The following is a 70,481-nucleotide window of genomic DNA, read 5'->3' on the forward strand; positions in this document are numbered from 1 at the left end:
GCTTATCTGCAGCCTGTTCTTTGCTATATTCTCTATATAGCTAGTGTAGGATATAAGGTCTGCATTCCAAACTACAAAATGAAAAAAGAAATGTAAGACACTCAATGTACTTAACAGTATTAACACTCAGTAACGTTGTTGTTTCACTTACAAATTATCAGGTTGCTATGCACAATACATGTCTTCAACCAGCTTTAAGTTATCCACATCAGTTTTGTTTATCCAAAAGATTGTTTTCTCTGCATTTTCATCAATCTGTATTTCCTCATATATTGTTGTCTTCTTTTCCACTCTGACAAATTTTAGCCTCCTCTCCTTGTTCTGCTTGTGGAACTTTTTCACATCAAGAATCCACGTTGTCACTACTTCTACCTGTATATAAAGGTGCAATTAACCCATAGGAGTGAACAAATCTCAAACAACCCATCAAGCTACTGAGGGTCAATACACATAACAAATATCAAACAACCCATCAAACTTACCACTACTTTGGCATTCTCGTAGCCTTTGCTTTTTTCAGGATTTGTTCTTTTGCGCATTGGATTGTAATGAATCCATTTTTTTGCCTTCTTGTTGATGAATATTATATTGATTTATGCGCTAATCAATTGACCTCTAGGAAAATACCCTTTGTGGGTTATATGATGATAATTGTGAATGGTGTGATGATGAATGAAAAATATAATTACCTCTTATTTCTCTTCTATGTTCACTGCATCTGACATTGACAATGAAGCCATGAATACTACCTTGGAAGCAATTCATCTTTGCGTTTCGCATGAAATAAATGAACAATAGTGCGCATAGTATACTCAGGAAGAGGTGAAGTGTGCTCTTTTTCATATATATCCAACCAAATCACCGGGGCCGGATGGAATGCCTCCCATATTTTTTCAGCATTACTGGGACACCATTGTGGAGACATAATTGAGGCGGTGAAGAGTTTTTTACATACAGGTCAGTTATTGGTGCACTTCTGAAGGCTTATTATGCTTGAAGCATATACATGCACGAACATGGAGGTTACCAATCTAGATGAGTTAAAGGAAACTGCTAAATATTTGAAATCCGAATTTGACATGAAAGATCATGGGAAAACAAGGTTTTGTCTCGGTTTAGAACTCGAGCACCTTAGTGATGGAATTTTGATCCATCAGTCTGCATATACTCAGAAAATTCTAAGGCTCTTTAATGAAGATAAAGCAAAGCATGTGAGTACTCCCATGATTAGTCGTAGTCTTGAGCCCGGAAAAAATCCGTTTCGTCCAAAGGATGAGGACGAAGAATCATTAGAGGTCGAAGTGCCCTATTTAAGTGCAATAAGCGCATTATTGTACTTAGCTCAATGCATAAGACCATACATCTCCTTCGTAGTGAACTTGTTAGCTCGATATAGCTCTGCACCAACACGCCGCCATTGGATTGGTGTAAAGATAATCTTTCGATACCTAAGAGGTACGATTGATATGGGCCTATTCTATCCCTACAAAGAGAAAATGAATGACGGAAGGATGAGATCGGACCAAATTGGCTCAAGAGCCATCGTCCAAAATGCCATGGCCGGCAACATTGCCGCCGCCACCACCACCAAGGGTGGCCAGCCTCACCCTCCTCCACTCCATCAAAACGACAATGATATTTTGATGGGTTTTGCTGTGTAGGGTACCTCTCTGACTCTCACAAAGGTCGCTTCCAAACAGGTTATGTCTTTATCATGGGAAGCACTGCGATATCTTGGAGGTCTACAAAACAGACCCTTGTTGCTACTTCCTCAAATCATGCAGAGATTATTGCTCTACATGAAGCTGTGCGTGAATGTATATGGCTAAGGTATGTAATTAGACATATTCAAGGAAGTTGTGTTTTGAAGTCTACCACGGATGAACCTACATGCATTTATGAGGATAATGCAGCTTGTATTGAGCAAATGAAATTAGGTTTCATCAAGAGCGACAACACCAATCATATATCGCCTAAGTTCTTTTATAATCAGCAACAACAATCACTTCTAAAGATTGAAGTGAATCAAATCCGATCAGAGGATAATATAGCGGACTTATTCACTAAGTCGTTACCTAAATCCACCTTTGAGAAACATATGAAGAGCACGGGATTGAGAAAGTTATCCGAATTCCCATGATTGTAGCAATCAAGGGGAGATATCGACATCAGGGGGAGTTATGATGTCTACATGTTTAATCTCGAAGAAGTGAATGACGTGTTGTACTCTTTTCTCCTCCTCAAGCTTGTTTTTATCCAACAACATTTTTCACTCGAGCAAGGTTATTAACGAGGCAACGGACGAAGCGTCACCACCAAGTTTGAGCAGCACAAGGGGGAGTGTTGAAGGAAAATCAATTTTGTGTGCCTATTCAAACTAGGATTAGTTTCATGGTTGTAATAGGAGAGAATGTTCTAGAATTCCTAGTCCTACTCGGATTAGTTTTCTTTGTAACATTAGAACATGCACTTTGTAATCCCTATATATAGGGCTCCTATTCTCAATAATGAAATACAATTCTCTTATCAATCTCTCTCAAAATATCTCATACTTAAACAGTTTTCTGTTTTTAGATTGAGTACAATCTTGTTTTACGTTGTACACTCACTACATAGGTTACCACACTGGCACTCCTATGACAAATCAATCACATCACCAACTACACAAACAAAGAGATCATATTAGACCCATAATATCTCATAAAAACTCAATAACATAATTGAACAATTGAAAACTATACAATTAATGTTATCACTCAACAACATTCACCAATAAAAGATAAACACATTGCTCAAATATACATAAGTAGCAAGACAATTATTCTTTCTGCAATAAATTATTTTCCACAAGAATTCAAGTCATCAATCATAATATGATCATAATCACCAATATTCTATTTTCACCACAAACAACAACAATTCCACAAAGATACATATATTTTCACGTAAATACACAGATACGCACACAGTCATCCTCTTAAAAATATCACTAATACTAACTATAATTCACAACTATGTGTAATAAAAAAAAATGAATTCAATTCAAAAATGAGTTTTCATGGTATTACACATAATTAACTGATTAAGAATCTTTAAAATAAATAAATAAATAAAAATAAAAACTTGAGACGGTAAAAGTAAAACAGTGGTGGAGGATGTAAAGAGAAATAATATCGGCTCTTGATAAAATATCCTCCACCACTGACTCGTTACTTTTCCAGTGAAGGCCCATGGCCCAACACAAAGTTACCGTTTTCAATTTCCCATACATGGTCGACGCCACTGTTTACTTCGTCTTGCTTGTATCGACCGCTAATCTCACCTTCCTTCACTGCATTTACATTTTTTTTTTTTTTTTTGGCTGCTTCAAATAAAGAGCTCAAATCAGAGCTCCACTGGATTAAAGAGCTTCATTGCATGCAAGCCACTTTGCCACCTTCAATTTCAGATATCTCCAAATTCAGAATCTGCCGAGTAACAATTTCCTTTGCTCCCCATCGTTCAGATTTCGGAATTCCGGCGAAGGTTTTGAGTTGGGGATTTCGGAGTTTCAGCTCCGGAATGCGAAACGTGACTTCGCAGTTCAGAAAATCAAATGGGTATTAGCAATTCTGGAAGTGTATACATGTAAACGACGCGATTGTAGTAAGTAAATTCAGCTTCAAGTTCACTGCTTTGTAGATTACCCCAATTAGAATTTTAGACAAACTCTGTTGAAGTTCACTGCTTTGTTGATTTTTGGATATGTTGAATTTTGATCATGGGTTCTTTTTTTCTTTTGATTTGTGTATTGCAGATTTGAGATGTCTCGGCCCTTAGTTGAGATGTCTCGGTGCTCTGAAGAAATGGACGTTGCGATTGGTGAGTCACTGAGTCTCATGATTTCTGGTTTAATCGAAGCGGAAAACTCTTGCCTTTTGCCTTTTTGAAAGTCAAATTTCATGTATTGTGTTAACTTGGTAGCGTTGGTTGTGCTGCTTATTTTATGTAATGTAGGTGCTTTAAATTTTGGTGTGTTTTTTCTGTTTCTTTGCTGTTGTAGCTTACTGTATTTTTTTTCTTTTTTTCATTTTATGTTGTTAAATAGCAAAGTTGCAACAAAATTTTCAGGAGCTGCGGAACAACCTTGAGAAGGCATTTTTAGAGCAGGGTCGAGCGTTATTGAGATTTGAAGCTCAATGGAAAGATCTTAAGACGGGACACACGAGAGAGCTTGAGCAGCGTGGTCTGCAACTGCAACAAAGGGTATTCTTCTTGTTCCTAACTTATGATGAATTGTACTTTGTCTTTGTTTGGATCAATTAGTTAATCTCTGCTGTGATTTGCACCTAAATTCTGCATGCTAAGTCCTTATATGAGTGTACCCAAATTCAGCAACTATGAGCAACCAGTGCATTCAACTGTCAGACTTGGCGTAATCGTTGAGACAACTGACCTGATAAAGAAAATCCAATCTTTAATGCAGTGGTGGCTCACAGTTACTCAATTTAGGTTCCTCATATTATCGTTCCTCTATGGTAGAACATTTTTTGAATGTGATATGGAAGTTGGTGGCATTAGGATCAGAACGTTGTCATGAAACCTCTTTGTACATATGTGCTGGCTCAATATTTTGGAACCTACTGGTGAGTTGTTTCTGAAGTTTTACATAGAAACCTAGAGATGACCAGACGTCTCAGTTCAAGATTCTTTTTAAAATGTTCTATAGAAAAGACTTGAATATCTACACTTGTGGCTTATTTGGTTCTGGTTAAAGGATTATAATGTTGTCCTTTGTGAAAAATACCAATATCTACACTTGAGCGTTCTAAAGAAAAGACATTATTGAATGTCTAGAGGTGCTTCACCATAATTGACCCGTATGGGATACAAGGATGTTTAATAGGTTGTATTCATGCCACTTTTCCATGTGTGTGGACTGTTATGGAGCACAATATAGTTGGGTGTGTTGGTAGCACACATGGAATTCTGGCGTGGTGTTATGATCTAACGAGATTTTGGCCATTTGGCTTATGTTGAAGTTATGAACAATGATTGCATGTTGGCAAGACCAAATTTCCGGTTTGAACCGACGTTACAAACGGAAAAATCTCCCAGAACCATGGTAGAGAATGCACAACTATGCAATCCTTTAGCTCTCTCAAAATCATCAAGTGGATTTTGCCACATTACCTACAGCATATACATGTTTGAAGGATAGAAAAGTGTGCCTGAGTTTGTGATTTGGTTCTTAGAATTTGATTAAAATTCAGCTTAATTTTCTTTGCATATTCAAGAAAATAAATAATTCCATTTTGTCATCAAGAAGAGGATTTACCAACACCACCACCCCGGGCGCCCCCGTGGCTTCCCCTCTCCTAATGGGTAGATCAGCCTCCATTCTCTCTAGTTAGAGTTCTAGTCTCAGGTTGCCATTTCCACATGTACATGTTCAGGTCTTTCCCAAAACCTGTTGCAACCTAAGATTCAAGATTAGAATGGGGTTCATTTGCCATTCAACAAATTTAGAACAAGCAACTGGTTGAGATTTGGCCATGTCCACCTGTTGAGATTCAAGATTTTGCGGAGAATAGTCTATTCTCAGAGTTATTTTGCTTCTTGTGTCTTTGCTTTTCAGTTTCAATTTTAACCTTTCAGCTGATGCTTTTGTGGTCCTAAAGTTGAACATGTGTGGATGGCTCTGTATGTTGGTTTTCTCTGCTCACATCCTTTGATCACTTATTATTAAAGAGATTAGAAGAGAAAACTATTGCAGATTTCATTGTTCAAGTGAAAGACAACAGCGTGTATTTGTCTTTAGGATAACTGTAGTTACAGAGTCGTACTGGCAAAGGTCTAATATTGCAGACCTGTGTATTAGTTGTCCAATTTAACATTACGCGAAATGTGAGAATCTCATTAGACCATAACACCACGTAAACTTGCCGCATAGTGTTACTGTCACCCAATAATCTCTCGACGGTTGTGAAGACACTTGTGTATCCATATCATTTACATAACAGATATCTAGTGTGTTGTCTACATTCCTGAATATCCAAGTGTTATTAGTAGTCAAATAGAATGATTGACGTCATCTAGAATGAAGTGCCATGTGATCTATTTATTAATTTCATTGCTAACCACCATTTCTCTTTCAGGGAATCTTAGTACCTTTAACTGGGACACAGCACTTCCCTCCTGCAAATCAGAATCCCACCTTGTGGAGTAACAGTACTACTCCTCGATGGAGTGACACCAATACCCCTCTTCCTCCTAGAGATAGCACAACAAAACTTTTTTGTGACATATGCAAAATTTTTTGCGACACTAAGATGGTACTTGATAAGCATAAAATGGGAAAGAAGCACCAGATGAACCTGGGGAAATTGAAAGGCAAAACTGTTACTGGACAAACGAGTAAGAAGAAGGCAGTTTATCCAACTGAAGACGATTTGCAGACTAAGAAACGGAGGGTTATTGAAGGTGGTGCAGCACCCCATACTTTAAGGACTTGTACTATATGTAACGTGGTCAGTATTAGTGCGACAGATTTCTATAAACATCTTGCTGGACAGCGACATAGAGATGCTGCTGCATTGATAAGTAATGGAGCTGGGACGAGTAGCTACAGCCAGCTGAGAATAAGAAATTAGGGTGGGAATAATTTGTAATTGCAGTAGTTGTACACAGGTGAACCAGCTTTGCTCATTCAAACAATTGACATCTTTCCATATAGTGAGGCTGTGTGTTTCTAATTTTATTTATTTTAGGGATGTATGTTTCTGTATTCTGTTTATATATCATGTGAGAACTCTGGGGATCTTAATAAACAGTTTCTGACTTGCTGTTCCTTTTGACTTTTGATTGGAAAACAAAAAAAGGCCAAAGGTGTTCCTTGATGATAATGAAACTTGGAGGTGGATCCAAAGTCTATGATTTTACTTTTTAGGGTTGTAGGAATCCAAAGATGTTTGCATAAGAGGTATCCAAAGCATACTACTGCTGAAGAACCTTTTTTTCTTCTTTTAGTGCAGCAATTCTGAAGAACTTAACCAACCACCAGCATTCTCAACAGAGCAACAAACCCAACCCCACCCATGTGCAGGTTTGGTCAATGCATATTTCCATTCATTACACTCCAATGAGTACCCATTTGGTAGCTAAAGTGTGAAATCTATTAAGATATATTAAAGTATGATAAAAAGCTCAAGTAAGATAGATTATTGAAAATTTTGAGAAAAATACGAATGTCAAATACACATGTTCCTTCAAAGTTTGTCGTATTTCTTCGGTTTCAAATGTCAAATTCTAAGTTGTACAAAAATTGGAAGTAGTCCCCTTTCAAAAAGAAAAAAAAATGGAAGTAGTTGAAATTGGAAAGGAACTGGAAACTGCTCTCTTCAGCAAACTCTCTCCCAGCTTTCTCCAAACTCTTTGGAAATGAATCGGAAATTTCCTAATTCAGTAAATAATATTCAAAATTTTGTTTCATTACCTTCATCAAAATAGAACTATGTACACGTTGTATGTAATTGCCACACTGTTGAGAAGGTTAGCTTGTATGGAAATTCTTCATGTACATGATATAAAAAGCATATACGACGCCGATAAAATAACAATGTATAATATAAACAGTGTATAATAGAAAGTCTCGAATCGAACACAAACCAAGTTTTTCATTGCTCTTGCAAGTACTCAAAATTAAGTATAATGCCAATTGAAACAAGCCAAATACTTGAAGAACAAAATAAGTTACTACTACAAATGGCAAACGTATATAAGACATATACTACAGCTTTTGGTTGTACTAGTATTATACGGCTGCGGGCTACAATCTTTTGCAACCGCCTCAACCACCCCCTACAATTTTGGGCTTTAGTGTAATTTCCCTTCTTAACCCTTACTACACCACACTCTCATAAGTCCACACCAAAACCCACAAATCAAAAGGTCAAACTTGTCCCTGAAACACTTTCACATTCTCCAACGCCCAGTCAAAAGCACCATCCAACAAAATGGCGCCAAGAAAGGGTAAAAATGGAAAACAACACATTTAAGGCGGGAAAACCATTAAAAATGTCGCCGGAATCAAACACGGAAATTCTTTCCGGTGAAAGTCTGACCGAACTGCCAGTTAGCTGGGACTATGTTCCACGAGGTGGAGGAGCGTCGGTCACTGCCTGTGACCCTGAAGGAGAGTGACTGACCAACCAGAACCGAGTTCGACTGCCAGTTCTGACCCCAGTTGCGGCTCAGGCTCATCCAGCCAGTCCTGGACCCTTTCACGCTCACCCTCACGACATCCCCTGCACCCGCGACGTTGGAGACCAGAACCAAGTTGAAGTAACGGAAGCCGTTGATGGTGAACCTGATCCCTCCGCGCTTGCGGCATGGCACCCTGAGGAAATAAGACGACAACAAAAAGTGAGGACAATATGGTAATTTTGAGTGCAGTTAGTATAACGTGGATCGCGGACCGTGTTTCTAGGTGGGCGTGACTAAATCAAAAGCCCCTTTTCACATTAATCAACGAGTCTCGGACTTTTGGAGACTGTGCTTTAGTACGGTCAAAACAACTGCATGCCGTATCGTAATTTGTACCGTCAGATTCCCTGGTCAAAACTTCGTACGGTACAGATCTTACGAGAAGTCCCAACACCAATCAAGGAAAGAAGCCAGGTTGGTAAGTTGGTGGACTATAAGTCAAATTCTATCTAATGATATGATTTAAAGTTTTTTTTTTTTTTGACACTTTTAGTGACTAGACTTGCAAAATTATGACCCGTAACTCTAATAGTTAAGAGTGTTTACTCTAAACGTTTAAGGCTAAAAGTCATAATCAAGAAAGCGCGCATGCTGTTTGTATTGGCTAAACCAAAAGGTGCAAAATTACGGAAAATGCTGACACATGACAGCTGATGCATTTTCATGGAATCTAAACAACTTATGATAAAACTAGGTTTAAAGTATTTGTTGATTTGATTTTGAGTGTTTTGGGACTAAATGGGTTTAAAGACAAAAAACCGAAAGTGTCCAATAAACTTCCAAATGACTCGACATTAACTAAAGGCAATGACCTAAAGCAAATGAGGTCAGTTACAGTTGCAAAATGAGTAATTAGCTTTTGGAGAGAAAGCTTAGACCCCATCTGGGCCATGGATGATCGTGTCAATCTCAAGAGTGGTACCTTCTGCAAAAGCAATAACTACCCAGAAACCGAATCGAGCACATTTCCAGAACGAGTCTGACCCACAAGATAAAGAAAGTTCACACAAAACGCTTCACAAAATGGTCTGATTGGCAACCTTGGAACCACATTTACTGGGTCCTAATTAATAAGTTGCAATAATACTATGGAGCGCTATACATTCTTTAGCATTTAACATTTAAGAAAAAAAAAAGAATCAAAATGCATTTTGGGTAAATTTAGCCTTTACAACAACATTTTTACGCAGCAAAGTATGTATTAGTTCACTCTATGACCAAAATTGAGTTCCAAAGTGGCATAACCGCATAACAGAGTGAAAACAGAGCATTGGGTAAAAAGAGAGATTTTAACGCTACCACATTTTTCACTTGGGGTTAAATTTGGATGTGAAAACAGCCCACAATTAATTTAACCCACAACAAAAAAAGGTGTTTCATCATTTAACCACATTAAAAGTGCCAAAGCAGAGCATTAATAAAAGCCAAAACAGAGCAGTAAACAGAGTAAAAACAGAGAAGCGAACTTTACTAACCTACGGTAGGAAACAGGGACAATCCCAGCGCGGTACTCAGCGATCTTAAGAAACATGGGCATAGCAAGGTCAAAGTGAGGCCTGGGAGGGTTGCACCATCCGCCATTGTCGCTAGGCTGAGCAAAGTTGGGTGGGCAAAAGTTAGTGGCAGTGATGAAGATAGATGGACTTCCAGAGTGACACCATTTCGGGTCGTTTGCGCACTTGATTTCAAAGCATGAACCGCAGCTGAGGCCATTGTTGAACAGAGCCGTGCTCAGCGCAGCAGTGCTCACTCCGTAGCCCTGGCTGTAAAGATTACCGTATCCACAAGCACCTCCTGTAAACAATTCAGTTAAATAGCTCAGTTGGTTAGAGTATTGTCGTCAAATTCGCAAATGCCAAAAGGCGAGTATCGGTTAACATACCCATGGTGCCTGAGGCATCAGAGCCTCCATAGAAGGTGGCATGAGCACCTTGCCAAGCACCACCGGAGTAGACACCAGGGATTCTAGCCTCAGCAATCCATGTTAGTGAGATGAGCAGGGAAGCAATGCAAGCCAAACTTGCCATAGCCATTTTGCTTTCTCACTCTTTTTTCTCTGTTTCAACACTAAAAGGAAAGAGAGAGTGAGCTGCTCAGAAGGTGAGGGATTAAAGCTGGAGGTTGGGGGCTACTTATGGAGGTCGCTCGAGGTTGGCCCTTAGTGGCAAAGCTTGGAATTTTCAGACATTAACAATACCCCTAGGAGAAATATTTTCTTGTTTTCCCTCTACACTATCTCTAGCGCGTAACATCACCGACCAATTAGAATACCCTTTTGTACGGATAAGTGTGGGTCCACGCCCATGCAAGTCTTTTATAAACCAGTTGGTGGGATGTTTTGTTTCCCACGCTCTTAAGGGCGAGTGATCAAGGTGGTTTTATATTCTTCTCTCTCTCTCTCTTTTTAGGGTCGTCTTTTTTTTTTACTTTTTTTGTTATTGGAAGATTTTTGGTCGTTTAATTTTTCTTCCAATCACACCTAAAACTCGTTTAGGGCTTTGTCCTTTGTCAAAGCACATTGGCGCATAGCACATGATTTTTCAAACGTAACCGGAAACAATGAACAGCTTGCCTGCAAAAATGGAAAAATGAAATCATGACTCATAATCGATGATGAACAAACCATGTGTATCAGATCAATTCAAAATGCTATCTCTGTTGGTTTGCGTTTATAATTCTAGACATAAATATACATAATCGCTAATTGTTTTTTCTATTCTATGGATGCTTAAGCTGTCATAAAATACAATTTCAATTTTTCACATGAAGCGACAAGTAGAAAAATTAAAAAATCAGGGAACTGAAAAACAGTTTTCGTGCAAATAACACTATAATACTAATTATGACATAACATAACATGTGAAGTACTTCATTGAATACGCAATTTGATGTAAGTTTATAAATTGTTAACCCTTTTTGCACCTGATCTGTGATATCATATTTTTCATATTATGAGGTCATAAAATAAAGTCTCGAAAGTTGATTAGGCCAATGCAAACTTGCAAAGTGAGAAATAGAATCTTGAATCCTTAATTAGTGATAATAAAGTGGGGCGGGAATGTTAGATCTAGGCTCTCTAGAAAGAGTAACTTTGAGTCATTCTTAAGTTGAGCCGTGATATGCGGCTGGGATTTGATGACATTCCTCCAGGGAGGGACCCCACAAAAGATTTCATGGGGGCTGGGGATGCAAATATTGTGCAATACACTTTTCACAAAAGAAAATTGTGCAATACAATCTAACAAAAAAAAAAAATCCCCGCTGAATGAGGCGTACCAAAAAAATTTTAGTGGGTGGAGAAGTGTCCAAAGGAAAATAGATTAGAGAATTGAAATTCCTACTTTTTTTAGCTTTTTCTATTTTTAATACAAATCTAATCACACTATCCTATTCCTCTGTGAGTAATTTTCCAATAAACATGTGCTGTCTTGCATCAAGGAGGATGTGGCTTGTAAATTGATTTTTCACCCTCATAAATTATCATGCTCATATACTCGGTTGAACGATCTCAAATGTGATCGTGTTTGATGATATATTTAACATATTATTAGTTCATTACAATAAAAGATTGTTAAAAGACGTTCAAGGCAAATTTAGAATGTAGCCCAAGTTTCTAACTACCTAAAATCTCTATATTAAATTCCAATTAATAAGTAATCGAATGAAAGTTTTGAGATAAACCCTAAATATTTATAAAGTACAATATTGAAAATTGTCACGAAATGTATTCGGTATTTGAGTAATCCGTATAGGCATCCAGCTGGAGTAGAGAGAACCACTTAATCCCGTAATCATCGGTCCATATACCCCGCCTTTGCTTGCCTGGCTTTAACTAACCAGTGGGGCTTGTACAATTTAATTTAATAGCGTAACCTTTGTTAATCTCGAGCCCACCCCCACAGTGACAGTGCTCAGTAGAGTTCGTAGACCAAACTCAATTATTATTATTATTGTTATTATTATTTTATTTTTTTGTTGGAAATTTTACTTTTTTTGTTATTATTATTTTTACTTTTGCCACCATATATATTTACATAATTATGCATGTAATTTCTGTTATGTTTTGTCCCACTTTCTTTAGCTGCATGCAATCTCTCCACCTCCACGGACTGCGCACTAGTGACAGTGAACTTCGGAAGGTTCGTAAAATTCAAATGCAATAGGTTCCCGGTTTCCGATCCTCACAAGTGCAAGAACATTTAAGGGTTAGGGTTCTAGTCTTGGCCTCTTGGGGCATTTATTCTTATAATTTCTAGCTTCAACATATCAATTACACAAAAACTGGTAATCATTTAAATTATACAACAAAATTGTTTGTCTGATTATTAAAATCTACATCTGAATTGAAGATATCAATCATTCAACTAAGGTTTAGAGAGTGGATATCCGTATTTATCACCACCCTAGTCTAGATTCATCAACGCAGGGTCGGTCCTAGCCCAAGGCAGACAAAGCAACTGCCTTAGGCCTCACTTTGAAACAAGTTTTTGTACTTTATACTATTTAAAGCCCAACAAAAATTGAATACAACTTCTAAATTACCCAACATATTACCAAGTCATTTGAACTTATTTAGATCTTGTAGAACTAGGCCTCGTACCTTTGTGTCAATTTTTTTCTCTCTTTCTACTACAAACTTTCTTGTATATTTTGTACTTGTCTATCTTTAACTAATGCATATATACTCGATTTGTTTGAACTTAAGTAGTTAACTAATTGAAATTAGGCTCCATTTATAGGTTATGTTATTCTTATATTCATAGTAGAGACCCAAAATTCTTATACCAAATACTTTGTTTGTAAAGTAGCAACAATATGCTAAAAATATAGAAAAATAATAAACAGGTTATGATTTTCGCCTTAGGCCTCACTTACCATTGGGACGGCCCTGCATCAATGTATTTAGTATTAATTTTAAAAATTTCAATGTGAGTTCTAAATCAAGTGGCTATAAACAAAAATGTTTAAATCTTGTATGTACATAAACGCTTGGCATTCTTGTAAATGATCTCAACGTTGAACTCGATCAAAGCCTGAATCTTGGTGGGCTTTGTCAGTACACAAGAGTCTTCCTTGATTAGCCGAAATTGTTTACTTGTTTGTTTTTTTATTCATTCAGATACTTAAGTTATAAAATCCTAAGTTGCGACTTATGAAATCGTTTAAGTCAAATTTTATGAAAAAATCGTTACATTCTATGATTTATAAAAGAGAAAAATGCATCAACAGTCCCTCAACTCTTGTGCACCGGCCAGTTTGATACCCAGACTCACAATGGTATCAATGTGATACCTAGACTCAAAATTTACTATCAATGACATACTTCCGTTAAATTTCCGTAACGGTTCCGTTAAAGAGCTGATGTGGCAAACACGTGGAGAAAACAGAGATTGCAAATGACCAAAATAACCCTCAATTTCTACCAACAACTTGATTATTTAATTAAATGATTTTTTTATAATTTTCTCTCTCCTCTTCTTCTTCCTTGGTTCCTGGGTTTGTCGTCTGTGTTTCTCTTTTGTGAAGGTGATGGCGTCCAAGGATCCAAGCAAATCTTGGAAGGAGCTCAAGGATCTCCAGAAAGATCCTCCTACCTCTTGTAGGGCTGGTAATTGAGATTTCAGATTTCCAATCCCCATTTGTTCCTTTTTTTAGTTTTGATTTTGAGATTTTTGTGTCTGCTGCTGAGTTTGTTCGATTGGTGAATATTGATGTCAAAGGATGTATCTTGCCATGTCTTTGAATAGCTTACCTTACTTGCTGTGGGATTTAGTTGTGGTTGTTAGATTTGAATGAGGAAATGAGGATGGATTTGACTTCAAAAAAAAAAATCCAGACAAAAAGGAAAAAAAAAAAAAAAGAGAATTGAAGCAATAACCCAAATCATCTATCATCATCCGCTCTGCCTTTCTCTCTCCACAGTCCACACCATCATCTATCATCTTCTTCACAGCAATAACCCAAATGAATTTACATCTGGGTTTAATTCATCGAGAGAGTAGCAGATGTGTAGGGAGCTGTAGCCATGAAAGAAAGAACCTGCAAAACCCAGATTAGTAAAAGGTTTCGTTGAGCGGATAGAGAGGAGTCTCCGATGACGCGATGCGGCAGAGGAGGGGGGAAAAGCCATCTAGAAATGGCAGGTCTAGGCGGACCAATTGGAGCTGGAAACAACGAGTGGGGATTTGGAGACGAGGGCTTTGCTAGGTTGATGGGTAGAGATGGGAGGTGGGGTAAAGGTGTGGAATAGAGGATTGACTGAGAGTAGGGCGGAGATGCGGCGGTGTGGATTGACTGAGAGTAGGATTGAATGAGGGTGTGGATTATCTTAACAGAAGACGTCATCTGGGCTTGGATTGGTACTAATGGATATCCATTCATGGCTTCTTTTGGAGTTTACTTAATTGAATGGGTTTGAAACCAAAAAAAAGGACTTGTTCCAGATTAAGCAAGACCAAAGAAAGGGAAAAAAGAAAGAAAGAGATATTTTTGATGTGACCAACAAATAAATTTTTGTTTTAGTGTAATTCAATTTATTTTATTAACAAGTTAAAAAGACGTTTTTGCCCCTATCTTTTGCCCTACGTATATGCCACGTCATCATATTTGGCGGACGATTGACGAAACATTGACTAAAATATGTTTTTGATAGCAAATTTTGAGTCTAGGTACCACATTGATATCATTGTGAGTGTGGGTATCAATCTGGACGGTGCATAAGAGTTGAAGGACTGTTGGTGCATTTTTCTCTTTATAAAATTATGAACCGAGCTTGTAGAAATATATAATATAAATTTTATAAGTAAATAATGATAAATATCACGGGTGAAATAGTACTCCCAAGTTAACGTACTCAAATAATTTAAAATAGATAAATAAATCATGAATCCTCCACTAAACATACACATCTACAAAGGGCAAAGGCCTGAAGGAAAGAAAACCCTACCTTATGTCATTTCTGTCTATCTAGTTTACAGTTACAATTACATTGGATACCATAAACTCATAAAGAAACTAGAATGTAAATGGTGATGATGCTTATGATTACCTCTCTCGGTTTTCTCATTTTCTTTTCACCCTTTTCTTCATTTTTTCAGGAACCTTCTGTGTTTGTCACCATATCGCAACTGTCTAGCATCTACATCAAAAGATGGTGAACGACGGATTTTGTGGTAGACTTGGCATGCATGCATGTTGCAGGAAAATTCGAATCGCATAATTACAGTCCAAATTTTGGTGGAAAAGAGGTTAAGAAATGAAGGTGGGAGAATTTGAACCTTGAAGTCCAACAATAGCCACACTTCCAAGTAAAACCTAAGATTAATGAATGAAAGGTACAAAGGAAACTCCCCAACAAAATCCACCAAATGAAAACCAATGTATCCCCCGTAGATTAGTAATGCACGTGCCAGAATTTGGTAATGTAGGTTTTAATTAACGAGAGCAAGGCCAACTGTTGAAGTTGGATAGTCAAGACTATTTACTGCTTTTTGCCTTTCATTTCCACATTTTTTCTTGACCAGTTAGATACTGTTCATAAAAAGTCACCAAATGTCAGTTGGCAGGTCAAGAAGTTGAGCCGAAAAGTGACCCTGAATGACTTTTTGTGAACAGTATCTGACTAGTTAAGAAAAATTGTGGAAATAAAAGATAAAAAACAATGAATAGTCTTGACTAGCCAACTTCAACGGATGGACTTGCTCTCATAACATTAGAGTATTCGTTTGTATAATTGGCATGTAAACTAAGATCTTATTCTTTCTCTTGATCATTGCATTTTTTTTTAGTCAAAACTTTACTAAACAAGTCTATAAACCCTAACCTGAAATCACAACAGAATGGTATCAAATCATACATCACTAATTGTAAGATGTAAATTTGTATCGGGTAGTCACATCCGCGAATCTTTAGCTCCATGTGCTGCCAACACAACACTAGAAATTTTATTTCGGGCGCGGACCTAAAGGGGTGGCCAATAGGTATCTTCCACGTCAGGCATCTTACATGACGTTGTGGGGGTAAGGATTTGATGCATGCGGGACCAGCCTGACATTGGGTTCATGATGAGCTCTGATTAGAGCGTGCACGTCACTCGCAACCATGTGACCTTAATTATTGTTGCCTGATTTGTAGCCCCTGCAAGTCAACAATAGCCGTCCACGTGAACCTCAGTGTTTGGCTTTTTGCTATTGTCTCCCAAAGTTTTTTTTTTTTTTTTTTTTTACTTTCTTTTCTTGGCAAGGAAGGGATTTGGATCTTTAGTAAAACTAAGCTTTAAACCCTGATTTTTTTCGATACAAGCTTAAACTCTGATTGCTCATCTAGTTTAACCTATGCATTTGGTTCTAGTGGAATCTGAAGATGTTTATTGTTGTTTTTTCTTGCCACTTAGTGGAGTGGAGATTAAACTAATGAGTACGAATTGGTTTGGCTTTTTTTTTTTAAGTAAAAATGAATTGTATTGATTAAGCAAGATGATTGCAATCATACATTCATAGATATTTGCATCCAATACAACAGTTGGAGCATTGTTTAGTCACGTATTGTCTCGTTTAATCGCGAAATGAAAATTATCTAATAGCAAGAAAATCAAATGTAATGAGATTGAAGAGTTTCGGTTTTATTGTTTTTGAAAATCTTTTCTTTCATAAATTCATGCAACAGATTTTCTCTTCTCTCTTTGAAAAAAAATATTTTATTTTATGAAATATTTAAAAGAACATTTTTCTCATTATCAAACCCTCTCATCCAAAAACAAAACAAACACGCATTACTTACAATAATCTTATTAAGAGCAATTATAAAAGTAATTGGTAGATCACGAAGGATGCAAGTATCTTATACTTTTATAACAATGAAAGTGATGTTAAATAAAACCCACTTAGTGTAAAATAAATGTTTAGACTTTGACCCCAAACAATTACAATGAGGCGTATACGGTCCCTACAAAGATTTGATTGAATTGGAACTATGCTTCATTTTGAAGGAATAGCTTTTGTCCATCTCAAGTTACACTATTCTTTTGGTGATGTAGGTCTATGATGAAATCGTTGATTGATGTATGACTTAAATAGTTAAATCTAAATATTTAGAACCTTTGTCGGTGAATTGTAACCTGTTAGTACGTTATAATTTTAATATTGTAAAAGTTATGAGTTCGATTTTCACTTATATATGTAAGAGTGCAATGGACTAAAGATTTTTATAAAATAAAAATAAAAATAAAATATTTATACCCTTGATCTTTCATAATTTAGAAAAGCTTATTTGAGATTTCATATATAAAATCTGTGGTAGTTGGGATCTTGTTCTGAAATCAAAATTGAACGATAAGGTGATTGCCTCATTAGGATACCCTCAAAACCGGCCCTGGATTTGAGAGATTATTCAGAGCACTGCCCTGCACTTGCGCCAACATAAATAAATGGTTAGATTGCATTAAATACACTTTTTGTTTATTAAAAATAAAGTTGATAATAAATATCAAGGGTTGAGATTATTTTATAAGGGTTGGGTCACTTACACCGTCGGTGCATAGAATAATTTCCAGTATTATCAAATGACTTGTCCACGATCTTATTAGGTCAACTATAATTAAGATTGCATTGTTCAAATTGATCCGCAATTAAAAATGGGTTGACATCTTTATAGCTTAGTTCTTTAATTACAACCCACTATGCATGCTTAATCACAAAATAAAATGGCATAACATATTATGGAGGTCGCTTCTAATTAGTTTGATCTTATAATATGAAGGGTTTTATTATATATAAATGGCTCAATAACTAACTAATAAAGTGTTTGACCTGTGCTATTGGAACGTTTTGATTTGGCTATAATAGGCCGGAGCATATTAAGTTCTTGTATGTGTAACAATGTAGTTCCCTCTTGTTTTTTATGTGGGGATTTGTCAAATTGCTTTATTAATTAATAAACTTGTTTTCATTACTTATCGTTTACATTTTAAAAATACATTGTCCTCATACACCGCCAATATATGCGCATTAGGGTGATAGGGTCTCTATCAACAATTTACCAAGAGCTAGTTCATCACCCTCATCGACATAACATGCTGTCATGCTGTAATAATATTAGCACAATCACATATTGCGTAAGTATATTTGAATCGTGTTACAGTGTCACTGTATTATTTTTTAAATAGATTATTTATGTCAGCACAATCAGTACCTTTAAATAAAATGCAGTACGTATGCATCGTTAAACATCATGTTTCTTAAGGACAATCTTTATTCATGAGCAAGATTATGGTTGGTGCAAAATTCTTAATCAACTTTCCCATTTTTTGGTAGACTTATCTAGAAACTTGGTGGAAAGACCCACAATCCATGTTAGATGGTTTTTCAAACATTGATTATGGGAGAATTGATCAATATATGGACAATTCTAACTTCAATCCAGCCTTGATTGTTGGATTTGCCATAAATGCAGACCATGACTTGCAAACTGTAATTTGTTGAGACAGGTTGTTTGGTCTACATTCTTTCTTACTCAAAGAGTCAAAGGTACAATCTTCAAATTCCCTGAAAGAAAAAAAGGAGTCAGAAGAGCGAACTTGTAGAGGATTGACCTGACCCTCTAAACCATTGGTCTGGTCTCTAACCCATGTAAGGCTCAAAGTCTCAAACAGCTGCAAATTGTTTTGAAAAATGAACTATTTTTTATTTTTCTTTTGATAATATGTAAAGTAAATTGCAAATAAAAGCCTAAAAGTCTAAAACAACTAGATCCTAACCGATCAAACTGAAAAATACCGAGAGAAAAAGGCAACAAATGGTGCCATGAAGAACATGACTGTAAAGAACGGGCAAAAGACGTTAAAGAGCAAGTCGGCTAAATTTTTTGTTTTTCTAAACAAATGGTTGAAGAAAAATATGGGAAAATTCAATGAGTAGTGAGAGCTTAAATATTTCATACTATAAATTCAATACTCTATAAAATGTGACACTATACATGAATAACTATTAACAACTTAAAATCTCTTTTTATATTGATATATGAGGAAAAATTTTAAACTTCATTATCAGAAAGCGATTTTAAAAACATAAAGTTCAGTCACAAGAACATCAACAAATCTAGGTTGGTAGCATGTGTGGTTAGTAGTTGATTCATCTCTTGTTCCCACCTTCCTTGGCTCTCCTCATATGGTACCTTGGCAGCTTCGAGTAGAGTGAGGTAATTGTCTTCATTGGATTTCTCAAATACACTTTCTTTCTTCACACATTTATATAGAGGGTAATCAAGTACTTTGGTGCCTCATTGTTTTATATGATTTGGTGGGATTCAATACCACCATTTGCTCAAGACTACCATTTAGGTCTTTGTAGTTTTCATTTTAACTAGTTTGTATTTATTTTGGTTGTTCATGAAGAGACATGTTTCCTCAATTTTTTTGATGAGTAAAGTTGTTGTTTTTTCCTGCATGATGTTATTTTTTTAATCAATAAATTGTCTTTGTTCTGTCAAGATTTGCCAAATAAAAAAAAATAAAATATTTTAGCAACAACGACCTCAAAACCAATATTTTAACTTTAAATCCATGTGGTAAGTTAAACCATACGGGATATGATCGAATTCCTCATTGGATAACTTCATCTAGGTTGGAAGATGCTTCATAGCAATTCCATCATATGCTATGCCACGTATATATGGATTACACTCTTAAATGTGCAGGGCTAGGCATTCCATGTGGGGGAGGATATAACAAAATATAAACGGTATAAACCATATATACCCCCATATCTCCATGTGGGTACGTAGGACAAAAGAGAAACCTGGCAAGGAGGACAAGTATTTCAAGCGCGCGCACACATCCTTTCTTTCCCATCCTTATCTATGATCCTTCCTCATGTGTATATAATCTAAACCAGATACTTAATACATCATCTGGTTTGTCAAAATTTGCAGGCTACATGACCCATGGATGTGACATCAAAAAATAAACAAAAAATAAATAATAACAATTGGGTAATTTCATGGATAATCCAAAGTACCGTCCTACATATTCGAGATCTTCGAAGGGTTTGGTGATTCGGATACTGTCCTTATCGTCTAGCTAAGGAGATGAATTATTATGGTTGTCATTGATGCAGTAATGCAGAAGAAGACCAAATAATGCAGGTGTTGGGGTGCAGGGTTACAAAAAAGCTTACTAGAATGACTGAATTTCTGGAACAAAGTAGTCCTGCATTGTGCATTGCATGCACTTTGGAATAATATATTTGGGGACTTCAACCAGTTTGACTGGGGGGAGTCGGGGAGGACAAGTTTGTCAGCGAATTGAAGCAGGAGTTGATCCAACTTAATGTGAACATATATCTCCGATGGACAATGGGGAAAGCTATATATTCTTCAGTTCAAAAATGATGGTAACCCAGTTAGCCAAAAAGATAATGGTAAACCCCAAACATATTACTGTTTCCTCTATAAAGTTCATATGGTAATGATCACCTCCACCAGTTGGTACGAATCTGCAAATTTTACTGTATTTTTCTTACACCTTTATAAAAACAAATATATAAAAGTTAGCTAAATATTAATTGATCGGATTAATTTTTATTTATGAAACTGTTATTTGGAATGATCTTTGAAATACTCTATTGCTTTGCTTTTAAGGCCTACACAAATTGTGGCATATATATGTTCATACTCGTGCCATGCATTCATGTGTTGTGTCTTTGTCGAACTCATATCGCGAGAAAGATCATTGATTGTGAGAACAATAGTCAACCCAAATGGCCTACAAAATGAAAGTAATCAAACATGCCATGTATAAAAATGATCTATGAAGATGACTTAATATCTTACTAAAGTTATATGAAGATGACTTAACATGTTGTATGCACTATGCATGAATGATGTGCGAGAATGAACTATGAAGATGACTTAACATGTTTTATGCACTATGCAGTACATTTTTTCTTTTTTAATTTGTCTCAATTTTGGTAGCTGGTTTTTTCAATTTTTTTTATCATTAGTATTGTTGTAATAGTAATTGTTTTACGTTTAGTAAGTAAGAAGCATTTGTACCTCATACAACAATGTACAACATTTGCGTCCGTTTATAATGTATAGTGATCTCATAACAAGGAAAGATTGAAAAATCTATGATGATCGAGAGACAGTATTTAATCTCTACCTAGAAAATAGGATATTTTTATTAGAGCAACTCCAACAGCTTTCTTATATCTTAATTTTTCTCCATTTTAGGGAAAAATTTGGTTGTTTTGCTCTAACAGATTCTCTATAATTATCCCTAAAATAGAGATAGTGATGAGAGAGAAAACAAAACTTTCTATATTTACAGCAATCTGTAAAATTTTAATGAAGGATTTAGGGAATAATTATGGAATCTCTAAAATAGAGAATATGTTTGAGTTAAAGCATAAATCTTTTTGGAGCTTTTAATTTTTGCTTCCTTATAAAGAAATTATAGGGAAGCCGTTGGAGATGCTCTTAGAATATAAATAAAGAGGAGTGCAATCTACATTCTCTATTTTACAATTCACACTCATTCTTTTATTTTTTCGTAACTTAAATTTTTGTGTTTAGTAACTTAGTTTTGTTTTTTCATTAGAATTTGAATCAAAAATGAAAATAATGAGTGTAGATTGTAAAACGAAGAGTGTGAATTTCACTCCTCTAAATAAAAGGGAAGCAGGAAGAGATGGAATCAAAGATACATTAATGAATGGAGTGATTCATATGGAGCTACCCCAATAAATATTTGAGGACGATCTCAATGTGGAACATTGGAACAAGCCCTCAAATGGTACTTTGGCTAGAAGTAGCAAGTGAAGAACCATTTTGAAGCAAAGCCACATGCATAATTGCATTCTATCTATAGGGGGGTTTGGTGCAGTTGATTGAAGGAAGCAAAATCTAGCTTCATAGATTCATGAATTCATAATAATAGGCATCAGGCATGGGTACAGAATGATTGAAGGAGTCCTTACAGTCGTCCTTTTTCCCTAGAAGGATGGATCGGGGGCCGGATTAGAACTTGAGGGAGGTTATGTGGTGGTGGTGGTCGTGGTTACGACTTTATAATTGAAGGATAAGGGATACCTTAAAAGGAATGGAATTAGGTATTTGAGAGCAAATTGCAATCTCTCAATTTATCATTTCTAAAAAGATATTTTTTGTGATGGAATACACAAAAAATTCAATTTACAGTTTATTTAAAATAAAAATAGTTCGGATCATTCCATGAATGATTTAACAAGAACAGCTTATCAGTTGGCCGTGCGCGTAGCTCATGACCGATTATTTTCGAGTCAGATTGTCTAAAATTTGTCAAGGACACCAAGGCTGAGGTGGATAATACTTCAATTTTTGAAAAAATTGTCTATGATATCGTTTATCTTCAATCATGATCTCTTCCAAGTTCATTTTTTGCTCATGTCTTTAGAGAGGCTAACTCGGCAACTCACATGCTTGCCAAGTTAGCATTCAATTCCGAAAAACCAAAATGGTTCAAATCATTCTATTTGACAAAGTTAGCATTACTTATGGTTTCTCAACCAACTTTCAAATTTTAGAAATAACCCTAAAATCCGAACGATATCTTTTATACATTTATGAGGCTAGCTTTCCTTTAATCTTGGGAAGCATGGCCTTGTCTATGTTCCCCTTTCAAGTAAATTCGATTGAAAAGCAATGTAGACCAAACATGATATCTATGATCATTTTAATTTTGATGCTCAAGTTCGCATGCATGGGATCATCAATATCATTGATATGGTTGGAAGTAGGGACCAAAATAATTCCCAGACGTACAAACCTACTATGCGTCAATGTAATTCTAATGCATGCCTACCCTAATTGTTTGGACCTTTACGCAATCTACCTCCATGAATAAAGCCACAAGTTTCTCAACCAAGCAAATGGTGAATCATATCTATGAGACCAAGCAACGACCTTTTTATAATCTTTAGTTTCTTCTAAAACACCAACATTTGCAGGTGCAGCACCATCACTATGTCTGTCCAAAACCCCCAATTCATGGCCCCAATTTTTTCTTTCTTTTTCTTTACAAATTGCCAAAGTAGTCGGGTTCTTGCTCAAAGCTTGTTAAACAGACCAACTACCACACCAACCAACTTAACTGCCTCTTGTATTATATACTACACCCAGAAAGGGGTCGAAATATTAAATTAAAGGATTCTGGCCAGCCTTCTAATTGATTAATGGTCTTTAATTTTGCTCGTTGATGATTTGATTAGAATTATAGATTTATAGGGGAGTCACCTACCGCATCCATGAAATTTGCAGAAGACAAATCGATCCATGGACAAAGCCACACCAAAGATTGGAGCTAAACTGTCAGCCTTTATTCATTTGGAAAATTCTGAAAGTATTAACGAACAAAATTGATTCTTCTCCTACTTTACCAAAGTGGCCGGGTTTCAATAAACACATATGTTTTTTTTTTTTTTGTCAAGTAATAAACACATATGTTAGTTGATGTCTTTAACAAAAGTAAATGAAATTAATGATGAGCTTCAGGGAAGTACTGCTAGGATTAGGAAGGTAGCTGGTTGATAGACTCGATAGAAATGGAAAGCATGCCTTTCATTAGAGATTTCAAAGTGAACTCGTGTTGACTTATAATTCGGTGGTACATTGACTGCATGAGCAACAAAAAAAAAAACTCCAACTAGGACCCGTCTACTGTTCTGCAAAAATGACTGGTAAGTTTTCTTTGAAAATTATAATTAGGTAATGGGCTTTGGAAGGTGATTAACGGTAAGTGAATACACATTTCCCATTGAATGATTCGTCGTCAAAGCCATTGATAAAAATAAAAATGGACACACCTTTGGCGATGGGGTAATTCACTAGCCAAAACCTTCTATAGAAAAATAAAATAAAATTGGACATATTTTGCCAACGAATATGTTATTAAAAGCCTCCAATAAAAATACTAAACTTTTTATTTCAAAAGAGAGCTCCCGAAAACTCGGAGCTCTGCATACCGAAACCTAGGGTTTCGTGCAGCAGTGCGGCGGTGGCGGTTTCGTTCACTGCTTGCTAGAGGACGTCTTCCGGCGTCGATCTCGTCTGGTGTGCGTCCGGCATGTACAGCGGTAGGGGTTCTTCCGGTGTCGGTTTTGAAGGCAAGGTGAATAGGGTCTGGCTTTGCGGCGCTGGTTGTGGATTTGGGCTTCGAGTTGCAAGGTAGTGAAGATCTCCGATCCTCTGCTGATTGAGCAGTGGGTTTCAACGCCGGCTGTTTTGGGTACCCAAAGGAGACGATTGGATCGTGAGTGCATCAGGCGGTTGTAGCGTCGCTAGAGGCCAGCTTTGGGCGGACGGGATAGTTGCCGTGGATCCGGATCTGGGGAGGCCACCAGACTGAACCAGGGGTGGCAACAGCTCTAGCGGTCTTGCTAGGGTTTTGGCGCGAACTGGTCTGGGTGTAGGGATGAGGGTAGTGGGAGTGGGTTGGGCCTATTGGATCAAGCCCACTTTCCCTCCTCTCCCTGGCTTGGGCTGATTTTGTTGTTGGGCCTTAGCGAGCCTGTTTGAGGTTGGACTCAACACAATCCTATTTTGAAGCTATTCACTACAGGGTCTGGTGGAAGGGTACACCAAGAGGTCTTAGGCCCCAAGCCAGTCAAGGCAGATGCGGAGAATTAGGGTTGTGTATGAATAAATTTAGTCGTTAGTTGTTTTTTACATTTTCCTTTTGGATTTTAGTGTTTCGCATTTTCCTTTTTTAGGATTTTAGTTTTTGCATCTTCCTTTGGAAAGCGTGCCTGACTACGGTCAGTGGAGCAGTGAATGTAATGGGTGATCTACGGATCTCCTCGAATGACCTTGCACGGTCGTATGATCTTTTCGATCACAGAAATATATCTTCCTTTCCCCTAAAAAAAACGCCTCCCATAAAAATAAAAATAAATAAATAAAATGTAAGAATTCTTGCCATCTAAGATGCAACACTCTACAACTTCGCTTAGCAACATTGACATCAGTATTGCTCTATCATAATTCCGTATTCACGATTCAGGCTGCTCCCATATTAGGTTAATGACAAGAATTAGATGTTTTTTTTTTTTGTTCTTTTAGAACCACAATTGAGAATATAAAAGTGAGGAATGGAAAACATGCCTTTCATTAGAAATTTCAAAGTGAACTCGTGTTAACTTATAATTTGGTGGTAAATTGGCTGCATAATACTAGGACCCGTCTACTGTTCTGCAAAAATGACTATGCTAAGTTTTCTTTAAAAATTATAATTAGGTTATGGGATTTGGACATGGCCCTAGAATTATGTAACTAACTACGACATTGGGCCATCCGGAAGCAAAAGATCCACATGCTACAACAACCAACACCGTCCACAATAATTCCATTGCTAAATGGGCTGCATATTTCAGTAGGAGGACCTGGCCCTCTGGGTAATTGAGAATTTGAGACTTTAAAGAGGAGGGAGTAAAAGAATGGAAAGAATATATTACCAATGAAAACCATTGCTTGGTGAATACACAAGATTATTCTCTACAGGTATAAGATTGAACCACATTTTCTATCATTTCTTGCATCTGTATGTATATGTATGTCAACTGCAAAGCTCCGTACATAGCTGCTGAATCTGGGAAGGGCTGTTATCTGCCAACGAATATGTGCCCATTCTCCCGTTGCTTGAGCAAGTCAAGTTCAGTTGATTTCCAAGCTGGTTTGTCTGCAAGATTGGTGAATACATGCATATATTGAACCATGTATCAGTACAAAATCAATTTACGTAACCTAGAGTACATAAATACTCAGAAACTAAATTCGGGAAACAAACTTAAGGCTAGAAGCTTCAAAACCATATGGATGATGGAGCATAACAACAGGTGAGTTCAGGAGCTCAGAATGGCTAGATGGACCTTTAATATCTCATGACTATAGTACAACAGACACAAGCAGTGAGAACTTTTTGAATCCATTTCTTAAATTTCGAAAACATTAGCTTAAAGTTTTGATAGAACTAAAGCAGACTTCATCTGGTGTGATAATTGTCTCTTCAATTTATCGTTCTGTTGGCACTTCACTTTAATAAGCGAGTATTTCTATTTGTCAAATATTATGGTGAAAGTTATATATTGGAAGAAAAGTGCAGCAGCAATTACCAAACACTCAATTTGGCGTGGCTGGCACTTCCATTTGGAGGTTGGGACACAGCTCAAATAATGACACCAGGAACAGTAGTCATTCAGATTGACTCCTCTTAGGAGATAAATCAGGGCAAGAGTATACCTGTCAAAATCAGAAGACTACTGTCAGAAAATTCTCACATCTACTGATGTTAGGCACCTAAGATGAGAATGAATTTCCATTTCCAATAAAGAAAGATACTAAAAAACCTACTATTAGTTGGTACTATCATCATAGTGACCAATTAGTATTAGACATAAAGAATCAGGCAGGTATCAAGGTTATCCATTAGTGACAGTCAAGACAAACATTATTATATCCGTAATCTGCATATAAAACCAAGTTCTCTGATTTGATTATAATTATGCACTCATTACATATGCTGTAAAATTGTCATGAAAGCAGTTATGGTATAGGAAGTCAAACAATTAATAACCAGGGATTCAGATGCTTACCCAGCAATCAGTAGTATCAGAGAGATAACCCACAATACATACTGATAGGTCTTGTGTTTAGATCTAACTGGAGTTGTAATACTTCCAGGCCGAGCATTCATTTGATTAACCCATTTATACTGGGGGCGGATCAGAAACACAAATCCAAGGAGAAATCCAGAAACAAATCCTCCAATATGAGCAAAGTTGTCCACATGTGGAAGAATTCCCACTGCTAAATTTATTACAATGATGAAAATGAGAGTAAGCAATGCCGCTAACTGCACATAAAAATCTGACATAGTAAGATAAGGGTAGTGCATATAGAAGAGGTCCAACATTTAACTTATCAGTAATTTTATTTACCTTGTTTGCATATATTGTCCAGTTTGATATAAGCTCTGAAAGCATGCTTCCTAGTAAACCAAAAAGTGCACCAGAAGCGCCAACAGAAATACCATTTTTGATAAAAAGTGCTGAGAGCAAACTCCCGCCAAAACCAGAGATGACATAAACCAACCCAATTCGGACTGTAGAAGAATAAATCAGAAACAATTAGGTTTTCAAACCAAGTGATGAGTGATGACATAAACAGTTCTACATGTTATGGATAAGTGTCATTTTCTATTACTTAACATGTTTGCTTCATATAAACTGCATCATGGAACATTTCAAAGTATTGAGGCAATTTGTCTACAGCTTTCCTGTGTTCCCTTACAAGTAAGGGAAAAAGATAAATAACAAGCCAGTGTTTGTTTCAGGCACTTTCGTTCAGTAGAATACTGTGTCTAAACTAAACTTTCAATAGCGTGAAAAGCCACAACCATAACAAGGTTTCTCCTGAACCACATCTTAGGTGTATCACTTCATTTCTTTCACACACCCCGCTGAATAAAGCTTCCTTTTATTTTATGGAAACCTATCAACATAGTTATTCAGGTTATTATGCAACCCGTGCCATATGACCACTGCTCTAGGATTGCAATTCAAAAACTTCATGCCCTACAAATCTAGAGCTGCAGATTATTCTCAAGCCAAGACATCAAAAATTGTTTGTAGTTTTGCTTGATAATTTCTGTCTTCTGCTTTGTGTTTCACTACAAATTTGTAATTTGACTACAAATGCATTACACCACATGTCAAGATGGAAAAACAGATGCATACCAAACCCAAATTCTTGCTCAAGCCGAATTCCAATAAATACAAGACTCAGCATATTGGCCAGTACATGGAAAACTCCAGCATGTAGCCACATACAGGAGAGCAACCGCCATGCCTGGTGGCGTCCATGGATCATTTTCTGCACTTCTAGAGCACCCATCTTGTCTAATCTGAAGAATGAAAGCACATACGAAGAAGTCAGATATATATCCCTCTCTTCTCATTACAACTAAGATCTGCTAAGTTTAGCCATTTTAGACTTGCAATGAGGCACATTACAATGAGGACATTAGACAGCTTCTGGTTGATCACTCATAAACTCTCGACAAGTGCCAGCCCCTTCTTAGTTTCAACTTCTTACAAAAGAAATTAAGAAATAAGTAGGAGCTGCTGACCTATATGTGCCATTTCTATAGCTCTTATTGTCAAACAGAAGACAAATTCCCATTGAAGTGCTAATTTTAGCTTGGGATGAGGCATATTACAACGAGGACATTAAACAGCTTATCACATTTCACTCACAAATCCTTGATGAAGGCATGCCCCTTCTTAGTTCTTACCAGAGACATTAAGATTCAACAGTTTCATTTTATCCATAATTATCCTGTTTATGGCCTCACAGAGCAAGGAAAGGTCAACTAAAAAGAAAAAAATTGAAACCACTTTGTCAAATTATAAATTAATGCTGGAAATTTGACTCTTAACATATCACAAGGACCATTTTGATTGACTCAGCAAACAAATCAAGGCAGGTAGACCATGAATCCTAATAACAAAATCTCCAAAATTTTCACACAGTTAATGACTGTTGCTATAAATTGATTCCACTCATATTTCCCATGAAACCCACCCAACCCTCCTCATCACAAAAGCTCTATGCACTAGTCTCATCAACAACTAAAACAACCCAATTACGAATTCTAATAACTCTTCCAGAAGCAACACACAAACCCAATTAAATCCCAGAACACACATTTCCATTTCAAACTGCGAATAACAAATCATTCTAAAAAAAAAAAACTGCAAATATCAATATAATAAGACAGAGAAACTTGAAAAAGAAAAAAGAGTGAAACTTTACGTGGATGAAGATGGCCCCAGAAGTGGGTTTTCTTTGAAGGGCTGAAACGAAAAGCGACCCAGAAACCGAGCAATGCATCTATCAGAGTTCTTGGGGCAGTTATTCACGAACATGGTGATCACAAACACCACAATGTTGATCACAACAAACCACGGCACCAGCCACGATTTCCACCTCTTGAACGGCCTGTAGTCGCTGAAGGTCCTCGACAGCGCCGGCGACTGTGCCGGAGGTGGGCCCTCCGGGTGGACCACGTTGTCACCCCGCTGCGGAGTGACCACCTTTATCTCTATCTCCGGCGAAGATTGCCGTCTCGCCATTGCAATCCGTCTTGTCTTGTTTTTTTTTTTTCACGTTCTGGTATGAAATCAGTGATCTTGATTCAGACCCGGAAAACCCATTTGGGCTGTGAAACCATATCAGGGGATCAATGTGGGATTCAGAGAGAAATGGGATTTGGATTTCTTGGCGTTTTGGGGGGTGTGTGAGTATAAAGTTTCTTGATTTCTTGAATGAATGTGAATAAAAATGATGGCTTTATGGGTGGTGGGAGGAGTTGGTCTAGTCTCACAAGTCACAACTGCCTTTCCCCCTTTTTTTTCACAACAAACGATTAGCTTTGGATTTAAGATTTTCCTGGATTTGGATGTTTACGAGTGGAAATTGGTTTGGTGAAAAAAATTGCAGAGTGGTGGGATTTGCGATAACACAGAGACGTGTGTGTGTATAGAGAGAGTTTGTTATGGTGGCGTTTTGATTTGCAGTAACTGGAAGGAAGGTTCTTCCTATACACCGCCAGCATTGTAGTTATGCCAATTGTCATTTCATAAGCTACCAAATTTACTGTTTCCATTTTGGTGTTTATGTACGGAAATATTTGTCACGGAATTGGCGGTCAATTATTACACAGTATATTTGTTTTTGATATTACATAATAAGTTCCCTTTATGTATTACAAGACGATTCTCGAGTTTTGTTCATGTTTAAGCGAAAGCTACGTAGCCGAGCAATTTCACTTTTGACACTACTTATAGATGTGAGAGGTTACTATTTAGACTTCATGATTCCTTGGATCATTTTTCGCCGACTATTGCTCGTAAGTTTCGGTCATGTGGCTATCAAATGTGTTTACGGTTTTCACAGCACACGGTAATTGGTTATTGGATGCTATAGACTATAGTGAGGTGGTTGCTTACAACACTATTGAATACCAAAATAGTGTGGTATTTGATGTATATTTGTTGAATACAATTCAACTAATCATCAAATTGTGAAAATGTAGACTTATTGATAAAAACCCATAACTGAATTTTGCGAGAAAAGAACTTTATACTTTGAATTCTGAATTTTTTTCTCTTTCATTTCTTTGTAAAGCCTCTTGGTATAACTTCTAGTTTTTACACCCTAAGATGAATTATGTTGGATTAATTATTGTGTCAGTTATCTATTTTATGACAATGTTGGTACATGGTGGTTGCAAAGTTGTGAGTATCTCCAACAATAAAAGTTATCTTTCTTAGTCAAATTGTCTAAAAGTTAAATAGAGTTTGCCAATTTTGATTTTTGCTATAACAATGTTAGCTATTTGTAAGTTAAATTAAAAAAAAAATGTTGACACTGGAAAAAAGAATTATGGGAGTCTTAGGGCCTGTTTAGTAACGTTTTTAAAAATTATTTTTTTTAAAAAAAATTATAAAACAAAAATGAGAAAACGAGATTGTATTTTTAAATTTGAAAATGTGTTTGATAGTTTAGTGCGAAAAAAATATTCTTCCCATTTTCTAACGGGGAGAAAGAATAAGTGAAAATGTCAAATTGTTGTTTTCAATTTTTTCGAGTAAAAGTTGAAAATAAATTGTAATTTTTACTTTCCATATTTTGAGAAATCGATTACTGTATGCATTTTCACCATATGTATTTTTATTTTCTAATATGAAAATACAAGCTAAATATATAGCTAGAAAATTAAGCAAAATTTAATTTAACTTTTATTAATTCTATGACTAGTTCTATGCCTAAAATTTTTATAATTATTATATTGAAAAAAAAAAATTTATTTGGAAAAAAAAAAAGTGGGAAGTTATCTAAATTGTGAGTGGTTATTGCAGACATAGGTAGTTAACTATCTGAAAATTATTTATTTTATTTTTTACAGAATTTTTTATTTTGTTATTTACCATATTACCACTCAATTATTAAAAATTATTTAAAATTAATATAAGGTTTAAGAATTTTATTGTCTTTTCACACCTACTTTGGCTAACAAAACCTCTTTAACTCTTTTCTTAATAATATTATAGATAAAAAAAAATTCATTAATTCTATTGGAGTGGTAAATTATGTTAAAAACTTAAAATTAATTAAGTTTTTAACTTTATGTTAAGATAACTAATTTTTTAGAGATGTTCACTTCAAATAATTTTCAAATTATTAAGGAGACGTGGAACGTGACATGATGGAAGATAGGAACTTTAGTACATCGATCTTTCTTTATTTGATGGCAAAGAACGTGATGATATGAAGTAGTTTATATGTGGTTGAATACCGTCGGCCTTGATGCCAATGGCCAACCATATATTTTGCCAAAGTAATCGATCACTTCATTGAAATGACGTGACGCTCTCTCCTTCAAGATGATTCATAACTTCACGAATGAGGAATCCCAGAAGGCACCTATTAAACATTTTTCTTTGTTTCATTATTGAATGAACAGCAACTGATTGAATTATTTTCAAAATAAAGTCGCAATTTCATGAGAACTGTAATTACTCAAATAATCTCTATTTCTAATAATGTACAGTACGTAATCAGATAATGTTTAATTCAAATATCATTACTTATTAAAATACGAGTTTACTATGATATAGCTTCTGACTTCTTGATTAATTGGATTAACATTTATATATATATATATATATATATATATAACCAAACATATGGAATTCATCAAAGTGATGATTATAATAAAGTTGCATGGATCCTAATTGTCCAAAACCTTAGCATCACGCAATTACTTGGCAAAATTCCATGAGCTAGCTCGCTGGCCAATTAATATAACTTTGCAAGTATTCGACACTTGTCAAAAGTTGTCAAATGGGTCTCTATCCTGTATACCTAATCATAGTTTAGGAACAAATAAAGCAATAGACAAAGCAATTGGAGAGTCCGCCATCAGTTCATTCATCCTCTCCAATTCCAATTTTTTCCCTGCAGATGAAGAAATAGTCCTTCGCAGATATATATATATATATATATATATATATATATATATATGTAGTCCTTTAAATCCCTGCAGGCTTAAGATAGAAAATTAACATAAAGGACTTTTATATTTAATTTAGGTTAAACCCAGATTCCTTAACTCTATATATATGGTACGTACGGAGAAGTGTATAGCACTAGGATTTATATTGACGTTGGCCGTCTCAATTTCTCTATACAGCCTAAGCTTCAGTTTCTAATAGTTTAAGCATGTTATTCGCAGACAACGACTTACTCGATCTGCCGATTCTCATGCATGCAGTTTAAATCCCTATTTTTGGGGTGAAATTGTCAAATCATTCCTTGACTAAAGCAACGACTTGCGTTTTGTTTATGTACATCATGATCTCTAGGAACGTACTAAGAACTAAATACTAAACTAAAATTAATCGGAGATGGTTTAGAAGAAAAAAAAAGAAACCAAAGATATAGATTTTTATCAAAGACTTGTATCATTTGATCATGTAATTAAAATGTGAAAATTATTTTATGTACCGACGGTGCAAACGACCCAACACTTATAAGATGATCTCAATCTTTGATATTTATAATTAATATTTTTATTAATAACCTAATAGTATATTTAATATAATCTAACTATCCATTTATGTCAATGTAAGTGCACATTGGTGCACTGAATCCTCCCCAATTACATGTGGATTCCTAGGAGTATGTAAGGTTGAAATGCTCATCGGTCCTTTAGAATAAAAAAATAAAAATCATCGATCCGTGAAATTCATAAAAGAATCAACGAAAAAGTTAAATTTTAACCATTCTTCTCTCCTTTTCATTTCTAATGGTTTTCCTTCTTTCTTTCCTTATAATCTGCATAGAAATAGGCAAAACTAAGCAAATAGTGACGGAAAAATTTCAACAAACAGGGAGGGAGGGAGGGGGAGAGAGAGAGAGAGAGAGAGAGAGAGAGAGAGAGAGATCTCAGCAAGAAAATTCAAAAGTTCATGTACTGCCAAATACATCAACAAACATACCTTTGATCATGTTTGAACCGAACTCCCAATCTTGAATATATTACTATATTATCTAAAAATTCAATTGACCGTTAAAAACAAACTAGGTATCCAACTAAGGCCGGCCCAGTTTGAGATATTAGCTTAGCTTAAATCATAAGGGCATCTCCAACAGACTAGCTATTTCAACAAAAAGTTAAAAATTTGGCTAATTTGAGATAGTTTAGCACTCCAGCAGAATAGCTATATGAAAGTGAAATTTGGCTTTTGCTAAAATCTCTAGCTAAATTTAGCTAGGGATGAAAGAGAAAATAACAAAAAGCTAAACACTCCACGTTCAATTTTTTTAGTTTAGCTAACACTGTTGGAGGAAAAGCTAGAAATTTACTACCTAAATTTAACTTTTAGATGATTTAGCTAAAAAATAACTTTTACTGTTGGAGATGCTCTAAGTAGTTGTAGTTTTTAGCTTATGACAATTTTTTTTACTAACTTTTACAAGCAGCAATTTAATAGTATAACTTTTAAAATAAGTTGCTTTATTAATTTCACCACCCAACATCTTCTGCTACATATAAGTTATGTTAATTAAGCCATATTCCATGACTTTTTTTATTTTTTTATTTTTTGTTTTAGCATAGGACCAGGCAATAAGCAAAGAGCCAAAGAGTGAGAGACCGACTCTAAAGGGGTTTGGGATTTGTTCAAAAACTGGGATTATCGTGCTCTGCACTTCTTTCTTCAATTCTCCGATTTCTTTTTCCGTTTTCATCGGTAGGAAAAAAATCTTTTTTGTATCAACTGCAAATCTGCAAGCGTAACCCACATTTTTCATTCTTTTTTTCTATCCTCCGGCCTCCGCCACCCTTTTTGTATACGAACTGCATTCTAAGCATGGGAGAAGCCATGTACTGCATACTCCAGTTTTGTAAGGTAGAGATATACAACTAAAAAGTCGCAATATTTAGTTTATGAATTGTAAACATAGATTAATTCAGCATTATTTCAAAAAAATAAAAACAAAAAAAATATAAAAATAAATTCGGCATGTATTATTTAGTCTTGTGGCATAGTCTTCCCTTTATAAGTGGAAGGTTGTGAGTTCGGCTCACGAAAAATTAATTTTGCATTTGAGTTGTCTATCTAATAAAAATAAAAAAAACATTAATTTGAGACTTACAAATAAAAACTACTGAAACTGATTAGTTTCCCAAATTCTGATACACTCTTGACTTCTGAATCTAATTTGCTTCATCATTCATCTCTCATTCTTTCCCTTTCTCTCTCCCAATCCAGTTTCCCAGAAATTAATCCATGCACAGACCTTTTCAAATCCCATGCATTTCCTTGCCTCTAACATTTCTACAATCCAATACATCCATTATTCTACCACAAACAAACATTAACAAATCTTAATTTCTTGTGCTCCAAACAACGATTCGGATTCGTATTGGTCCTTTTCTTTTCCATTTTCCTTGCATGGATTCCAATTGCTTCATCTCTCTGTCACATAATGTTGTATTGAGGGTGATCCTTATTGATCCAAGATAGACACAACGGAACAACGACGAATCGAAGAAGATTCAGATTACGGGCCTTTCGTGACAAGATGGGAAGGCCTTTAGTGACAACCGGAATATGCCGCCAATCATGGTTCGTCGTTTTAGCCGGTTCTCTTTTATGGTTTTTATTGATTGGTGCATACTATTCCCAGTTTATGGTCAGCAAGGGTGTCATGATCACCTTTTTCAATCACAACATCTTCGACAACAATGTCGCTACTGTTGCTTCAAATTCTGTTGATCCTTTGCTAGATAAAAAACCCAATGTTGAAAGGAAAGTTGTTTTCAAGGACGAAAGTGGGGCTGTGAGAACTAAAGATGTTAATGATTCTGAAGAGCATGGAAATTTGACGAAAGAAACAGATCGAGAAGCACATGATAATTCTAGAGGGAATAAAGAAACTCAATTTGATGTGAAAGGGGTTACCAAAATACCCATCAAGGAGGAAGAGATTCATGCTGATATCAAATCAGATTTCAAATCTGAATCTGAATCTGATCTGTGCCTAGGTAAGTACATCTATGTCCATGAAATCCCTAGCAAGTTTAATCAGGATTTGATCCAGCATTGTGGTTCACTTAGCAATTGGACTAATATGTGTGAGTTGTCATCAAACTTGGGTCTTGGCCCTCATTTTCCAAATAATGAGAGAGTCTACTCCAAAACTGGTTGGTTTGCTACAAATCAGTTCTTGTTAGAGGTCATATTCCACAATAGATTGAAGCAGTACAACTGTTTGACAAATGACTCCTCTCAAGCTTCAGCAATATTTGTACCTTACTATGCTGGCCTAGACGTGTCGCGGTACCTTTGGGGTTCCAGCTTTAGAATGAGAGATTCTGGCTCACTTGAACTTGTGAAGTGGCTGAGAGAAAAACCAGAATGGAAGAGAATGTGGGGTAGAGATCATTTTATGGTGGCAGGAAGAATCACTTGGGATTTTCGGAGATTTACCGATGAGGATTCAAATTGGGGGAACAAGCTTATGCTTTTGCCTGAGTCGAAGAATATGACCATTTTGACAATTGAATCGAGCCCTTGGAATAGTAATGACTTTGCAATACCATATCCAACATACTTCCACCCTTCAATGGACACTGAAGTGTTTCACTGGCAGAACCGAATGAGAAGACAGCGAAGGAGGATCTTGTTCTCATTTGCAGGCGGCCCGAGGCCTAATCTTCAGGACTCAATCCGAAACGACATCATCGACCAGTGTAAAGCTGCAAGAAGAAAATGCAAGTTGCTAGAATGCTCTACAGGGCCAGACAAGTGTCACAAGCCGGTTTTCGTGATGAAAATGTTTCAAGGTTCTGTGTTCTGCTTGCAGCCTCCTGGTGATTCTTTGACCAGAAGATCAATCTTTGATTCTATTCTAGCTGGGTGCATACCGGTTTTCTTTCATCCTGGTTCGGCCTATGTCCAATATGTGTGGCACTTACCAAAGGAGCACACCAAATACTCTGTGCTTATCTCACAGTTTGACGTAAAAAACAAGACGGTCAGCATTGAGAGGGTCTTGAGTGGAATTTCAAGCCAGGAAATCATGAAAATGAGGGAAGAGGTTATAAGATTGATACCGAGAGTTGTGTATGCTGACCCAAGTAACAAATTGAAGACTCACGATGATGCATTTGATATTTCTGTTAAGGGGGTTCTTGAAAGAGTTGACACAATTGGAAAGGACATGAGGGAAGGGAAGAATACTAGTTTTGATTTTGCAGAAAAGGTGAGTTGGAAGTACAATTTGTTTGGGATAGTGGGAGAACATGAATGGGATCCTTTCTTTGAAGGCCAGGATTTAAAAGGCTAGACAATAGAGATATGAAAAGTTTTAAAGCATTTTTTGTAGTTGTAGAGAAGTGAGCTTTACCTAGCTAGTTTTTTTTTTTTTTGGTCTGAGCTTTACCTAGCTAGTTGATTCTTATGCAAACATACACATTTTCCTTTTTTCTTCTTCTTTTCCTTCTTTTATAGAGACATGTTTTTTTCCTTCTCTCTTGTACAAAATATTGATGCTTTGGACATTGGAACATACAACAGATAAACTAGATTTAGGTTCTTATTCTTTTTTTGTTCTTTTGATCACAAAGACGGATCTCATTCATACTCTTTAAACTTCAAAGACGAATTACTTACTACTTATTGGTCTCATTATTAAAAACCTTAACTGCAAGCTGCGAAAAAGAACAAAATGTACCACATCCTAGAACTACAATCACAAGATAAAACAATACTTGAGAACAAAAATGATTAAACCAAACACCTTTCGAAGAAGTTTTTGCCCCATGCTAGCAAGCCTAGAAATCAATGTTTGAAAGAGATATTTCTAAATGGACCAATTTTTGCTCACCGAAATTTTCACTCATAATTCAAATGAAAGGAGAATTTCACCAAGCAAGCGTCTGTAGTCCAACGGTTAGGATAATTGCCTTCCAAGCAATAGACCCGGGTTCGACTCCCGGCAGACGCATTCTTTTTTATTTCGTCTCTTTCCTATTTGTTTTGTTTTTGTTTCCATTTCCTGGAAAACGACGTCGAATCTTGATCTAGAAAAGTATTCCTCTGCCTAATTCTGCCCAGAAAGGCCATACTCATCCTCAGCCAATCAACCAACCCAGATATTTACGCGCCAAAACCATTTCCGTGGCCCCAAACTCTCTCTCTCACCACTCAGCTTGAGGTGCCTCACCTCCACGCTTTCCAGTTTCATGGCGGGCACGGGCGCCTCCTTCGCCCCCCACCACTTGATCGGGTCCACCGTCCCCGAAAGTTCCAGAACCCTCCGAACCGGAGCACCATTCTCCGCTCGTATCTCCGCCAGCGGCAGCCACCTCGCCACCACTCCCGACGACCCCGCCGCCGGCCCCTCCTGCATCTACGTCGGCCCAATCGAAACCGCCAGCAAAGAAACCCTCGAAGCCCTCTACCGTCAAGTATGGATTTTCCTTTCTTTTTTTCTTTTTTTTCCAATTTTAATTTCGGTGATGAAAGATTCAATCTTTGATTATTTGTTTCTGGTGCACGTGGCAGGCACGTGATGCGTACTACAGTGGCGACCCTTTGATAGTTGATGACATGTTTGATAGAGTAGAGGTACTACTACTATATATGTGTATGTGTTGCTTTTTCGTTATGTAGCAATTTGGGGTTTGCAAAAGTGACATTTTTGTTTGGAAAACAACAGTTGAAGTTGAGATGGTACGGTTCGAAATGCGTGGTGAAATACCCCCGTTGCAGTCTCCGGCGACAGTCGGCTTACTCCGATGCTGAGGTGATTCATTTTGATTTTTAGTTCATGAATACAATTTACTTGGTTTCATAAGCTTACAGTATGTTATGGTTTTTGAGGTCCTTGTGTTTATGCTCTTGAGTAGTGAGTAGTGCTATTTCTAGCTCAAGTTCTGTGATGTTTTACTTTTGCTTTGCTTTGGACTATGACCTATGCCTGTTTAGGACATCAGTTTGTTGTGGGATATGACTTTGTAATACAGTATTCACCAAGATTATTATTTCCTGAGTAGTAGTGATTTCTTTCTCTACTTGAGTATTGAGTGACATGGATGTAGGGCAGGCAGACGTATCACAGGTTTTTGCATTAGCGAGCATATGGATACTCATTCTTGCGTTTGGCACTGGATCGTTTCTCATGCCCATATTATACACTGCTGGCCTAGCTTATCAAAATGCATTCAGTCCAGGACTTTCTTATGTAAATCCAGCAGCTAGTCTTTCCATGCTGAATAGCATTCTCTTTATGATAGTCGGTTCTGTCGTTGGTCTCCCTATTGCATCTGCTTCGGGTAAGTTAATCTGCATCCATTATACTAGTGAATTCTGTTGTCAAATATGGAAAATTGAAAATCAGTAGTAATTAGGGAAATTAGGAAGCTCTAATCTTCTTATAATTGATTTTAATGTCAGAGTTGACATAAGTTCCTTTTTTTTCACAGTTAAAGTACTTGAAGGCCTATGGACGAACGACTTGATGGCACTGAAAGGGGTGTGCCCAAACTGTGGGGAGGAGGTGAGTTGATCATGATAGATGTTGTCACCAAGAGCTTCTAAAAGCTGTTTACTTTTTTCCATATCATCCATTTTCACTAATTGGCATACTTTCTACAGGTGTTTGCATTTGTGAAATCGGATCAGTCTAATAACTCCCCACATAGAGCAAATTGTCATGTATGTGAATGCTTGTTAGAATTCCGCACCAAGGCTGAGGTAATTTGGCTGCTTCTTGTTTCCCCCACCAAATTTCATGTGTTAAAACTTGTATTTTGTGAAGATCTAGATTCAAAGATGACAATTATAGAAGTTAGGAGTACTTACTTGAGGATCAATAAATTGAAGTTTTTTATAAAGACATTCATAGAGTTTCATACAGAGTATGTCATATTTTAAAGGCGTTCTTTGGGAGGTAACTGAACAGGACCGTAAGGTATCTTTATGTTGAAAATGCTCTACATGTTACCATGTCAGGAGAACTTTAATCTACATTTATACACCACATTGCTGGCTCTGTTAAGAGGTGAGGTGAATATAAGAATCACTTCAGTAAGAGTAAAGAGTAAACCCTAGACCCTAATGAGAAATGTAAGAATTCATAAGCGCCTCACTTTCTCACTATTCATATTACCCCATTTTCCTATTATTTGCACTTTAAGTTTTGTGTTTGAAACTGCCACAATCCACCACTGGTCATAATGCCTCTCTTTATCTTTCCGAAATGAACCTAGCTCTCTTCTTTTGGTTTACGAGGCTGAAAAAAATACATGTTCAGTCGCTATATGACATTATAGAATCTTTTACAGTTTGTGTATTGCTTGCTTAACAAGGGTTTAATTTTGTGCAGAAATCCCTTTCACCTCTGGGTAGAAGATGGGTTTATGGACGTATCTATCTTGTTTCAAGAAAAGGTGGAGGTCGACTTCAAAGAAGGGATTGATACATGCATTGTTAAGCTTGTGTACAGTACGGCAATTTTTTCCTGCTCCTTTTGTCCAATTGTAATAAACTTAAAGTCAATCTTACCTGAGTAGGATCAATTCATATGTGCCAGAACAGAAGTAGGATCATTCTATAGATTGTGACTCTTTTGTCAAGGGAATGCACTTCTTAGAAGTTTAACTATTATCATTGTTGAACAGTTCAGACACTTTTGATGCTTTCTGATATGAGCAGTTGATAAATGGCAGCATCCCTTTGATGTTCTCTAATTTCGACCAAAATATTAATCTAAATGATTAATGAACCTCCAAGTTACGTTACACGCCCCCATTTTATTGAGGATATGCCACTCAAAAACCGAGTGATCCAATTCTTAAAGCCGCCTTCAGTTGGAACTCACGTAATAATTCGCAAACAGCTCCCAGTCGGGTGTCCACCTAAACATGCTAGAGAGAACAAAAGAAGACCACTAAATGATAAGCACATTGCATTTGCACTCAAATACTCGGCAGTAATACTCATATATCTAGCCACGTAACAAAAGAATACATAAATTTACCCCAAAAATTTGACAAAGGCTAGAATTCCTAATGTGCACAGAGAATATAAAGATGCAAAACATGCAATTGAAACTGCATTTCTTTTACATCAGTTCACTCAAATATTCACCCCAACCCGTATAATATACCTTGTATTCTTTAGGAAAACAGAACACATCCTGCTTGTCAACTACGTGAAGCAACTATGCAGCTAAGCCTACCCAAATTTGACTGCAGGCAATTTTATTAATGGCTACCAAAACAATTTTGATTCTCATCAGTTTTTTGCAGGTCATACATTGCTACATTGCGTGGGTGTTTATGAAGAAACATTGACTGAAACACCTATTCACCATAATCAGATGCTAGCATGTCCATGCTCATATTCATAATGTTGCTTAATCATAAAGAAATGAGCAAACAGTAATGACTTCATAAGAAACTTTCTCATTGTATCCAAGGCTATCGCTCTTCATGCAACCAAATCCTAGCGAAATTGAATAGATGGCCAATCAGAAGTGTCCCAAGCTGTATACTAGAACCCATGCAAGCTGAAAAACAGAAAGAGAAGAAATGAGAACAAGATCAAAGTCCTAATGAGGCTGTACTTATATGAGATAGTAAGTAAGGAGAATAGCGGTAAAGCTATGGTATGTTAACATTTCTCATACATAAACTATTTTTATCCCTTTACGGACTCATGTTACCACTTTGAGGACTAATATTACTATTTTAAGGACACAAATGGTAAACTAAGAAAATTTGCCACTTTAAGAACTTATGTTACCACTTTGAGGACTAATATTACTATTTTGAGGACTCATGTGGTAACTAAGAAAATTTACCACTTTAAGGACTCATGTTACCACTTTGAGGACTAATATTACTATTTTGAGGACTCATGTGGTAACTAAGAAAATTTACCACTTTAAGGACTCATGTTACCACTTTGAGGACTAATATTACTATTTTGAGGACTCATGTGGTAACTAAGAAAATTTACCACTTTAAGGACTCATGTTACTACTTTAAGAACTAATATTACTATTTTGAGGACTCATTTTACCACTTTTAAGGCAATTGTATGCATGTCATATGTTAACACATTGTAGAATTTTCTGGAGAATAGATCACAAATGATATTATATTACCAGAAAAAGAGTTACGGATGCAAAAAGTCCCTCTTGGAGGAGAGCTCCATGACCGCCAAATTCTTCTTCATCAACCTTCAGTATCATCGCATAGTAGCCATATATAATCCCAGTGGATAACAAGAGAAAACTGTAAATCAAAGTCCACCTCATAAAGTCAACAAATGATTTGACAGTAACTATGAGTAAGGAAAATGTTCATAAGAAAGTGGAAGAACATGCTACATTAGTGAACACCGAAGATTCAAAAGCATGAAATACTATTTTTGAAAACATTAAGCAGGAAGCATAGGACACTCATCACAGGCACAAGTCCAATTTTTTTATTTTTTATTTATTGATAGGAAGACTAAACTCAGTCATAAGTTGTCACTGGATACAATGAGCACTGCATGACCATAAAAGGCTATCAAGTTGGAAACACTGAAATGAAAAGTATCAACACCCTCTTTGAGTATAGGTGCTGTTCCTTTCAGATAACCATAATATCACAAAAGAACAAAGCATAGTATGAAAGAAGCAAATTAGTGAATGAGCCATTTCTACAATGCTCACCAAAGAAAGACTATGCCAAGCAATGTCATTTAAAATTTAAGTTCAAATGACTGGCTGTGCTAGTATTTGTTTCAATAAAGTAACAGCTACGAGCCTACAGCTCATCTGTTACTTCGCATGCCTTCTTCAGAAAGGAGTCAAAGAACTCAAAGGACACAAGACCTAGGAATTGTTCAATATTCCTCTTTTAAAAGGTATATTTAGAAAGTAACTCTATAATTAGCCAAACAATACTATATTTAAAAATAATAATAATAATAATAATAATAATAATAATAATAATAATAATATAAAAAAATAACTCTGAGAATGGAAAGTCACGAAACCTCTACAACATTATTGATTCAACAGGAATGAAAAACGAATCGTTTTGTAGTTTTAAAGTCATGGTGTAAAATATTTTGATCTTCCCAAAATGAGCAGCTAAAGTCCCCAACAAGCAGATTACTGATTCCTACCCTTTCTTTTAAGAAAATCATTAATTGATTATTAAATTTTTTAACCTATGCAAAATCGTCTTCCCCAACAGGTAGCAGAAACCTACATCTATCTTTACTCAACCTTTGTAATTGATTTTCAGAAAACAGACCTCTTAAGTTTTCAAGTCATCAAACATTGTCTCCCAACGCTGCCCTGCTTGCCTTACGAGAGTTCGAGTATCCTCTTACTCAATTCTTATCAAATTTTACATAGTAAATTCATTGAAGTAAGACAATTAGCAGTAATAAATGCGACAGTTCAGGGTATTCATAAACTTACAGGATGAACCATATGCCTCCTACCAAGGGTACCGCACCCCATAGCATCCCACACACAAGGGCCATGCCTTGTCGAATCCAATGCAAGACATCTCCCAATTGATCCTACATGAAAAACACAAAGCAAACTCAAATTGCAAACTCCAACGCAAGACCTCATATTTAATTTAGCTCAGAATTAGAGTCAGGATGCAGCAGGTATTAAGCTACCCTAACAGTTTCAACTCATTACAAATAAATTCAATAAATTCGACCGTTCCAATATTTCCCATTAACTTCAAAAATCCACAAAACCCATTTATAAATCCCACTGCTTTTGCTTCAGGATCAAACATTTTCATGACTCCAAAATTGGAAATCGAATTGGAAAGAGAGAGGCATAGGCATAGGGCATAGTAGTACCTTGTCCCAGGAAGCTTCTGGATCGAACAACTTGGCGAATTTGAACGGCGACAAGTGGGCACCGCCGTTCTGGTGCTGCTGGTACTGACCGTTGGCTTTCGCTTCTTTCATGCTTCCACTTTTAACCTTCACGGAATTCCGCGAGGCCTTGACAGTTGGCGAATTGGGAGAGAGACGATCGGAGCTCGTTAGGGTTTTGGATTGGGCGGAGAGTGTGTATATATATATATATATAGAGAGAGAGAGAGAGAGTATGTGAATGTGAATGTGATCGGAGTAAGTAAAAATTTTAATTAAAAGGTGAAAATCAAAAACGAATTGAATGATTAGTCAATAGAAAATTGAAAGGAGCTTCGCTGTAGATCTGAGACAGATTTGGGTTTAGGGTCTCTCTCACTGTGACTGCCCAGAGATTAATACTGCTACTAACCTTCCACCACGTGAGGATGAGAGAATTTGATACCCAGTCGGAGAATATCGCCGGCTTCTCTCCTCTTTTTTGGGCTTATGGGCCTCTTCTTTCGTTCTTTTTAAGTCTTTGTCCATAAATGGATTGTGTTAACGACAAGCCTCTATTAAATACGTATTAGCCTACATCTTCTTCCTTAAGCCCAAAATCTTTGGCTGTATTTGGAATTTTGCTTTTATGGAAGTGATTTTGTTACATACCGTAAGCGTTTTTATTAGAAAAAATTCTTAGGTAGGGTAGACGTGCCAAATATTCTTAGGTTTGCCCTACCTAAGAATTTCTTTTCCACTAGTTATAATATTGTTGTAAGTACGTAGAGCAATAAAAATGACACTTACAACAGAGTAATTTTATAATAAAAATAATTTTAAGTGTCTCTCTTAGGAAACACATGTCAAGTGCTTCTTAAAAAAATCACACTTTATTGTTCTACATGCCTTTTGAAAAAACCACAAAAAAAAAACCACTTTATTGCTATACGTGGTTCTTGCAAAAACCACCAAAAAAACATGTTAAGATAACTTCTTAAAGCACTTTTGATAGACTAATATCGTTATTGCCAATTCTAGAAACAATTCTAAAAAGTGGCAATTTTACCAATTAAAACTTGTTTTTAAAAAAAAATAAAAAATGTGTGTGTGTGTGTGTTTGTTTTTTTTTTTAAAGGGCTGATGCGGCTGCCTTCAAGCCTTGATAAATAAAATTGCATAATACAAAGGGAGGGGACGTAAAGCCTGAACCCCAGATTACAATAAGCATAAAGAGAACATCTTGAAATAATATCAATACTCTCCACAAAATCTATGTATTCTAACAAGCACCAATTAGCAAAAAGTGCACGAATAATTACTCTATTTGCTTTGACATAACGGTGACATATCGAAAAAATAACTCTATCACAAGAAGCATTATTACAAATAGCACAGCTTTCCCACTATGTTGCCGCACGAAAATCAATCCGACAACACTCAATTTCATCCTGCCACTAGAAGGTTGCGTCCATTTGATCAAGAGAATAGTTTGCCGCTTTGCTAGGCCAAACAAGATACACTGGGTGCACATACCGGAACCAAGCCCACGTCACCCAAACCGGCCCAGACCTAGGCTCAAAAACCATCCATCCCAAGCAACAAAGCCCGAGCCCAAAGAACCAAGGCAGTGGGCCTCCATTCCTCACGCCTAGCCCAAGGTCTCATCCGCACCATCACGCCACCACGCCCACCACTCCTCCCTCGATGTCGAGCCTCCATCACCGCCGCTCTATCGCAGCCGTTGGACCACCAGAGGAGGACGCCATCAACGATCCCATCCCCACACAGCCTTAATCCATATCGCAGATCTGCCCCTCTCTATCCCTTCACCTCCCCGTGGTGGCACAACCATATGTCCCATCATCGCATCGTGGATCCACCCAATGTCTATCCCACCCCTCAACAACATATCATACCCTGGTGCAGCCGGATCCGAGAAGAAACGGGGAAAGAAACCTCCACACCATAGCTTCCGAGTGTCGGACCTGTCCACGGGCAACAGAACCTGTCACGTGTGGCCGGCAAGGGCAGTGGCCAGTGCCAGCGCCGATGTTTGGACCCAAAATGAACATTTTGGTCTGACAAGGCACATCTTGGAGAAATTGAGCCAATATCAGTGGCTCAAGTTATATATTTTCGACAAGCTCGAAATATATATTTAGAGGATAAATAAAGCCTACTATGGAAGTATGAAAAGTCAACTTTAGCATATTTTCCTACTTCGGCTAGGAGAAACCGAGCTAGACAAGGAAGGAGAGGTCGCAGACTAACCAAATGAAATCGAAATGAGCTGAAACTTTCCAGATTCATTCTAGACATCCTAAGGATAATTTCTTATGAAGAGTGACAGAGCTAGTTTTTAGTGGAAGGCCTTCAAACAATCAGTCCTATTTTCTACAGAAGCAAAACTGGAAAACTGGACCTGTAAGAGGTCCAGCAGCATTTCCGGCCCAACCACATGGAATAAAGCTCTGAAAATTTGTCACAATGATCTACACTCATTTTGGATCATTTGATATGAAGAAGTCGAAGGCCCATTTTGAGTTCTTGGTGGAGATATAGCTGCAGCAAAAAAGGAGCAGAAAGTGCTCTCACCTAACAAATCCACTAAGTGTTTAAGTGCTCTCACCAAACAAATCCACTAAGTGTTTAAGTGCTCAAACCTAACCCATTATGATTTGTTTAAAGGCCAAATAGTGTTGCTTGGAAGCCTATAAATAGAGGCAAAAACAAGACAAACCACACACACATTCACAACAACAACATCTCTAAGATGATCTAAGTTCTCTCTAGAGCAACCTCTCTAAGAGCAACTCCTCTCCTTTTCTTTCTCTTAGCGGTGATCACACTCCTAGTCCTAGTCTTCTCAGAAGCCGACTTTCAGTGCCACCAAACCCTCTGTCAGCGTACTTCGGTCCTAGTCTCCTCGGGAGCCGACGGTAGTGCCGCGACCACAACGGTTACGGAACCAGCCAAGCAAGGGTAACGCCCTAGCAACCCAGCCAAGCTAAAGTCACGCTTTAGCAATTTCTCCTCATTTCCCGGTGGTTCTCGCTCTGCTCGATCTACAATATTGAGTATCGATTGTGATTTTCAAGAAGCTCAGCAAAAGTCCTCGCCACGAGGCACAAAGAATCCCATGACGAGGTTGGTGCTCTCCTCGTCCACAATCTCTTGAAAGAAGTCAGGTCAAGGGACACCCCCGACGACCGCACCCGAACGGTGCTGGCACGCCCGCGCAAGAAAAGAGACTGTTAACCAGCTGCAACAAAATTGGAGCCAAACATTTTGGCACGCCCAGTGGGACTACACCAGAGTCTTTTGTGTTCACCATCATTGGGATGCCAGAGGAAAATCTTTACCAAAAGAAATTCCTGAAGTCACCATGCCTGTTTTTCTTAAGAAGAAGAAGTGCAAATTCCTAAACTTCTCAAAGCGCAAAGCCTCTAGTTACAAGCCGCATAAAACTGATGGTGACGCTGCTGCTGCAGATGACGAGGCGATGATAGAAGGCTATGTGCCCATTCCCATTCCAGAGAATGCGAGCATAGAAGAGCGGCTTGATATCCTTCAAAAGAATTCTACCGCATACCATGAGAATCTAAGAAAAGCCCTCGCGGAGGACCGTCGACGGCTCGATGAGTTCACGATTTCGGTCAAGAGGCTCGAGTTGGGGGCACAACAAGCAAAAGGCGAATTGGAACGTCAAGAACCTGCTCGCGAAGAGGTCGTTTTTGAGACTAACTTGCCTATAAGTGGCAATCAACCTAAGGGTCTCACTGGTGAGTCACAGCCTTACACAGAGGCTGTGCATGGAAAAGGACATCAACAAGATTGTTCTTCTGACAATACAATTGTCTCTGAACAAATATCTGATTTCTCCACTGATCAAGCCAAATACGTGGCTACTGATCAGATGCATGGGGGGCAAGATATGGCCCATGATCATCCCTTTGATCAAAAGAAGCAAGTTCATGATCATTTTAATTGTGACTCTGCTACACGTCATCATGATCATGCAAAGGGTCAAGGGCAGGGCCCACCTTACTATCATCAATTTAGCCTTAGCCATGCTGGACGTCATGGTGGAGTTAATCAATTAAGCCATGACCAACTTAATTATCAATTAAGTTGTGGTCTACATAAGCCAATCTGTGGCTTTATTAATCAATTCAACTTGAAGTTCTTCATATATTCTTCAAGGCCAAGCGGTGGCTTTGATATATGTGGAGGGCACATCTACAACCCACGTTGCATGAATGGCCAGAACAATTATTCTAGTGGCCAAGTTGTCCTTCGCAACTGTAAATTTGAGTATCATCAATACAAGTTAACTGTTGTTTACAATTATCCAGCAAGTGAAGCTCTTGATGTGGAGAATTCAGACCAGCAAGTGGTCGTCTATAATGGCCAATCTGTGGCTAATCCTAAAGACACCATGTTCTATGACATGGTAGTTGGCGACAAAGCCGATCTTGGGACACCGTCATCTCCTAAATTACAATTGAAGATCATGCCTCGTCAACCAACAAAGATACTTGGGGGGCAAGAATACCCCTCTCATGAGCCAAATTCTTCCAAATTCTTCAACGAGAAGTATCTTTGTTCTTTTCCTACAAGCTCTCACAAGAGGGATTTTTACCCTACAAATTTTGATACATCGGAGCTTAGAATGAAGCATAGATGGCCTCCCACGTGGTCTTCTAGAGGTTAGCCAAGCGTGTCGCTGCTAGCTCCTTGCTTTTTTGTTAATTTCCTGTCAGTTTTCAGTTTTTTACCTTTATTTTCATAGTTTTTAAAAAAAAAAATTTGAATTTGGTAAGGGGTTGTGAATCATAACGGAATAGGTGAAGTCTCTTTTGTTAATATTAGTCTAAACTCCTTATTGGTGCCTAGTTCAGGTCCCTTAAGGTTAAGGGCGGCTTTTATTAACACTTGTTGAACTGTCTTAACACTTATAACCTTTCTCATCTTAGTAAGTATAGCCTATGTGAAATGGTGTCTAGAAAGGGGACAACGTTCATGACAGGTTCTTGAATCCAGAAGTGCGTGCAAATGGGCCTAAACCACTATGTGGGAGTAGCTCATGCCAAAATGGATTCTGCCTCTCTTGTTCGCCCTCCCCCACCTGGCCATTTTAGTAAGGTTGCCCAAAGGATTTGAAAGAAAATTTGTGTCTAGGCGACTATACTTGGGCCGCATGTCTAAACCTTGATTCACATTGTCCTATTGAATTCAGCTACTTATTAAAAATAAAATAAAAAAGTGCGATCCCAAAATTACTGAGGAGTCGAAGCACTGAAGGATTCATTTATTAGCCAGTTTCTTCGCAAAAGCCTTTGTGGGAAATTCTAGTGTTTCCACACTCGCAAAGCCCATTCATGAAGGCCTGTTTTTGAGGCCCATAATCATTTCTTCGCTATGCCTAGCAACACTAGAGGGGCAACACTATACAATACTAAGCCCATTTAGCCTACAAAAAAAAAAAAAAAAAAAAGTCATAAATACAACTCTTCGGGGGCAATTCTAAGTGTCCCGACAACTCGCGAAGCTACTAAGCCGAGTCAGCGGCTCCGGAAACTTTTTTCAGCTTTGCCCTCGCAGGAAAGGCTGAGCTCAAGGGAAGTGTGAGAGCCACCACCGTGACCACCACCTCCATCGGAAGTAGTCCTCATGTTGCCAAAGATGTCCTCACTGTGCATGGGAAACAGTGGAAGGGTTTTAATCTCCTGGTGATCTTCTCCTCGTTGTTCCATGATGGATCCACCAACACCAGCAGAACTAGTTGACCCAAAATTGAGATTAATGGATCCACCAACAAGCCCTGATCTTTGCTCGGGCACTTGAACATCCGAAGTGAGCTTCTTCTTCTTCAGCTTCTCCTGAGCCCTTTGGTTTTGGAACCAATAAAAGACGTTCTTGTTCTCGATCTGTCCGTACCATTTTAGCTGGAGAGTGATCCTCTGAACCTGCTCTACAGTGGGGGACTTAACTCCCTTGTCATCGTAAAGCTCCTTGAGGATTCTTATCTGATCTATAGTAGGAAGCCACCTGGTATTACTCTGCTTGCAATGCATGTTAGGACTACTCTCGGCTGCTTTGTTGCTTCCTCCATCCTCGGTTGGATGCTGGTTTTGTGGTTCCATTGATGATGGATTGAGAGAATGTGAGAATGGAAGAATGATGATGATAAGTAATTAAGAAAGATTGCTGTTGATGAAACGATTTTGGGATTGGAAATTTGGGTTTATAATGTGGAGGAAGATATAGGCATGCAAATGTCCACCCGTGGATAGACGGTCAAAGAGAAGAGTCAAGTGTCAGTAAAGCGTGATTAAAGTTGCCCTAAATTTCGGAAAAGAAGGAATTATTGGCGCGTGAGGGAACCGAACGGTTTTCGAGGAGGTAACTGTTCCATTTTCAATATTATCTTCTCACGATGGAGTTTTCCAAGAATTTTGAGTTGGGGCCTATATTTGGGGCCTTGCGAGACACAATTATTGGCTCCTCACGGATATTTGAATATCAGGATAAGAAAACAGCATTATATTCATAAAGTGGCTTTGCGGCCAAAAGCAGTACATTCATTACAAAGCCAAAAGTAGCTAGAATACAAAACAGGAATCTGTGGATATCTTTTGAATCTTTGCTCTAGTGGAAGCAGCTATGGAATCCAACGTCGGGTTGAGCCGCGCCATTATCCCAAGGAAAGGCAGACTTCAGGAAGAAAAAGAGGAGTAACGGAGCCCCCGCGCCCCCTTTCCATGGAAGCGGCAGAGGAATACAACATAGGCTTGGCCAACGCCAGTATCCATGAGAAGGGTAGACTCCAGTAAAAGAAAATGGAGCCTCCAAGCCCCCTCAATTGGAAGCAGCTATGGAATCCAACGCCGGGTTGAGCCGCGCCATTATCTCGATGAGAGGTAGAGAGTGAAGGAACCGAATATCAGCTTGAGTCTCTGCACCCCCTCTAGCCTTGGTAACCACCATTAGCTGGACGTGAAGTACAGGAACAGCCATTCTGTAGCTTGAACCCATTCCTTCAAAGAGTCCATCCCTTCTCATCCCTCCAAGATTCTATCAAGAAGATAAAGGGGGAGAATGAGGTGAGAACCAAAGCCCCTTCCATCTGGAGGGCACAACACGGGCCGGGTCCAGAAGGAAGAAAACAGAGGAGGGAAGATGAACCTCAATTTGGCTTCCCTCCCTTCCCCGATTTGCTCCAAGTGGGGGATCCTAATAAAGATGATCTCGCATGATCATGGATCTCACACTCGGAGCCCCCTCGTGTTTCTAAACCAATCTGAAGCCTGGCATTGTTGTTGCAAGATTCCAGAAAGGCGAAACAAGGGGTTGCCTAAGATTACGCCATAAGGCCTAACCCAGGCTTAAGATTACGCCATAAAGCCTAAAATTTAGAGGCTAAAGGTCATTTCATGAGGGGAAGATTTGTGAAGAAGGAGAAAGAGAAGCAAGGACTGAAAGGCCATTTCTTGAATGTTTCAGAAAATTTGTTGTGAGTATTCCTTGCCCAAAATACAACTATTTAAAGGGACTTCAGGAAAATCCCCACCCTTGGATGGATGGTTAAAAAGTCAAACCGATGTCAGTAAATCGAGATTAGTGATTCCAAATCTCGGGAAAAAAGGGACTAATAGCATGTGAGGAGACCGAACTATTTTCGAGGAGGTAACTGTTCTTTTCACAAGATTATTTTTCACGACCGTTGTTTTTCAATGAGTGATTAATGCCTTAAATCTCGGAAAAGAAGGGATTAACAGCATGTGAGGAGACTGAACGGTTTTCGAGGGGGCCTACAGAGATTGGCCCGCAAAGCTCAATTTCAAACAAAGTTCCTCCACGTGGCGTTTCGCCGCAATGGCACCAGCTTCGGCCTGAGTGGCCCGATCTCTGATACGGGCCAGGTTGCGGCCCATTTCTTCAGAAGCAGCCAAAGGTTCATCGAGTTGAGCTTCTTCTGCAACAATCGCCTTCTCAACAAAGGCTAAACGGGCTTGGAGATCCTGGATCCGAAGTTTGAAGTCGGACCTTTGGATTTGTAGTTCCCGCAGACGGATGGCTCGCTCATTTAAAATACCGCGGGGGATGTCCATTTCTTGGGAAAGGTTATTGAAAGCCTCTCGAGCGTCGTGAGCCTGGGTGTTCGCGGTTGATTGATGGCGGCGAGCCCTATCAAGTTCATTCAGCAGATCGTCAATAGCACTAAATTGCTGCAGGGTCAATACCTTCTCCTGGCGAAGATACCTTAGAGATTCCAAGACTCGCGGGAGGATGTCAGTCTCCAATACCCGAGGACCCAGATGTTCGTGAAGCACCATCTTAGCCTCATCCACAGCAGAAGGAGGAGTTACCTCCAACACCCTCATCAATCTCTCGAATCTGGTAGGAGGAGGAGGCGGCAGAGGCGCCACAGGATCACGAACCACCAATGCAAAAGGGTGGACAGCTTCCTCAGTTTCTTCATCTTCAACAGGTTGGTCTGTCCCTTCAGCCTCAGGGGAATCTGGAAACTCAACTCGCGGCTCACCATGGGCAAGTAGAGCAGATTCAAGCACAGAGCCCTCAGCTTCGACGGTTGTCTCATTTGTTTGCGAGACTTGGGGGGCACCGCCACCGTTAGTATCATTTTCCATCTCTGGGGCGACTGTCCCGCCGATAAGACCAGCAGCATTTGCAGCCACCTCCTCGGTACAAACAGAATCCTAGTCAGGTTCAGAAATGTCAGAGAGCAGGGTTGGATCTAAAGGGAAATGGAAAGTATTGGCCAAACAGTGGCTTACCTCTAGAGCTGTCGGGTCAATATCTGGTACGTGGTCATCAAGAGGAAGAGGCCCCGCCTCATTCACCTCTTGAACCTTTAGTGCCGCGAGAATCTCTGTCGTCATCAATTCCTCATAAGCGGCAGAAGTCTCAGAGTGGCTTTCCACGCTTTCATCCTCCGAGGAGTCGTCATCAGAGATCGTTATTAGAATGGTAGGACCTTGCAGATGCTCTGTAGTGGGAGATGGGAGAGGTGCCACAGGGTTAGTTGATGCTTGAACTAGCGAGAGAATTGGCTCTTCTGCAGGGGCTGAGGGTCCAACCTCGCTCAGGCGAGAGGGATTAGTGGTCCTTTGACGGACCTGTCAAAAGATACATAGTGAAAATCCTGCCCAGATTTTTAAATTTAAATAGGATAAGATGGGGTCGGAGTTTACCAATCGCATTCCCAGAGGTTCATCATCTTCAAAACTCTCTTCGACGAATTGAGCTCGTTCGCTTTTGCAAGCGAAGACAGCAGTGGCCTGTACGAGAAAAGAGTCATAACTCAAAAGGGGGCGAAGCACCAAATATACAAGTTTGGGATCGTTCTTAACCAAATTACCTCAGCAGGATCTTCATCATGCGAAGACTCTCCGTCAGAAGTCTCCTCTGCTATTGCCTTTTGTTTCCCGGCCTGAACAGAGGCTGTCCTGCTTCGGTTAGTTTGCTGCAAAACACACTCAGGAATAAGAGCGGGAAAATCAACACAAGGAAATGGAATGGTGAAGAAAGACAAAAACTTACTGTTGCCCTAGGCTCGTGGATTTGTATCCTTGGACGCAATGAGCGAGAAGGTAGAATAGGTCGCGGGGGTTGTTCTGCAGGTTTGGAGAAGCACTCAAGAATCTCGCGGTCCTCCGGACCAGGGCTACTCATGCCACGAAAGATCAGGACGAAGAGTTCGTCATGTGGCAGGTCCCAACAGTTCACTGACGCTTCTTTCCACCAATCAACATAGTCATCATCGACATCGTTGAGGGGGTATAGCGCTCTGACCCAAGGGGGAATCACTATCAAAGTAAACTGACTCTGAAAGGGGGCAGACCCAGGCGGGGCTAATCTCCGCCAAGAGGTGTAGTAATTGGCAGAATCAACCAGAGGCCACGGTACCAACTGGGCCAACCCAAATTGGCGGGCAAAGTGGTTAGGGGCGTAGAGCTCGTAACTTACGCGATCAGTGGCAAGACGAATATCCAAGCAGGAGATGGCGCGACGAAAGGCTAGGAGGGCTCTTTCACTATAATCCCGTCCACTGGGTAGAAATCCATCATCAAGGGGAGGAGGGAATCACCTAGAAAGGACTATTTTTGGGTCCGGCATCTCTCCCAGCAAGTACAAGTAAATAAAACACTCGGAGTAGGGTGGAGCTCGATACCTTACGTTGCGGCAAAGCCAGTTCCCCAAAAGGGAATCAACTGGAGGTTCCTTTGGAATATCATCGCGACGGAAGCGAGGGAAATAAATCTGCAGCCAAAAGGCAAGAATCCAAAAAGGGCCACTAATGTCGGTATCGAAGGGGCGCATTACGGCCCTATAAAGGGAACGATATAACGCACCCAATACAGGTTGCCCAAGGCCAACGCAAGTACCATTATAGAGAGCAGTGGCCAGAGAATTCCAAGGCCCAGTAGGTTTGTTGGAAGAAGTGCAAAAGATAAATTTGCAAAGCCAGAATTCCAGGAATGCGATACCTCCTATATGGTCACGCTGGGTGCAGTAATAGTCGCGCCAGAATGGGTAGGATTTGCTGTGATGCCCTCGACCAGCCATATCCATTCTCAAAGAAAATTGAATGCCATCAAACTGACCATGCACATAGGGGTCAAAGTCAATGGGCAACCCCGTGATGGTAAGAACATCCAGCAGAGTTATGCTCATCTGCCCAAACCGGAAACCGAATGTATTGCTGGAGGTGTTCCAGAAGCAAAGAGCGGCAGCTAGCGGTGCAGGGCTAGTATTATGAGGAAGACAGAAGCATAGATCGATGGTTTGGGTGATACCCACCGCATCCCATCGGGCCAAATCTCTCGCTCGGACCTCCTGATACCAAATCTTTTCCTCGGGAGTGACGGTAGGCCAGAAGCCCACTTTCCTCCTTGGTCCCCAACTGCTAAAATCACCAGGCACCTGCCGAAGAGCCGCTATGGGACGGCGGATGGGAAGCCCATAATAGGCCATAGCATCATCTGGCAAACGATCGCGAGGTGTGGGACCCAGACTCGCTTGACTATCACCGCCACCAAAGCCCATCAGTCGGCTTCTCTCCTCCCCGGTCTGACGTCTACATCGAATACTCATGTTAGTCCGCCAGTTGAATGCGGCTTTCTCAGTGATTTCATCTGCCTGATCGATAACGAATGGTTTCTTGGATGCCATTTCTAGGTCGCAAGGATTACTTCTCCATTACGCCTCGATTTATAGCTCAGATATTTTGGAGATTAATTTATTAGTTGGGCCAGTGAGTGGCCCTGGTTGATAATTAATGAATCATTATTCCATCTTGAGGATCGCATCTAAGGCGACAGTGAAGATACTTCTCCATTACACCTCGATTTATAGCTCAGATATTTTTGGAGATTAATTTATTAGTTGGGCCAGTGAGTGGCCCTGGTTGATAATTAATGAATCATTATTCCATCTTGAGGATCGCATCTAAGGCGACAGTGAAGATATTCCACCTTTTCTTACCACCGCAGAGCCAGCATAGTGGCCTGATGTTTTTTAATTAAAACATGATTAAAACCGATGCGATTTTAGATGCTAAAGTTGCAGCAAGTATGGTGGTTTCACTTGGTCACACGTCATGATGTCGATAGCCATGATCCAATCATCCTCTTCGGCATAAGACTCGCGAAGGATTAAATGACAGCAAACCGTTTGCTATTTTGCATCTTATGTCGCCAAGTACTATAGGCCTTGATCAAGTCAGGAAAGCGGCTCCAACCCCTACATTTGAGAAAATCAACAGAGAGCCAGCAAACAAGGCAGAAACTTGTTGCTATACACATGGCGAAGCAACCACCAAGGAAGAGAATGATCCTCATTCACGATCAAAAGCAGTCTCCTTCGCATGAGGGGCACGCTAAAATTTCTGATCTCCTACAACCTGTCCAACTTTCATCAATTCACTGCATACCAGACATCAGATCCATGGGGAGGCAATAAAGTTGGCAAAGGAAGCGTCAGTTCATGACAAAGGCAATTCAGTAGTGGCATTCAAGCTTTATGGCCTATTTAGAGGCCTATATGGAAACAGTCAAGCCAGTACAAGTGGCCTTGGAGCAACAACATTATAAGAGTAGTGCTGATTCAAGACCTCTTCAGTCAAGACGAAGACCTTTGACTTCGAGGTCTGGGGGGCAATGTTTGGACCCAAAATGAACATTTTGGTCTGACAAGGCACATCTTGGAGAAATTGAGCCAATATCAGTGGCTCAAGTTATATATTTTCGACAAGCTCGAAATATATATTTAGAGGATAAATAAAGCCTACTATGGAAGTATGAAAAGTCAACTTTAGCATATTTTCCTACTTCGGCTAGGAGAAACCGAGCTAGACAAGGAAGGAGGGGTGGCAGACTAACCAAATGAAATCTAAATGAGCTGAAACTTTCCAGATTCATTCTAGACATCCTAAGGATAATTTCTTATGAAGAGTGCCAGAGCTAGTTTTTAGTGGAAGGCCTTCAAACAATCAGTCCTATTTTCTACAGAAGCAAAACTGGAAAACTGGACCTGTAAGAGGTCCAGCAGCATTTCCGGCCCAACCACATGGAATAAAGCTCTGAAAATTTGTCACAATGATCTACACTCATTTTGGATCATTTGATATGAAGAAGTCGAAGGCCCATTTTGAGTTCTTGGTGGAGATATAGCTGCAGCAAAAAAGGAGCAGAAAGTGCTCTCACCTAACAAATCCACTAAGTGTTTAAGTGCTCTCACCAAACAAATCCACTAAGTGTTTAAGTGCTCAAACCTAACCCATTATGATTTGTTTAAAGGCCAAATAGTGTTGCTTGGAAGCCTATAAATAGAGGCAAAAACAAGACAAACCACACACACATTCACAACAACAACATCTCTAAGATGATCTAAGTTCTCTCTAGAGCAACCTCTCTAAGAGCAACTCCTCTCCTTTTCTTTCTCTTAGCGGTGATCACACTCCTAGTCCTAGTCTTCTCAGAAGCCGACTTTCAGTGCCACCAAACCCTCTGTCAGCGTACTTCGGTCCTAGTCTCCTCGGGAGCCGACGGTAGTGCCGCGACCACAACGGTTACGGAACCAGCCAAGCAAGGGTAACGCCCTAGCAACCCAGCCAAGCTAAAGTCACGCTTTAGCAATTTCTCCTCATTTCTCAGTGGTTCTCGCTCTGCTCGATCTACAATATTGAGTATCGATTGTGATTTTCAAGAAGCTCAGCAAAAGTCCTCGCCACGAGGCACAAAGAATCCCATGCCGAGGTTGGTGCTCTCCTCGTCCACAATCTCTTGAAAGAAGTCAGGTCAAGGGACACCCCCGACGACCGCACCCAAACGGTGCTGGCACGCCCGTGCAAGAAAAGAGACTGTTGACCAGCTGCAATAAAATTGGAGCCAAACAGCCGAGGCGCAGTTGGACAGCAGCAATCCCAGCCAACGACGTTCTTTCTAAGAGTTTTTTCTAGGGCTGTCACTCGGTCGGTTTCGAATCGGTTATAGGTATTACCAACTTCAAAACCAAAACTTTCGGTTTCAAAATTGAGCTACCAATTACCAACCAAAATTTTCAGTTTTTAATCATAACTACCAAATTCGGTATTTCGGTTTTCGGTTTTCGGTATTACCAACTTTAGAACAACTAATTCTTTGTAATTAAAATTAGAATGAACAAAACTAGGTTCTTCAATTTTATAGTCGTAAACTTTGTACTCAGCTCCTAATTATAGTTTTCTTTTGTATATATGACATCAAGTTTGAGTCATTTTCAATAAAATAAGGTTATAGTTTTCTTTTGTATACTTTTGTATAGTCGTAAACTTTGTACTCAGCTCCTAATTATAGTTTTCTTTTGTACATATGACATCAAGTTTGAGTCATTTTCAATAAAACAAGGTTATTTAACCATATTTGACCAAGTTACTTAAAATACATGTACTATTAATGTAGTAATGTTCATACTATTATGAAAAATTTTATGTTTATTTCTTAATATACATGTATGTGTATTGAAAACCATAATATATAAAGCTAATATTTAGATAATCGGTAAATTCGGTATTTACCAAAACTGAAATAATAAAAAAATCGATTGTCGGATTAATTAAGCTCTATAGCCCTTCCGTATGGAGTTGCAACTATTGGAATCCATCTAAAACACCAAACCAATTAAGAGAAGAATGTATCGAGCACGCTATTCTTCGTGAACCCATTTGAACGCCAAAACAGAAAAGGGTAGAAGAGGAAAAAAAAATAATTACGAAGATCCCACGCGCCATAGGAGGAGCGTGAAACTCAATAAAACAGTAACCGCCAGTTAACGAATTCCACGTCGTCTGCCCTTTTTCCCACACTCTTTATGTAAAAATTTCCTCGGTTCATTTTTCTGAAAACTTGTTGCCAAAGCCTTGTTCCTAACTTTTTCAGAGACACTTTGATCTCGCAATTATCGAATTAGGGTTTTCAGAGAAATGAGTATCCCAAACAAGGATGAGAAGAACAGCAAGGGCTTCTTCGCCGCCATGAGTTCCGGCCTCTCCGTCTTCGGCAGCGCCATGCACCGATCCGTTGGCGGGTTAGCTTTCATTTCTGTCCCTTTTTTTTTTTTTTTTTTTTTTCAATCCTCAATCTTTCAGTTCGATTTTTCATGCACTTGGTGTTGTAGAACCCTAATTGTTCTCCTTTCTTACTCGTAATCACTTGTTCTTGATTTCGATTGGTAAATTCGACTTGAGCTCTGACATTTTTGATCGGATTCTAGCTTTCAGTCTTGAAATGTACTTGCTTTCATTGATGACTGTGATCTCTTTCGGTTTCGGAATTTTTATTTGTGTGTGAATTATGTGATGGAGAGCTCCGTAACCGTGTTTTCGTGGTTCTGTTCTTGATTTTGTGATAAAGGATGCTGAATTAGGTGTCCTTTTTGTTGTGCCACCTTTAGTTTCTGAATACTTACAACTTGAGCTAGAGTGTTAATCAGCTAGCTAGCTAGCTAGGCATCTGGAGTGTTGAATGAGGACTCTTATGTATATATATGTGTGTACTTGTCTTTTGAGGATTAATATTAGAAATACCAATTTAGTCACAAATATTAGATGTCTGGGATTGATATTAGATGATTCTCAACCTGTGATAATCGTTGAAGCAGATCTCTTGCTATAGATTAATTTGAACAAAAGCCTTGGATGGGGGACTTTAGTAAGTTTTAGGGCAGGGGAATGACTGGAATGAAATTCTTAATCATATTATGGCTATTGCTGCAAACTTTCTCTCTTTTTCTCTGCTAGTTATATTAGATGAGTTTGTTGACACTCCAGAGAGTAAGCGTCATACTGATAGCTTCATTCTGCTTCTGGGAAGGGGTCTCCAATAGTGTTGTGCACAACTGTCAGCATTGTATACTCAATGAACTTTAAATAGTGTCCCATGGGGATTTCATTAAAATGGTTAAACATAGCTTCGTCTTTTGATTTGGCCATTAGTTCATCTGCTTGTGTACATATTGATAGAGGAAACTACCCTGGTACTTACTGATTTGTTAATAAGGAGTGAGTTCTATCAGTTGAATGTGATTCTCCTCTTTCATCTAGGATGCTTGGTTATGAAGGGGTGGAAGTTATAAATCCAGAGGGAGGCAAAGAAGACGCAGAGGAGGAAGCTCAACGAGGAAGATGGAAACAGGAGGTATGCTAATTTTTCGTCTCTACAGTCTCCCTTTTAAGGATGTGTTGCTCTTTTATCATTTGCATTTGGTCATTAGGTGTAAGAGTTCGTTTCATGTTTTTTTTTTTTTTTTGGTTATCAAGTATGTGTTTTTTAAGAGGGTTGGCTTTCTGTTCGGGAAGGAGCATCTTTTTGTACTCATATAAAATTTTGATGTGGCAATAGGCCAATTCTCATGTTTAACTCCAGATTGCAATGTTTCTGGAGTCTTAGGTGTCATTGTGAATTTATGATAGGTGTAACATTAACTTATAAACTGTATTAGTGAACAGTTGATCAAAATATGTGGCTTTGTAGCATTTTCTTGTCAGTTCCCCCATTCTCCCCATCCTCAGTGCACAAATAAAATAGGAATTATGTTGTCTTCTTCATGAAATGCTATTGATCATACTTAAACTGAATTTCTTATGCATCTGTACATTTCTCTGTTAAAGGAACGAGACAGTTACTGGAAGATGATGCAAAAGTATATAGGTTCAGATATAACATCAATGGTGACTCTTCCTGTATATATTTTGAGCCAATGACAATGCTGCAGAAAATGGCAGAGGTTTGTACTAAACATCTGGCTGCGTGTCTACCTGGATAGTTGTGCACATTGCATATATGGTTTGATTGTTTTGTTAACTGTGCAATACCTACAGCTGATGGAATATTCACACTTGTTGGATCGTGCTGATGAATGTGAGGATCCTTATATGCGGTTGGTGTACACCAGTGAGTATGGCTTTCCTTCGCTTGTGATGCACATTCAAGTTTCATTTTATGGTTGATGTATATCTATACATATCTGTTATTCATTACAGCTTCATGGGCTATATCTGTCTACTACGCCTACCAGCGAACATGGAAACCATTTAATCCTATACTTGGGGAGACTTATGAGATGGTTAATCACTGTGGGATTACATTCGTTGCAGAGCAGGTGAGCTTTTGAGGGCCATGACTGTCTGAGTTTTTCATGTACATGCAAAACTCCCCTCCCATGGTGTTACACATTAGATTTTCTCTCCTACTCTCGTGATCCATTTAAGATCGTGAATACCCTTAATTAACCATCATACAACATTATTCCAGGTCAGTCATCATCCACCAATGAGTGCTGCTCATGGTGAAAATGAGCATTTCACTTATGATGTGACGTCAAAGCTGAAAACTAAATTTTTAGGGAACTCTCTTGATGTTTACCCTGTTGGAAGGTATTACAAACTCTGCTTGTTCTTTAATATGTAGTTTTTGATCTCCCGACAATATATTATTCATTTGGATGTCATGCAATACACTAGTGCTGAACTGCTGGTAGAAAGTTTCACCTCTTTTTTCTTCTGGTTTTGAATGGTTTCTAGAGCTAATTCCTTGGGAGAGCTCGATCTCTTCCCCTAGAAAAATGTATAATTAATTATCTGCTTTGGCTGCATTGTAGTGAATTCTTCCTGAAGGAAAAAGATGTAAGAATTAGATATAATAGATAGCTATGCACATATATCAACAATAGATGAACAATTATTTGAATTATGGATCTGCGTCATTTTAGAATTTTTTTTTGTACTTTTGTTGATGTATGGTTGGCTTTTTTGAAATTCTATGTAATCAAGTGAGATTTTATTCTTCATTATGATGTGTTTTTTCTTTCTTTCTGTTAATATTTTTTCCTTGAAATTAAAAAATTGGATTGAACATTTATGTTATATATTTTGCGTTTGTTTACAGAACCCGAGTGACTCTTAAAAGAGATGGTGTAGTCTTAGATTTAGTGCCACCTCCCACAAAGGTAAACAACTTGATATTCGGACGGACTTGGGTTGATTCACCTGGAGAGATGATCATGACAAATCTGACAACTGGGGACAAAGCTGTGCTATGTTTCCAGCCTTGTGGCTGGTTTGGGTATGAATTCCTTCAAGCATCTGTTCTGCTATCTATGAATTATTCAAGTGTTTCGATAGCCGTGTTGTTACTGCTAGAACTTTGTAGTACAATGAGATTTGAACTTTCTATTTGTCACCTTTTAATCTCATTGGAATTGATTTCTGAGCTGGTGTTTTTTCTTTGTCTATAAATCAAGAAAAATGCTTCAAAATAAATAATTCACTGGATCCTGAAATGAATGAAATGTTTCAGTACAATCTACTAACGAATGAATTTTGAAAATATTACTTTTGATTTATAACCTTCAGTGTTGGTTTGCAAAATTAGTTTATAGACCATGTAGTAGTTACAAGTTTTGCTAGTGGTGATAAATTAAAAGTTGTATTTTGTTGCAGAGCTGGTCGTTATGAAGTGGATGGATATGTTTATAATTCTGCTGAGGAACCTAAGATATTGATGACTGGGAAATGGAATGAATCCATGAATTATCAACCTTGTGATATGGAAGGGGAACCCCTTCCAGGAACAGAATTAAAAGAGGTACTCATAGTCTTATCTTTGTTGTATATTTTTGTCAGTCAAGTTTCATCTGCAATATGCGCAACTGTATTCTTTGAGTTAAGTTACATCTACATTATTTTTATGAAGACCATTTTAATACTGTTGTAGTGTATTATTTATTATAGAGCAAATGGTGTCCATCTAGAGCGTGGTGAAGGCTTGCTATTCATTCATGTTTAGTAAAATATTCACCAGTATTTATCTGCTAGGTTCAGCTATGTTCTTTGGTACAGAAACAAAGGTTTGAAGAAGATGATGAATCGTTTACTTGAGATTCTCTTTATTCTGGACTGTTGCTTGTATCATGCGGTTATATTGCTGGCTGTATATACTAAATAGTCTAGCTTCTGGCATTCACAAAGAATGATATCTGCAGGTTTGGCATATTGCCAATGTTCCGGAGATGACAAATTTCAGTACACATACTTTGCACATAAAATAAATAGCTTTAACACTGCTCCTAAAAGTTGTTGGCATCGGACTCGCGTTTGCGCCCTGATAGATATGCACTTGAGAATGGCGATCTATCCAAAGCAGGTGCAGAGAAGAGCAGGTATCTTTCTCTCTCTATTCGTACTTTTTCCAAAAGGGAATCAGTGTTGGATTATATGTAATATTTCTAATATTACTGTGAAGATCTTTGAACCTGTTATTTATCCTTTGTTTCTCTTCAGATTGGAGGAGAGCAGAGAGCTGAAAAGAGAGAACGAGAAGCAAAGGAACAAAAGTTTACACCAAGATGGTTCGACTTAACTGAGGAGGTTACACCTACACCGTGGGGTGACTTGGAAGTCTATCAGTATAACAGTAAATACACTCAACACCGTGCTGCAATTGATAGCTCTGACTCTGTTGATGGGGTTGATGTGAAATCAATTGACTTCAACCCATGGCAGTATGGCAATGTGTCCGCAGAATGAGGTATACCCCGTTTTGTGTTAGCTTGTTTGATTGTGATGCTGGCCCATTTGACTTTTGGTTTGTGGAAGCAGTTGTTGTCATGTGTACATTGTATCCCATTCCAGAGTCCATCCTAGATAGCTAGCTTTGTTCCTTCTCCCTACCCCAAATCTCTGTTTGTTACTGATATCTCTCATAGTTTAGAGAAAGGCAATGAAATGGAAAAAAGTTTAAAGAGTTTGTTTGGTTAATGCTATGATATTTGGTGTGAAGCCTTCAACCGTTGTTTGGTTGGTTAATGGCTAAATGCTATGATATATGGTGCCAAGCCTTTGACTCATAGAACAAGCTACTTTTGGTGCCCAGCCTTCGACTGTTTCAATACTTCCCATTTCAGAGTTACTGCTCTGAGTGCAGCCATACTTATGTGGCAAGTCAAGTTTATGACTTTGGATAGAGCTGGTTTCTACCATGATCCTTCTCTCTCTTGATTAAGTTACGTACTCAAAGTTTACAGGTGCCGCTGCTAGGAAAGAAATACAGTATTCTTTTGTACATTGTATGGATCTTGTTAGTTGTTATATACTTATTAGGATTCTTGAATCGAAAAGGGCGCCAAAATACCTTTCTCCAGTAAATGAAAAGGTATACCTGTTTTAAAGAATATGAGATGCAGATGTAAAAGGGAAAAATCCCGTCGAGTAAATTGAACGATAAATTCAACAAAAGAGACCTCTAGCATATTCTTCATTGTCAAACAGATTACAGTCCTGCCGTAGTTTCACCGTGTGTTGCCATAGTAGCCACAACCTCTCCATACTCGATTGGAAAAACCATTATTTCTTCCATCAGAGAAACCACCATCGGATTTATGGGAAAACCTATTATTTCTTCTATCAGAGAAATCATGAACCCTGCCATCTCTTCTTCCAAAACCATCACCAGGGCCAAATCTTCCTCCCCTTGCTTTTTCTTGTAGATTAGGCAATATTTCCAACACCTTTTACTTCACACTAGCGACTTTCTTCGAACCTGCACCCATATACAGATATATGAAATCAATGAGTGATCCATGTCTAAAAGAAAATATAATCAAATAAGACAATTCGATTGACAACAATTCCATAAAATGAAGAAAACACACTTTACCAGCAAGAATATCCAAATCTCAGCAGCTACTTCAAAACATTCACCCTTTCCGTCAGTTATTAACTTCATACCTTTAGTGACTCAACCTTCTCCTCGGCAAGAACCTCTTCAAGAGTTTATAAGCTCAAATGAGAGAAAGTTGGTGGAAATCAAGAGGCAAACATATTGAAAAAAACCTAACTGGTTCAACTGTCAGCAGATTGATTATCGGAACCATATGATCTAAGTCATATAACTTGATCATTTCATGCAGTGTTTTTTTTTTTTTTTTGTGGGACTTAAAATAAAACAAGGCAAGAGTGATTAATGCTAATCCCGGTGTGTAAAGGGCTCTTCCACACTCAAGCAGTACCGTGACATGGTAAGAACTAAGAAGTGCTCTCTTTTTTATCTCGGTGGAGCCCTGCACACCGTAGAACAATAGCTCACGTTTTAGATCGGCAATTTCAGATCAAAATGCATCATGTAATGAGAAATAGATAAGAAAAAAAGCTTACAGCAGTCTTAGCAAGGGCCTTTGCCAGTAGTTTTCTGCATATAGGCCAGAGGTGTTAAGAAGCTCCTCTGCAATAGACTCGAAAGCGGGAATTTCACTGCATGCGATTAGAAAAAGTGCATTAATATCTGATTATCTGAACCCAATCAACCTCAGTTTTGTCTGGAAAAACAAAGAAAAAGAGCTCGCCTCTAAGTACCTCATTATACATTGCAACCATTCAATACCAAAAGAGAGAAACAATCCAGGATCCTCACCTGCTCTCCCTGTGCATCCACATCGATGGATATAGTCTTCTGCATTACGTGGAGGTTCATACTGAATCATGAACGATAAAAGTAAATGAGATGAACAAATATAGATAGAGTTCTAATTAAATTGCACTCACACATACCTGGATAATTAATTGAATATCATTGATATCCGGTCCATGTGCTGCAACATTTGTGGCTACTAATGTCAAGAACTTCAGACCCTGAAGCCGAAAGTGTCACCTGAAGATACCAGATACGTACAAGAAGGTGGGAATTAATTCTGTGAATAGAAGCTAAGACCCTGAAAATACCTTGTTTTGTAAGTTTTACAAAGAGAAGTAAAAATGTATCATGTTTAAGTAAGTGTTTAACTATAGCTCACGTTGAGCCTGCTGTATGTCCCCATGCAAAGATTATGCTCCAAGCAACGAGCAGCAAGTTTAGAAGCACTTTCCTTTGTCGCAATGAAAACTATTGTATTACCTCCGACTCAGAAACATAGAAATTGGATACATGAGGAATTCAAAGTCCTCCCTATCCGGTCCATGTTGCAATATTGTAAATTTGCAATATATATAAGTCGCCTTGATGACGGTCTACCTCCATTTTGGTCTGAATGAATCTATCTCACCCTTTGTCACGCTCATAATATATAGGGTGTTTGGTAATGCTATGATATTTGGTGCTGTTGTGCCAAGCCTTCAATTCGACCATATAGAAGGAGCTATGTTAATGGCGCAACATCACGCTATGCTTCAGTAGTCCAAGTTTTTAAATTTTGGATATGCTGGTTACTTTTCTCTAAATGACATGTTTTTCTCTTCATTAAGTTATGTAGCTCCTTTAGCCCTGCAAGTGCTGACTGTGCCGGATCTAGCAGGATAAGAAAAACTCAGTATGATTTTTTTTTTTTTTTGTCAACTAACTCTGTATGGATTTTGAATCACAAAAAAAACTCGATCCAATACAACACCTTTAATTTTCTCCAGTAAATAGAAAACTGAATTTAAAAAAGTGGACTTTCATTTCTACAAACTTGATCGAGAAGCGTAGGGACAGGGAAAATCCCATCGGCTAAAATAAAAGAAAAAAAGAAGGGTAAGCCCTCTAGTGAATATTTTCTTCATGATCATATATGCTCTTCCCTTCACGTCGATTTACTGGCTTTCATCACTTCCGACCCTTATATGCAACCTTCATTTACAGGCACTTGATGAGCAACGCTCTAAGTTTCACCATCTGTTGCCATAGTTGCTGCGACCTGTCCCACCTTGACCGGAAAACCTATAATTTCTTTATCAGAGAAACCACCATCGGATTGACTGGTCTTCATTTTTTCATTACCAACCAAATCAACCTTTTTATAATTTGATTTAAGATACCTGGAGGGAGCAATCTGAAAAAGAAAAATGAAATTCGTTTATAGGTATGTGCCAAAGGTTCAAGGTTCATAGAAGGAACTGTCACCCCAACTTCTATGTAGAACTTTTTTGGTTCAAAGTTGAACAACTCGGGTTCATATACTTACCTCTTCCACCCAATGGGGCATGGTAGTACTGAAGAGAAGCGTTTGAACTTTAGCTACATCATATTCCTTGCCTGCAAACCCATGAAACAGAAATAGATATAGAAGATATGTACTTTGTGAAAATATGAAAACACCCGTTGAGCAAATTAAGGTATACCTAGAATGAATTCAACATGTTCAACTAACCCCTTCTTTGACATTTCATCAGCTTCACCAAGGACCCGAAACTTCAAATTGCTCAAGTCTATGTTGCCCTTTTCTATTTGATCCTACACCAAACTCGCATTACTTTAACTTGGGAATTCGGCAAAGCTAACACTACAAGAACTCAAAATTAAATATCGGAAAGTACTTGATCGATCTCTACCTTTACACGGCCAGGTGTTCCAACAATGATATCAACCCGGCCTCTCTTTAACTTCTTTGTTTGAACCTTGTGGGAGGATCCTCCGTGTACACAACATGACACTATTCCAAAGAACCGCCGTAAAATCCAAATTCCTTAAGAACCTGAATGAACAAAATTAATTGTCACGCATGCGTGGATATGATACTAAGCAAACAAACTGAGGTTGATGGTAAATGATATATACCTGTATGGCCAAGTCCCTTGTAGGTAAAAGTACGATAACAGTTGGAGCCCTGTACCCGGTCTTTTTAGATTGTTCTGCAGAACCATTTATTAGAGACTCCAGGATGGGTAACACAAAAGCCAGAGTTTTATCCTGCAACCAACATTGCAAAAATGTACATATAATGTCCAATATTAACAGACAAACTGCCATTGAATTTTCTAATTGAATTCTTCAAACAAAGGCCAAAAGCACGGAGATATGGTATATTATGTGTCTACTCAACAAAAGTTTTCATTTATCAATATATGAATATTTCTCACGGTTATTTTTTCAAGTAGTCAAAGTGATAACTAGAAAAAGGTGTGATATCAAATTCAAGTTTAGTTATAGATTTACTGAATTCCAATGTATGATGCTAAAAAAATATCTTACTAGGTATTTTGTATATTTATGAATGAAGATAAACAGCTTGGTCTCCTCAAACTAGTCGAATCTGTTTATGTATGTGGAAAATCGAAAAGAAATAATATTTAGCTACTCATTTAGTACCTGGCCAGCGCTAGCCTGACCCATCAAGTCGAACCCATCCAAGATGGTATCGAAGGTCATGGCCTGAATTGGAGACAAGGACTCGACCCCCCTCTCCTTCAACTTAGCCATCAATGGCTGCGAATCCGAAACTGCGACACCGCATTAGGTTTCTCCTCCTCCTCCACATTCTTTTTCTTCTCCTCTTCCTCCACCTTGGCCTTCTTTGATTTCTTTTGGTCATCGACACCGCTTTCGGGGTCTCCTCCTCCCCGTTCGTTTCTTCTCCTCTTGCTCCACCTTGTCCTTCTTTGATTTCTTCTTAGTCTTTTGTGCCTCAAACTCGCTGTTGGGTTTGGCATTGTTCAAGGGCTCGCTCCTGTTTTCCTTGTCGCCAGCATTCACGTCCATATCCAAATCCTTTCGCTTCTTTGACTCTTTCTTACTCTTCTTCTCAATTCTCATCGGAATCGGAGTTTCTACGCGTTCCTCTTTCGCCTTTTTCATCTTCTTCTCCTTCTTGTCAATACCTATGGAAGACATGGCGGTGTTCTATAGAGTGAAACGTATATATATTATAATGTATTAGTGTATATGTTATTTATATCGCGAGGGAGAAGGGTTCTCCTGCTTCCGAGGAATGTAGCAGTGAGTTGCATTACAAGGAAAACCAGAGAGGTTAGGGTTTGGCTGCTTTATTAGGGTTTAGTAGCATTGTTTATTGGGGTTTTTGACCAAAAAAAAAAAAGCATTGTTTATTGGGCCGTCGAATTGTTTAACCCCTCAGGTCCGGCCCAACACTAATTTTTACTTACATGAACCACATCAACATGCCCAAATTGCCCACAACAGATGATCCTCCAGAGAAAATTGAAATGACCACATGTACAGCTTATTAACAAACCATGGTTCTGGAAACCTAAAAACAAACGTACATACTACCCCTAATCACCGAGATAGGAATATCATTCACTATGATTGTCGTTAAACATGGTAGAAAAACTCGCAAAGATCCCAATCGATCCCAGAAATATTGAAAGAAAGTTGCCGACACCCTGCCCTCTACTGAGATCCACCCATCAGGACAACGGCCAACTACATTGAGCTGCTGGTTCAAGACGAGTAGCTGAAACTTGTGAAGAGGAAGTTCATCCAATTAATTAATGATCCAAACTACAGTCTAATAACACTACTAACTTGTTTGGTTCTGAGTACTCTTCTTGGCCTGCAAAGGTCGATCGACGCTCACCGGCCGGCCTCTCAACCACCTAAAGAAGGCAGACATGTAAGTTTAACTTACATGGTAACATGCATGTTCCGATGTTCGCTTTGTCCAAAACAACCAACCTTTTCTCCAAGTAGCCAGGCCTGCCAATTCAAAGTGGCCAAAGCCCCTGGCTTAAACTCGAATACTGAAAGACTTGGGGTGTTTTACAGTGCTCTCTAGTTTCATTACTCATTCTCTCGAAAATTAATGAGTTAGTCTAACTCCAGAACACTATAGAACTTTCGGAAATGACTTATGCATATGCACATCGCAAATTTGCATTGTCACCTTGATGACCCTACCTGCCATTTCAAATCAAAAGTCCATGAATCTATCTCATGCACCCCTTTTTTATGGACCCGGATGACGAGAGTCCCTGCGAATCATGTCCCTCCCAATTTAACGAGCTTGACGCCTCCATGATTAAAAGCTTTATATCATTTGAATTCGAAATTCAAATGACTAGAAATGCATGGCATGTACAATTCAGAGACTGATTGCCTTCCAGCCAATGTCCCTTGTGAAATAATTCATCTTGAAACAATTGATTTTGAAAGAATGAACAAACTGCGGGGTGGTCGTTTTCAAGTGCACTTAGTTTGCTAAGAGGCTATGGCCCTCCATTACAGATGCACAACTTCTTTTGAAGTCTCGTAATTATATATAATTAGCCGACAACCTACTGCCTAATATATATATTGCTGCAAATTTGGGTGGAATCGGATCTTACTTAACGCATCTTCATCAATCTTGTTCAAAATTGTTGTACTTGTTCAAAATTCTCATCACCTCTAATGCTAGCTAGCCAATATTAATTACAAATTTCGGGAGCCACTAGTTAAACGAAATTCATATCAATTAAGAAATTACATTCATAATGTGAAAATTATTGCGAATCTCACACTAACCGACAGTTATTAGTTATTGATGGACAATTATCAATGAAGATCAGAAAAATCCAGAGTTTTCAATTGCTTACCACGTAAAATTCATAGATCAACCTTCACTCTGATCAACAATATGTCAATTCATCATCCATTATGAAACTCACACCAATCAATGGTTGTAAATTACCGAAATTGAACTCATCACAAAATTCACATCAATCAACGATTGTTAGTTATTAATATATAAAGTTGATCTAATATGAAGTTCACACTAATCAACTAGTGTGTCACTTGTGTGCATTCAGGCAATATACACTAACAAATTCCATGCACCTTGTAAATTACCTGACCATAAAACTTAAATTTTCTTCTATGGCATGGCTCTTTGGGATATATAAGAGCTTTGTTCTACCACTTCGTCATTCCTTTCTTCTTTGCAACAAGGTAACTTGTGTCTTGGGTGGGTATACTGCAGATTGGCTTTGCTTTATGTTAGCGTATTCTGTACTTAAAGAACTAACCGTGTATTCCGAATAAGTTCTCCATTTTAAATGTGGGGAACAATTTTTATGCTTAGTTTGGAAAAATGAAGATAAAGTTGAATTAATCTTCCATTCTTCATCGCCTGGATAAGTCATGGGTCAAAAGCTTACCATTTGGCACAGTCAAGTTACCATGCTATCTTTCTCTTGCCATAGCCTTCTTGGTCTTCAACTTCATTTTCTTTTGTACTTCTTTGCTTTGGTCTACGCCATTATATAATACAAAATATCTATACATATAAGAAATTTACTGCATGTTGATATATAGTATATATCATTTTTTTTTTATTAATAGAATTTAAAGATTTGCATTATAAATTTTATAATAAATATACATTTAAAATAAGATAATTTTAGACATAATAACAAGATGAACAATAAAAGAATCATCCAAATGAAATGAATCTAAAGAAACCACCAAAAAATTAAGAATTTGATAGTGAAAACATACATCTTAACCACATTATTTTCGATATAAGCATAAGATCTACGTACATGCACTATACACTATTAACTATATATAAATTTCTGAAAACAATTCATGTAAAAGAATAATGCAGCGACACAATGATATTAGTAGATCAATTTCACCAATATATTTACAACCTGTATATCACGTACTCAATTACAAAACTAATTTGTAGCTAAAAAGATCAAGATGGAGACAGGATATTATGATATCTTAAGGAACAATTTATGATTAAGTAGCGTGTAACTAAACCCATGGAATCTTTTAAAAGTGGCTTATAGTTTTGTTCTTTATAATGTCCACCTGAATTTGGTGTTGAAGAATAACTGAATGAGGATCAATATCTGCTGCCAAAATGTAGTGATTTACAGACTGTTGGGTTGCAAAGTCTGTGTTGAAAGGCTCCACGGAACAGAAAGACAGATGAGACTTGGATCTCAACCGCCACAATGACCCCAATTAGATTTATATTCATGATGAATGT

The 70,481-nt window shown here is 38.2% G+C and overlaps 6 protein-coding genes, 1 non-coding gene and 2 pseudogenes across 8 annotated transcripts; 5 read left to right on the top strand and 4 right to left on the bottom strand.

The window, feature by feature from the left end:
* The first annotated feature begins 3,290 nt into the window (after positions 1–3,290).
* Positions 3,291–6,836, top strand: LOC112165753. Its single transcript, XM_024302391.2, has 4 exons — positions 3,291–3,645; positions 3,797–3,861; positions 4,088–4,245; positions 6,138–6,836. Exons 2-4 carry the CDS (start codon positions 3,804–3,806, stop codon positions 6,630–6,632), a joined length of 711 nt encoding a protein of 236 aa, XP_024158159.1. The 5' UTR covers positions 3,291–3,645; positions 3,797–3,803; the 3' UTR covers positions 6,633–6,836.
* Positions 6,837–7,633: 797 nt separating this feature from the next.
* On the bottom strand, positions 7,634–10,361 carry LOC112166971 (expansin-A6). The gene is made up of 3 exons (XM_024303909.2): positions 10,127–10,361; positions 9,720–10,038; positions 7,634–8,377 (listed from the first exon to the last, which is right to left on the bottom strand). The coding sequence occupies exons 1-3, from the start codon at positions 10,275–10,277 to the stop codon at positions 8,068–8,070; spliced, it is 780 nt and encodes a 259-aa protein (XP_024159677.1). The 5' UTR covers positions 10,278–10,361; the 3' UTR covers positions 7,634–8,067.
* Positions 10,362–25,702: 15,341 nt separating this feature from the next.
* On the bottom strand, positions 25,703–29,860 carry LOC112202077 (RHOMBOID-like protein 1). Of its 2 annotated transcripts, XM_024342986.2 has the most exons (6): positions 29,086–29,858; positions 28,008–28,174; positions 27,210–27,373; positions 26,865–27,124; positions 26,385–26,511; positions 25,703–25,951 (listed from the first exon to the last, which is right to left on the bottom strand). In XM_024342986.2, the coding sequence occupies exons 1-6, from the start codon at positions 29,403–29,405 to the stop codon at positions 25,829–25,831; spliced, it is 1,161 nt and encodes a 386-aa protein (XP_024198754.1). In that variant the 5' UTR covers positions 29,406–29,858; the 3' UTR covers positions 25,703–25,828. The 2 variants fall into 2 exon arrangements, with proteins under 2 accessions (XP_024198754.1, XP_024198755.1); XM_024342987.2 differs by lacking the exons at positions 25,703–25,951; positions 26,385–26,511 and having other exon boundaries at positions 26,868–27,078; positions 29,086–29,860.
* A 4,653-nt stretch (positions 29,861–34,513) lies between these two features.
* LOC112163975 (probable xyloglucan galactosyltransferase GT11) lies at positions 34,514–36,844 on the top strand. The gene has a single exon (XM_024300229.2). The coding sequence runs from the start codon at positions 34,924–34,926 to the stop codon at positions 36,688–36,690; it is 1,767 nt and encodes a 588-aa protein (XP_024155997.1). The 5' UTR covers positions 34,514–34,923; the 3' UTR covers positions 36,691–36,844.
* Positions 36,845–37,278: 434 nt separating this feature from the next.
* On the top strand, positions 37,279–37,350 carry TRNAG-UCC. Its single transcript has one exon. It is a non-coding gene; the product is annotated as a tRNA-Gly (tRNA).
* Positions 37,351–37,471: 121 nt separating this feature from the next.
* On the top strand, positions 37,472–40,096 carry LOC112165903 (PGR5-like protein 1B, chloroplastic). The gene is made up of 7 exons (XM_024302603.1): positions 37,472–37,813; positions 37,911–37,973; positions 38,065–38,151; positions 38,452–38,680; positions 38,831–38,904; positions 39,003–39,101; positions 39,733–40,096. Exons 1-7 carry the CDS (start codon positions 37,589–37,591, stop codon positions 39,823–39,825), a joined length of 870 nt encoding a protein of 289 aa, XP_024158371.1. The 5' UTR covers positions 37,472–37,588; the 3' UTR covers positions 39,826–40,096.
* Positions 40,097–40,437: 341 nt separating this feature from the next.
* LOC112165904 (respirasome Complex Assembly Factor 1) lies at positions 40,438–43,702 on the bottom strand. Its single transcript, XM_024302605.2, has 4 exons — positions 43,233–43,702; positions 42,832–42,935; positions 41,518–41,647; positions 40,438–40,917 (listed from the first exon to the last, which is right to left on the bottom strand). Exons 1-4 carry the CDS (start codon positions 43,341–43,343, stop codon positions 40,879–40,881), a joined length of 384 nt encoding a protein of 127 aa, XP_024158373.1. The 5' UTR covers positions 43,344–43,702; the 3' UTR covers positions 40,438–40,878.
* Positions 43,703–57,618: 13,916 nt separating this feature from the next.
* Positions 57,619–61,723, top strand: LOC112163976 (annotated as a pseudogene).
* Positions 61,724–63,083: 1,360 nt separating this feature from the next.
* Positions 63,084–67,390, bottom strand: LOC112163977 (annotated as a pseudogene).
* Positions 67,391–70,481: the final 3,091 nt, after the last annotated feature.

This window comes from Rosa chinensis, chromosome 5 (assembly GCF_002994745.2).
Source record: "Rosa chinensis cultivar Old Blush chromosome 5, RchiOBHm-V2, whole genome shotgun sequence".
NCBI lineage: Eukaryota > Viridiplantae > Streptophyta > Magnoliopsida > Rosales > Rosaceae > Rosa > Rosa chinensis.

What these genes read in the sequence shown, in the direction of transcription:
- LOC112163975 (XM_024300229.2), top strand. Translation starts at nt 34,924, where the DNA reads ATGGGAAGGCCTTTAGTGACAACCGGAATATGCCGCCAATCATGGTTC.
- LOC112165753 (XM_024302391.2), top strand. Translation starts at nt 3,804, where the DNA reads ATGTCTCGGCCCTTAGTTGAGATGTCTCGGTGCTCTGAAGAAATGGAC. An exon ending in AGAAATGGACGTTGCGATTG is followed by an intron (nt 3,862 to 4,087) that starts GTGAGTCACTGA and finishes GTTGTTAAATAG; the next exon opens with CAAAGTTGCAACAAAATTTT. An exon ending in GTCTGCAACTGCAACAAAGG is followed by an intron (nt 4,246 to 6,137) that starts GTATTCTTCTTG and finishes TTTCTCTTTCAG; the next exon opens with GGAATCTTAGTACCTTTAAC.
- LOC112165903 (XM_024302603.1), top strand. Translation starts at nt 37,589, where the DNA reads ATGGCGGGCACGGGCGCCTCCTTCGCCCCCCACCACTTGATCGGGTCC. An exon ending in TCGAAGCCCTCTACCGTCAA is followed by an intron (nt 37,814 to 37,910) that starts GTATGGATTTTC and finishes TGCACGTGGCAG; the next exon opens with GCACGTGATGCGTACTACAG. An exon ending in AATTCCGCACCAAGGCTGAG is followed by an intron (nt 39,102 to 39,732) that starts GTAATTTGGCTG and finishes AATTTTGTGCAG; the next exon opens with AAATCCCTTTCACCTCTGGG.
- LOC112202077 (XM_024342986.2), bottom strand. Translation starts at nt 29,405, where the DNA reads ATGGCGAGACGGCAATCTTCGCCGGAGATAGAGATAAAGGTGGTCACT. An exon ending in GGACAATATATGCAAACAAG is followed by an intron (nt 27,125 to 27,209) that starts GTAAATAAAATT and finishes TTTTATGTGCAG; the next exon opens with TTAGCGGCATTGCTTACTCT. An exon ending in CACGCCAAATTGAGTGTTTG is followed by an intron (nt 25,952 to 26,384) that starts GTAATTGCTGCT and finishes CCAATCTTGCAG; the next exon opens with ACAAACCAGCTTGGAAATCA.
- LOC112166971 (XM_024303909.2), bottom strand. Translation starts at nt 10,277, where the DNA reads ATGGCTATGGCAAGTTTGGCTTGCATTGCTTCCCTGCTCATCTCACTA. An exon ending in TGATGCCTCAGGCACCATGG is followed by an intron (nt 10,039 to 10,126) that starts GTATGTTAACCG and finishes AATTGTTTACAG; the next exon opens with GAGGTGCTTGTGGATACGGT. An exon ending in GTCCCTGTTTCCTACCGTAG is followed by an intron (nt 8,378 to 9,719) that starts GTTAGTAAAGTT and finishes TTATTTCCTCAG; the next exon opens with GGTGCCATGCCGCAAGCGCG.
- LOC112165904 (XM_024302605.2), bottom strand. Translation starts at nt 43,343, where the DNA reads ATGAAAGAAGCGAAAGCCAACGGTCAGTACCAGCAGCACCAGAACGGC. An exon ending in CAGAAGCTTCCTGGGACAAG is followed by an intron (nt 42,936 to 43,232) that starts GTACTACTATGC and finishes TTTTTCATGTAG; the next exon opens with GATCAATTGGGAGATGTCTT. An exon ending in CATCCGTAACTCTTTTTCTG is followed by an intron (nt 40,918 to 41,517) that starts GTAATATAATAT and finishes TCTGTTTTTCAG; the next exon opens with CTTGCATGGGTTCTAGTATA.